The sequence below is a fragment of the Staurois parvus genome, unplaced genomic scaffold (assembly GCF_062004578.1).
Source record: "Staurois parvus isolate SC_StPar_1 unplaced genomic scaffold, SC_StPar_1.0 ptg000058l, whole genome shotgun sequence".
Lineage (NCBI taxonomy): Eukaryota > Metazoa > Chordata > Amphibia > Anura > Ranidae > Staurois > Staurois parvus.
In genome coordinates, this window is record NW_028317854.1 from 13084505 (window position 1) to 13156593 (window position 72089).

At 40.5% G+C, this 72089-nt stretch overlaps 1 long non-coding RNA gene across 3 annotated transcripts; it reads right to left on the minus strand.

The window, feature by feature from the left end:
* Window positions 1-1213: 1213 nt before the first annotated feature.
* Window positions 1214-38966, minus strand: LOC149469898 (uncharacterized). 3 transcript variants are annotated; one of them, XR_016311490.1, is made up of 5 exons: window positions 38611-38966; window positions 28359-28412; window positions 25018-25114; window positions 18730-18919; window positions 1214-1627 (listed from the first exon to the last, which is right to left on the minus strand). It is a non-coding gene; the product is annotated as an uncharacterized LOC149469898 (long non-coding RNA). The 3 variants fall into 3 exon arrangements; XR_016311488.1 differs by lacking the exon at window positions 28359-28412; XR_016311489.1 differs by lacking the exon at window positions 28359-28412 and having other exon boundaries at window positions 18730-18922.
* Between the last annotated feature and the right edge of the window lie 33123 nt (window positions 38967-72089).

The following is a 72089-nucleotide window of genomic DNA, read 5'->3' on the forward strand; positions in this document are numbered from 1 at the left end:
GCTTGTGCTCGTAATTTCTCTCCTCGACTCTGCCCTGTTTTCCGAGGACTAGAAACCCTCCTTTCCTCCTTTAGTTGACATGATCCAGTAAAATTATCCAAGCTTTTGAGATACTTTCATGAATACATCAATGATTGCCTGACTTCACAGCAAATAAATCTAATGTTAGTTGCTGTTGTACAGTAGAGAATTGATACAAACATACTTCTCAAAGACACCCAATCCTGCTTTACCTGCTGCTCATAAGATAATGTCTGCTTCTCCAAGGCATATTAGGGATGGGCTTACAGAAACTTGGCAAGCTTAAAAGGTAAAATATAAAGTGGTAAATGAGCAAACACTCTTGATTCATTTCCTCGTGCAATATTGATTTTAGTTCTCGTTTTTGTAGCATTTGATTTTTTTTTCTTTGAAATGGTTACTTCACCTATATAATATAGTGAGTGGTGCAGTTAGGGGCCTAAGTAATTTACAACTATTGCAGTGCAGAGAAACTGCACTTCATTTAAATTACATACTTGTGGGCATATCTGAGTGATCAGCACCATCCTGCAGATGAGCTAGAACAGATGGTATATTAAGCATGCCCCTTCATCATAGTAATGAGTGTAGAGCTGCTTTATTTCTTATACTCAAATTCTCACATGCACAGTGTGCTATCCCTTGTCCTCAAATTTGTACATGCAATATGAGAGCGCAAACTGCATGCAGATTTGTGGACTGGCTTTTTAGCAGCCTCATGCTCAATCCTGAGATGATGAAGGCACAGTGAACACACCATCCATCCTACATTATATGCAGGACAGTGCTGATTGCTGAAAATGCCACATTTTTGGACACAGTTTGTGGAAGCCACTGTAGACTCACAGCACTGCAAATGTTTTTTATAAAGGTTTTATGTAGCTAATGTGTTTAATTTTATTTTCAATAAATAACGTAAGAGATCCCACTGTAGGTGAGATATGGCCACTTGAAAAAACTTCTGGAAGTGTTGAATGACTGTACCCCCTGCAGGGTGCTAAGGCTCATTCTGAAGGCTCATATATCACTACTGTATCCTGCAATGACTTAGAGGCCCACAAACTGAACCACAGCACACTTCAGAGGCTCCAGGCATGCAACACACCAAGAAGTGTTACAGATGTGAAGATTCTTCAGGTGGCCATAGCTCTTCAAGAGAACAAGGATTTCAGGAACTCATAGGACAAGTGGGTATAAAAAAATATTCTATTCCAGGGAACATTTCATTTTATTTGTTTTCAGAGTTAAACGGGTAACCTTAATGTGAATCTCTAGAATACCCCCCCACACACACACACTACAATTTATCCACCAGCTAATTGCCCCATTATAATAAAAATAGATGATCTTGTAACAGGCCAGGTCTGGAGTCTTCTTTCTTCTGGACTGCAGTGTGGGAGGGTCTTTCTGTGAGTGATAATATTGCTGCCTGGTGACGTGGATGCTTTCCATTGACTGTAAGAAGAGTCCATCAGAAGTGTCCTCCTGGGCTGTTGAAGACGTCAGGCAGGGGCATCATGACATCAGAACGTAAGAGGAGGCAACAACAGGCCAATGGACCTAGACTGTAACAGCGAATTGACGATCTTCTTTACTGAAATAGGTTCTGTGGAAGGACACATGACAGCGGATATTCGTGGTTAAAATAGGTATTAGAAGTTATTTTTTTTTTTTTTTTTTTATTCCATAAAAGTTTATTTAGAAGTGACAACATGTTACAGGAAAATATAAAGAAATGCACACACAGCATCAATCAGGCCATAGACACAGCTTAAACCAAAATACAAGACGAAACAACATGGTAGAGTGCGACACTGTGAAAAACATAAGCATGTCAAGGTACGGCAGAGATAGGCCTGTAGTACTCAAGTTACACAAATGTACAATATAGAAGGTAATCACAGCTTACTTCCAACAATTGAGTATTGGCGTACTGGCCTATGCATGGAGGAAATGAACCTTCGGAGTCTAAACCAAAAGCAGTACGCTATCATAAGGCTAATTGAGCATCGCAGTATAAGAGAAGATGTCGTGAGTACCATTGACTACCCTAGAGGAGATAAGCTAACCATATACCAAGTATTCCTGAATGAAACGAAGACTAAGCCTGATCGAAGACTGAGAGCTTGTCGAGAAAGAAAGAAAGAAAAAAAAGAATAGAAAGAAAAGGACAAGAAAAAGAAAAGAATGGGAGTCATAGTAGAGAGAGAGGAGAGAAAGAGGAAGAAAGAGAAAAAGAAAAAAAAAAAAAAAAAAAAAAAGAGGGGGGGGGAAAGGGGGGAAAGGGGGGGGGGGAGAGGGAGAAGGGGGGATAAGAGGCAAGAAAAAAAAAAAAAAAAAGGGGGGGGCGAAGCAAGGGAAGCGAAAGGTCCGGGCTGCGAAGTTTGTGTCAATATAGCTATTGGAAATCATAAATGAGAGTGTCAAGAACTTAAACACTCACCAAAGCTAAGCAGGCAAATATAAATTATCGGAAAGGAGGTCATAACCACGCAGATTATGAACGAACCAAGGGCATAACCAGAGGTATGGCTGAGCTCAATCAGGTATCCCGACCCATGAGAGATCTGAATTCAGGGGTAGTTACAAAGTGGGTCCAGCAGGCCCAAACATGTGAGTATTTAGTTGGCATGTCAAGTGCAGTCGCAATCAGTTCCTCCATTTCCGCCACTCTGCCTACTCGATTGAGCCAATCGCGTATAGTTGGGGGGTGAGTGGAGCCCCACAGCACAGGAAGACAGAGTCTGGCTGCGTTGATCATATGCATAGCTAGGGACTTGAAATATTGACTCCTAGGAATGGGGGTATGATGAAGCAATAGCTGAGCAGGAGAGAAAACTATGGGCAGAGTGGTCACTGAAGTCACCAACCGGTGAACCTCCTGCCAGAATGGATGAATAAGTGGACAGGACCACCAAATATGTAAGAAAGAGCCATCAGGTGTCCCACATCTCCAGCACACGTCAGGGACAGATGAGTTAAACCGATGAAGTCTGGAGGGAGTACGATACCATCTAGTGGCCAATTTGTAGCCATTTTCCTGCGTCGAAACATTACTCGAGCAGGTGTGGGAGTACCTAAATATGCGGTCCCAATCCGACTCAGATAAATCCGTCTTTAGGTCTCTGTTCCACGCACGGCAAGAGGGGAAAGAAGTGCAAGTCCTGCTGTCCCCTAGGAGAGGATAAATCTCAGAGATGAAATGCGTCCGCGGTTCGGATTTAGAGCATAAGGATTCAAATGGAGTAACAGGGCGAGTCCAATTATGGCGGGATTTATGGAAAAGCAGGAAGTGTCTAATCTGAAGAAAGGCCCAGAGAGGGAATTTGCGGATATTCAAGCTAACCTTCAGCTCCTGTAATGATTTCACCTTGCCTGAGTGAATAAAATGTTTTACTTGAATCTGATCGTGTGGCCAATAATTTGATAAAAAATCCTTGTGCAACCCTGGGGGAAAATCTGGATTCAGGCGTATCGACGTCAAGGGACTAGGAGAGTCCGAAATGGACGACGTTTTACAAGCCTTGCGGAAAACTTCTAACGTGGGACCTATCAAAGGATGGGAGAGGAGAACCTGAGGTGTGTGTTTCGGCAATAGCCAAGGGATCGATGGAAGGGGAGTGGGCGAAAAGGCCTTCTCCAAAAGGACCCAGTCTTTGGAAGCAGAATGAATGTGCCAGTCGACTATGCGGGAAAGATGACACGCCCAGTAATAGCGGTGTAGGTCAGGGAGCCCAATGCCCCCGCTGGGTTTGGGACGAGTTAGCTGAGAGAACGAGACCCGCGGACGCTTATGATTCCATAAAAATAAGGAACATAGTTTCTTACAAGAAGCAAAGAATGTCATTGGAAGTTGAATTGGCAAAGTTTGGAAGAGATAGAGGAGACGCGGAAGTATATTCATTTTAATAATTGCAGCCCTACCAAACCAAGAGAAGCAGGGGCGATGCCACTTGTTTAGGTCTTCCTCTATGACTTTGAAAACCTGTAGGAAATTTTTGGCATAAAGGTCGTCCAGGTTACGAGTAAGTTGTATACCAAGATATGGAAGGGCATCCCTCACCCACTGAAATGGAAAATGAGACTCACAGAAGGAGACGAGATCAGTGGGAAGGGTTATGTTGAGGGCGTATGACTTTGAAAAATTAATTTTCAGGTTCGACAAAAAGCGGAAAAAAGCAAAGTCTTTCAGCAAACTCGGTAGGGTGGTGCGAGGGTCAGCCAAAAAAAGGAGGATATCATCCGCATAAGCAGCAAGTTTGTATTCTTTGTCTGCTATCCTGATCCCCTTAATATCTGGGTTAGCGCGAATTTGTCTCAAAAGAGGTTCAAGGGAAATGACGAACAGAAGCGGGGATAGGGGGCAACCCTGACGAGTGCCATTACCCAGGCGGAAAGGGTTTGATAAGTGTCCATTAACCCGAACTTGAGCTGTAGGGCCCGAGTATAGGGTCATAATAAAGTTCAGCATTTTCTCGCCCAGGCCCAAAGCCATCAGTGATCCCTGCAAATAATCCCAAGCAATCCTGTCAAAGGCCTTCTCAGCATCCAATGAGAGGAAGAAGGCCGGAGAGTTAGATTTGGAAAGCCAATGTTGGAGATTAAGGGCCTTGATAGTGTTATCCCTAGCTTCTCTACCAGGGATGAATCCCACCTGATCCAAGTTAATGAGGGAAGGGAGCAAAGGGAGAAGTCGGTTAGCAAGCATCTTTGCAAACAACTTAATATCCACATTTAGCAGGGAGATGGGTCTGTAATTAGATACCTGGGAGGTATCTTTACCACTTTTGGGGATGACGGTAATGTGTGCTTCCAACAGCCTATGGTGTGGTCTATGAGACTGAGAAAGAGTATTGAAAGCAGAAAGAAATGGAGTACTCAGAATGTCCAGAAAGGATTTATAATAAGCCGCCGAAAAGCCGTCAGGGCCCGGACTTTTGCCCGCCTTCAACTGCCGTACTGCGCACTGCAATTCGCTTAAAGTCAGATCTTGGTCCAGCGATAAAACCGTCTCCTCAGAGAGAGCGTTTGGACCATGAAGACGAAGAAATTCAGAGATTAGGGACGCTCTAGGCCTGTCAATGTGCATCGGGGGACGTTCTGGTGGAAGATTATAAAGGGACTTATAAAAATGTTCGAACTGAGAGGCAATATCAGGATTGGATGTGGCCATCACACCCTCAGGGCTTCTTATTTTATGTATAGTCATATGGGATCGTTTTTCCCGAAGAGCCCGAGCAAGAAACCTTCCACTTTTATTGGCAAACTCATAATAAAGCTTTTGGGAGAGAATGAATCTTTTCTTGACCACTTTGCCCAGCTCAGTGAGAAGTCGCAAGCGAGCATTTGTGAGTTCCGAAAGAGTCGACGCAGCCAGAGTCTGTTTATGTGCCCTCTCCAGAGAGCGTATCCTATCTGTAAGTAGCTTCAAACGTTGCTGTCTGTCTTTCTTACGTCTCGTAGCTGCCGCTATAAGGCAACCCCGGATAACACATTTATGAGCCTCCCACTGCGTAAGGGGGGAGGTATCCGAAGAGCCATTTAAAGAGAAATATTCACGCAGATGAGAGCGAATGTCTTGTTCAATAGCACAGTCTGCTAGAAGCGAGGCGTCTAAGCGCCATAGCTTTGAGCGAGCAAGTTTCTCCGGGAGCCGCAAGGTTACGGTTATGGGGTGGTGATCGGAGAGAACCATCGGCTCTATAGAGGCAGCATGTAGAAAAGGGAGGTCCGACTGTGACAGAAAAAGGTAATCAATCCTAGAATACTTATTGTGCGGCGGAGAAAAGAACGTGTAATCCTTAACAGTGGGGTGGAGTGTGCGCCAGGAGTCATGTAATTGCAAGTGTTGCAACTGCAAATGTATCTGCCTAAGAGCCTTAAAAGGCAAAAACGAACTGCCCGAGGAGGAGTCTAGCAATGGGTTTAATGGGACATTCAAGTCCCCCCCCAGTATCAGCATACCCGAGTGAAACTCAGCCAAAGTAGCAGCAGTCATACGCATAAACGTGACCTGTTTGGTATTGGGAGCATAAATATTGGCAAGTGTGATGGGTCTGTTGGAAAAAGAGCCCTTTACAAACAGATATCTGCCCTCCGGGTCGGCAAGGGAATCCTGTAGCACGAATGGGAGATGTCTGGCAAACAGGATACAACTCCTTTTGATTTAGCCAGTGGATTGGTGGCATGAAGAACAGTAGGGTATCTGAAGTTAAAAAGTTTGGGTATGGAGTCCCGGCGAAAATGCGTCTCCTGGAGGAGGAGTATATCCGCCTTTTGCTTATGCGCGTAAGAAAGTAACATAGATCTCTTTTCGGGAGTGTTCAGACCCTGAACATTGAGTGAAAGAATTTTTAAGGACAGCAGTCCCGCATTAGAGGCGGGAGAAGGCATGACTGCAGAGCTTGATCGCGGAAGCCTGATGACACAACTGCAAATGTGCAAAGAGAGAAGAGAAAAAAAAAAAGGGGGGGGGGAGGGGAGGAGTCGGAGAAAAGGGAGAGAAGTAAGGGGGTAGAGAGCGAGAAAAGAGAGAAGGAGTAAGAGAACTCCCAAGAGATAAGAAAAAAAAAAAAAAGGGGGGAAGAAAAGGGGGGAAAGTACTACACGGCTCGGGGAGAAGACCAGCTAGTCCACGTATGAAAGAGAGAGTACAGAAGGAGGGAGGAAAGTTAGAATAAGAAAGAGATTAGAGCCAAAAAAAAAAGGGGGGGGGGGAAGGAAGGAAAACGAGAGAAAAGAAAAAGTAGAGGAGAGGAAACTAATAATAGTAGCCTAATGTATGAGGTCAGTGAAAGCTCACAGAGCTCACTGTGTGGGGAACGAAGTAAGCGTTGAGCCAAGAGTGAAGCAACCGCCGGCCGGTCGCCTTGTAAGGAGCATAACCAAAAAGACAAAACCAAAGGAGGGTGAGTGTTGAAAAGGGGGGGCTCAAGCGAGGCATGTAATACTATGTACTATAAAGGCCAAGCTAAAAGGGAAAAAACTTTGGACAACCCCAAGAGGTGACAATCCAGGAGGTGTATGCGGGTGCCCGCGGCGGGCATGCTGGCAAAAAGGGGCAACCGTGATGGGATAATAGGCCACAGATATTCCAATATACGTATTGAGAAGATATCTAGGGGCTAACCACTCCCGCTTGAGGACAGGGCAAATTCTATCCGTATAAGAGCAGAACCAACAGGCAGGACCTGTTAAATGGTGGATCTGTGCGAGGCCGTAAGGAGTAATACAGGCTTATCAAGTAAAGAAGCAATAATACAACAGAACATACGAACAAATGCCATACAGGAAAAACAAATTTCAATACAAAAACTGAGGTCAGGAGAAAACCCTATAGAACATTATACCCCAGCTTCAGGCATCCGTACTACTTAGGATCCCCAGACTCAGTGCCAGAACTGTTACCCCATGGAGACGAGCTCAACTAAGCATTGCAAAATATGGAACGGATTCTACCAAAACCCCTATGACACCCACGAGAAAGAGCAGCACCTCTCTTATAACCAATGCTGAAAGGAGGGGGGACACACCCTTAGGACTGGGGGGATACATAGAGCCCCAAAACAGCCGCAAGCGCTTACATAAGAGCAGGTCACAGGAGGGTACACCAACCGGCTCCATGAGGCCTCAAAGTGCGCAGAGGTGATGGTCATTCACGCGGCGTCGTTTAGGATGTAACAGAGCTCCCACCAATCCCCTGGCAGCAACATTGTGAGGTAGAACCCCCTCCCCCCCGTCCCACCCCCCTCCCCGTAAATAACAACTGCCCCCTATCAAAATCCCGTATCTAGTGCAGAACTCAAAAAGGATATCAGATGTAACCACGGGTATCATATAGAGTACGTGTCCGAAGCAGGAGCGGAGGCAACTCCCTCCGGTCAAATAAATCCCAAAAGGCTGTAAAAATCCCTCAGATGACGCCGGGTCACGGCCTGGGTTTGCAGTGCAGAACAAACTTGAAGGAGCCGGCCTTCCCGAGAGCTTTCACCAAACCTGAACGAGAGGAACTTAAAAACAGGAAGTGAACCGGGCATCCGGAAGGAAATAGAGACCCCTGCCGTAGGAGCAAGACCGCTCTTCTTCAGTAGTCAGGATACTGCTGAGAGATAGTTCCACGAAGCAATAGGCGCAGGGATCCATAGCAAGAGCAGAAGGCTTGTTAGAGCAATGAGAATCCGCTATCTAATGGGGTGTATACCGGGTGTCGATCTTGAACAAGTCTCCTGACCTGTATGCTAATAAATATCACCCCAAAACCTGGGGAGGTGGCATATCAACATGGAGGACTAGAGCCTGCGGGAGCGACTGTAAAGAGGCAACAGTAACCGTTGCGGCAAACCCGTAAAGCCCAACTCAAAGCCCAAGTAGCTGGCCAAACACAAATCAGCAGGAAAACTGAAAAAACGGAGGCTGAAGGCCTGCTGGCGTGGCGGATCATTAGGTCCCGTGCCGAGGCTTCCTGTGCGCCGGGGAGGCCGTGGGACTGGAAGTGTCCATAGAGGCCCCTGCAGGGGGTCTTGGAGGTGTCGAAGGGACCGTCCGGCGCCGTCGTTGAGCAGGGCTAGGCCCGCCCATTGCACCATCTTCAGCTCTTAGATCTTGGGCACGCGGCAACCTCATAGACCCGTTCCAATCGGGTAAGGCAATCGGAGGAATATCCAAAGCAGAGCAAAAAGATGGCAGTTCTTCAGGAACTCGTAGGTTGAAATTATGGCCATTCACTTGAGCAGAAAGGCAGAACGGAAACCGCCATCTATAGGGGATGTTGCGCATGCGGAGAGCATCCAATAGGGGGCGCAGCGCCCGCCTTTGTTGCAGGGTCAGATTGGAGAGGTCCTGATATAGCTGTATCTCTGCCCCCTCATAGGCAAGATGTCTTCTCCCCCTGGCGCATTTGAGGATATCCTCTTTAAGCGGGTAACTTTCAAGACAGCAAATTATGTCCCTGGGAGGGTCTGTGTCTCCCCCCCTAGGGCGGGTCGCCCGGTGTACACGTTCAATAGCAATCATGGTTGAAGGTGGGCGACCTAGAAGGTCATTAAAGATAGCTATTACCGCTTTAGGGACATCACAAGGTTCCACTGATTCAGGAAGGCCCCGAACCCTAATATTGCATCTGCGTCCACGATTGTCTAGGTCCTCAATATGTCTAGAAAAATCTCGAATGGTCGACACGTGCAGCGCTGACAGTTGTTGTAGATCAGAAATTGCGGCCTGATTCTGCCTAGTATCCAGCTCCACCCGCTCCACCCTTGTGCCCATAGAACGGATGTCATCCCTTAATTCAGTTAGGGCAGAGGTTAATGTGGTGGTTAAGGTGGTCTTTATATCAGCTGCCACAGCCTGGAGGTCCCTTAATGATAGGGAATGTGTAGCACATGAGGAATCCAGCTGTGGCACTGTGTCCAGCACAGCATATTCGGCTGTGCTTGCAGAGCCTGTGTCAGAGACTGCAGAGGGAGGGGGAGAGGGGGATGACGCTGGAGAGGGAGAGGGCTGCGGCCCTGCTTTCTGCTGGGAGCGGAAGAGCTCCTTTATATGCCTCCCCTGTGTGTTCGGGCCCCGCGGGGACCGCGATCTGGCCCCAGAGGGTGCCCTGTCAGACTTCCCCATAGCAGAGGGGAGATGTCTCACCCGTCCGTGCAGAGCGGCAGCAAGGTAAGATCCGGCCGGCGGGAGCTCTGCACCTATGCGGCCATCTCCACTCGCGGCTCGGCCACGCCCCCTATTTTTTTTTTAATTGTGAATAAGAGCATGCAGGGTGAGAGGGCTTGTTTTTTTTTGCCCTGAGATTGGGTTTAAAACTTTAGAAATTTAAGTGGCACTCAAGGCAGAGAGCCTTTTCTCATTTCTGTAAAAAAGTTACTTCTCCTGATTTTTATCCCATGTCTGGACTGCTGCTCCTCACAATAAAAAAATTATGCTTACACCGAAAAGTTGAGCTTTCACTGCGACTCATGTTAATGATGTCATCCACCCCTCACTTTTCATGTCTATCTACAGAATGCCTTGTATTTTGTAAGTGATTAAGAAAAGCAGAGGAAACTTTTTTTACAGAAAAGAAATGAGAAAAGTCTTTCTGCCTGGAGTTCCACTGAATGATAAGATAGATAGATAGATAGATAGATAGATAGATAGATAGATAGATTATGGATAGAAAGCAAGGAGAAGTTAAAATGAGTATCCAAACAACAATAAAAACTTGATAAAACTAAACAAAGCACATTGCTTGTAATTAAAAATCCATTATCATGTATAACTAAGCTAAAAGCTAAAGTTTAGTGATTAAAAAAGAAAAAAAAACAGCACCAGGGGTGGTAATTACAATGACTGAACAATGTGCCTTGTGCTGGTGGCTGCTGTGTTGCTTGAAACTTCAGTCCTCTGCTCCCGATACACCTGTTCAGGTATCTGGGGGCAGTGGACTGAAGATTTCAAGCAACACAGCAACCACCATCACAAGGTATATCTCTATCATTTTCATTCATTGTAAATAATGTCCTGGTGCTGATTAAAAAAAAAAACACACTAAAATGTAAGCATCAATATAGTTACAGTTAAGCCAAACTCCGGGAACAGTTAACTTCATGGTTTAAATGGGTTGCAAAGTCTGTTTCCGTAAAAGCTGCTTGCCTTGATGTACATGTTCTTCTTCACACAGCAAATCTTCTCATTAAGATATGGGTGGAAGTACAGTTCCAGCTGTACTTTTGTGCCTGCTTGGATGTAAGAACTGTAGGACTCAATAGACCTCAACACTACAGTCGCATCTCCTCTTCTTTCTCCTCTGGCCATTAACAAAACACACAGCCCATGATTTGTTATGTCAGGCATTAATGTATGTTGTGTTAAGGCAGCCCATCAAAATCAATAGGCTGCACTATGGTGCTTCATTCAGCATGCTTCAAAACATGTGTGCTGCCATGGTGTATTAGGGTGAAGGGTAACGCAACCCAGCAAGGAATGTAATGTGCGTAACAACACACTGCAGTAACACACATGTTTTCACAATGCATAGATATAACTGGGCTCTCATAGTGTGACAACACAATTTTGTAAACTACGATAAAGCCTTGTATAACTTGTTTACTCCATTCATAAATGGGGCCACTTAACCACCTTATGTAACTTTTTATGTAGCTGCCAGGGGAGGAAGAAAGGGGAATACTATGGAGCAGGTGTTCCCAAATTTTCTAAACAAAAGGGACAGTTCACCTTCCTTAAGACTTTAGGTGGGCTATTCTAGGGGTCTCCAAACTTTCTAAATAAAGCACCAGATTACTGTTCTTCAAACTTTAGGGGGGGACACACTGTGGCCAATGGGAGTAGAAAATGTCCTGGTGTCAGTAAACAATGCCCAATTAGGGGAAGTAATAATGCTTCATTTTTTCTATCAACGGGCAGAATAGTGCCTCATTATTGGTGTCAGTGGGGGTAATAATACCCCATCGTTGGTGTCAGTTGGAGGAATAGTGCCCCATTGTTGGTATCAATGGAAGAAATAGTGCCCCATGGTTGGTGTCAGTGGTATTAATAGTGCCCCTTCATTGGTGTCAGTGCTCTATTGTTGGTATCAATCTGAGGAATTGTGTCCCATTGATGGCATCAATGGGAGGAATAGTGCCCCATCATTGGTGTCAGTGAGAGGACTAGTGCTCCACTGTTGACGACTTGAAATACTTCAAGAGCTGGATAAAAGCAAGCAAAGGGCCACATCTGGCCCCTGGGCCACAGTTTGGAGACCACTGCGTTAGATTGTGGCCAGTGGGAGAGGAAATGCCCTGGTGTCAGCAGGAATAAACAATGCAACAGGCTCAGTGGTCAATGGGAGTGAAACATTACCCATATTTGATTGTCAGTGGGAGTAGGAAATATGGTAGCATCTGTGGGCACCAGAGAGAGAACTAATGCCCCATTATTGGTGCTTGTAGAAGGATTAGTACCCCATCATTGGTATCAATGGAAGGAATAGTGACCCATCATTGGTATTGGCAAGAGGAATAGTGTTCCTTCATTGATATCAGTGGGAGGAACTGACATCAATGTCAGAAGATATGCCCCATATATGCTGGGACTGCTGACATCACATTCAGGGAGGCATCATCCAGCAACAGTCTCGGGGCTTTTGGATGTCTTCAAAAGTGAGGCTTATGTAGATAATAAAATGCCTAAAATAAGTTAAATGCACATATAATCTTGTGAAGATTTGTGTTGAAATTAATGGTCTGGTGACAGGGTCTCCTTAACTCACAAAAACTTAACAACCTTTGCCTCAGTACCTTATGAAGCATTTACAATGAATACTCTTTAAACACCATGCTGATATTTAACTTAAATTTAACCCAAACTTGCATTCAGGAATGTTAAAAATTTCATAATGAAGTGTGTTTTAAGGAGCTAGAAACAGAACTAAAATTAGCCAAAGTAAAATTTTACTTTATCTGTCAGAGTTACATCTAAAAGAACAAATTCCATATGTTGCTTGTCAGGATGATGAGTGTTTTAAGGGGAGTTATGGGCCAAGGAACAAAAAGCAAAAATGACTAATGGCGATGGAAACCAAAACCATATTCACTATTGTCAGTAGGAAATCTGCACTTATGTAGAATGTAAATTCACACTTTTCTGTAAATAAAGTATATTCAATCTTTTAATGTGAAGTATTATTATTGTTATTATTATTATACAGGATTTATATAGCACCAACAGTTTGCTTAGCGCTGTACATTATAATGGGAGACAATACACAAGACAGTACAGTAACAATATGATTCAATACACGAGGGGTTCGAGGGCCCTGCTCCTTGGAGCTTACAATCTAGGAGTATTTTCTTGATTTATCTGCTTGCACCCTCTATATTTAAAGTGGAACTCCTACTTTACAACATCTTCCTTTTTGGGGCCCTCACTCTTAGAAAGTTACTATAAATACATACATACCTTTTTTTGGCCAGCCCAGCAGAATCATAGGTCTTTCCATATTCTACTTTAAGTCAGTGAGACCCAGACTTATCATTGAACCCCATTGGAGTCTATATAGGGGTGGATCTTGATAATACATTTTTGTCCATTTTCTAAATGCTAATAGGCAAAGTACTGTCAAAAAGGCATGGAGAGTAGGACACTGCCATGGAGAACAACTAGCAAAGCAAAAACAAAAATTGATTGTAATTGATTTTTTAACTTTTACATAAAGCCTAACTACTTCCCTACTTGGCCAGTACAGTATATATATATATATTTAGGGGTTTCAAAAAGTTTCTGCACTTTTATATATATAATACAGCTAAAGAAAGTGCAGAAACTTGAAAAAACCCATACATACTGTATAAATATACACTATATGATCAAACGTTTGTGGACATGTGCTGTTCCAAAACCATGAGCATTGATACACAACTGAACAACACTTTGGGGCTATAACAGGGTCCACTGGAAAGTGTGTCTGTGGGTATTTAGTAAAAAGAGCATTTCTGTGGTCTAGTACTGAGATTGAACAAGAAGGTCTGGCACGCAAAGGCATTTTAATGTATCCAAAAGATTTTCAATATGGTTGAGGTCAAGGCTCTGTGAAGGTAACTCAGGTTCCACACCAAGCTCATGAAACCATATAATTTTGGACCTGACTTTTGGGCACAGTAATACCCTAAAACTGTTATCACAAGACTGGAAGCACACAGTCGTTTAATATTTCTTTGTATGCTGTAACATTGACAAGAACCTTCACTGGAAACACCTTCACTCAATAATTAGGAGGGGGTGTCACATACAGTAATTTTTACCATATAGTGTGTGAGATTATCAGGTGCCCACAAACTTTTGATCATATAGTTCATATATATATATCTTAGATTGTAAGCTCCAAGGAGCATAAAATTCTATTCCTCTTGTATTGAACTGTATTGTTGCTGTATTGTCTCCCGTTATATTGTAAAGCGCTGAGCAAACTGTTGGCACTATATAAATCCTGTATAATAATAATAATATATATATACATATATATTTAAGCAGAGGCCATAGTGATTAAAATGGTGGTTTTGCTGTTTTTTTTGTCACACAGTATTTGCACAGTTTTTTAAATGCATTTGTTTTTTAAAATACACTTCAATAAATTGTATTGCACACAATATAATACCCATTTTTAGCAAAATATAAAAGGTGATATTAGGTTGAGTAAATAGATACCTAACATGTTGCGCTTTAAACTTGGATATACCCATGGTATGGCGCCAAACTACGGTACCTAAAAATCTACATAGGTGATGCTTTAAAAGCCTTTACAGGTTGCCAGTTTAGAGTTACAAAGAAGGTTTGGGGCTATCATTATTGCTCTTACTCTGATGATCACGGCAATACCACACAGGTGTGGTGCGAACATCATTTACATATGTGTGTGAGTATGAGTTCACCTTTGAGCATGAGCTCATGGGGGCAGGTGAAACACATGTTTTTACTTGATTATTTATTTTATTTACATTTTTTTACATTGTCTCTTTAATTTTTTGTCACATATATTGCTATCAAAAGGAATGGACTAGATCCCTTGTGACAATGGAGCAATGACAGGTCCTCTTAACTGAGACATATGGGGTCTATTAGACTCCAGATCTCTCCTCTGCCCTTAAAAGCATCTGATCAAAATGAGTGATTAAAAAAGCAGCAACACACCATCTTATTCATTACAAGTGATTTTGGTTGTGAATCGTATTTTTTTTTATCCAGCGGTAATAGACCTGAATTTATGGATGGATGTAGCAACCACAACAGATCTAAGAGCTATAGGAAAGTTAAACATAAAGCAAAATGAAGCAGAAATTTGCCAGTGGCATATCAGTTTAATAGTATATAGTGTGGACAGTATCAATCTGCGTTATTTATAAAGTTAAAAAAAGGTTTAAAAAAGTGCACAAAAACACTTCAAAACCAACAGGAGCAAATTGGATCATGATTTGCTGGGGTTTTTTTTGCCTTCCTCTGGATCAACTGTGAGTATAGGATTATATCTTTTTTTTTTTCTATGGTTGAACTGGATGGACCTTTGTCTTTTTTCAGCCAGACTAACTATGTAACTACTATGTAACCACAAACCGACAAAAAGAAAAAAGAGACAAGAAGTGTTTGTTTAGCAATTAAATTAAAGCGTATTATATGAGAGACATCGACCACAAATATTGCACAGTAACTAGACAGTTTGTTAGCAGAATGGTAAGGCAATGCAAGAAGCTGAGACAAGACAGGTTTTATCTTGAAATAGGCATAAAGGACCTGTTCACACTAGCTGCACACTAAAATGCTTCATTTAGTGTGCAGGCTAGCATCCGTTGAGACACGTGGTGAGGGGAGGTACAACATGGATGCATTTTTCCTTACCCCATTGCACATCACATTAGCTTTGTTGTGTGAACAGGGCCATAGAAAACAACTGATCTCTATGTTACCATGTGGTGACTGCTGTTGGTCAGGTATAGAAAAATGCCACATAGTTTGAACAAGCCATCTAGTAGGTTATCTGAGAAATAGACACAAATATAGTACAGTAGCTTGACAAAATGTAAGGAGCTTTGTTAAGCCACAATTTAAGGAGGAGATACAAGGCAGGATTTATCTTGAAGTAAACAGTGTGTATTATCTGAGAGACAATAGTCAAAAATATTTTTGAGTGCACTTTTTCGGTGAAGTAAACATTAATAATTTGGCAGCTGGGGTACAATGTTGAAACATGGTGTGGTACCTTTACATTGCTAGAGCACAGAAATAGGTCACAGACTTCAAGATTAAACACAAGATTTACCTTGCAGCAAACATTTTAAAATTAAGTTAAGGTCCAGCTACAGAAACATTGTGTTGCACCTTTACAGTGTTGGAATGCAGGAATAGACCATGAGAGTGGCAATAGCTAGTAACTGCAGCAATTTTCAGGTGGGTTTGCTGACATTTCAAGGTTAAATCATCTCCAATCATCTGTAGCATCCACAACAGAGGTTTTGAACTCATTGGTTATCTAAGAATGGTTCATTTTAATGAAACACTGTCAGGGGATAGTTGGATTTACCTATCTGTAACAAAATCTTTTGCTGTGCTGAAGACCCCTTCAGACAGCTCATTGGATTCGGGGCAAGCCAGAAGCCCTAGTGCATACTGGGCAAGCTCCAGACATTGGAATTTTGGGCAAGCCAGAAGCCCTAGTGCATACTGGGCAAGCTCCAGTCATTGGAATTTTGGGCAAGCCAGAAGCCCTAGTGCATACTGGGCAAGCTCCAGTCAGTGGTTAAACCTGGAAATCCAATAGTCCACGTGGTTCTCACATCTAAGAGTGTCTACATCAGAAGCGGAACAGATGCAATCAGAGCTCATGTAGATTAGGTGTTACCTGAAGCCAAATTTCTCCTCTGTAGTTTAAAAACACTCTTAAAATCTTCACTGAGACCCCCAGGGGTCCTTCCTTGCAGGACTTCTATTTTGGAGATTCGTCTGTACAACATGATCATTACCTGCCAGTGTTAAGAATATCACTAACTTTATATGGTGGGTATAGCTATACCAGAGCTCATAGTTTAAATCATATGTGCTTTTAATTTTTGGTAAGAATAAAAAATCTTTTTGAACTTAATAATATTCAGTCCCTGTGTTTTATATATACTTTAGAGTGCTGAAATAAAGCCCTTGGAAGAAATTGATCTTTTTTGTATATACTAAGCCTCTGAAACCCCTTATGAGACTACCCTCTTTGTCACCAGAGGTTGCAAAGGTTGCAGTGGGTGCAGCAGGAGCTTTTGGAGAGTGGAAAGTGAGTAACAAAGAAGAGGAGTGCAGGCCTTTTGCAACCGACTTATTTAATTGAGATGCTGCTCCTTGTGGTGCAGATTCATGTGTCTCCTCATGCATGTGGTACCCAAATGACTGGTACTTTTACTGTTGTTAATACTCTGCAGGTAGAGGTTGCAGACCACAAAAGTGCAGTCGGCAACAGATATATTAAAAAGTTCCACACAAAAGAGCTCGGTGAACCAGCACTGGGGCTAGTAGTAGCCAGTACCTGTGTGGCAGTGATGCCAAATAGATAAAGATGGCTGTTAGCTCCAGTCCTTTGCAAGATACCCCTGCCACTATGCAAAATCCTCCCTTACTGCTCTTCTGCCTTTCCAACAAAATATGTTTGCCTGATCAATCAGTAGCACTCATATGTCCCTTTCCACCCTATTATGTCTGATATTTGTAATAAAGGGGTTTGCCTAAACTAAGGGGGAATAAAAGCACAATACTTTACTGCACAAGAATGTGGAGATGTGCTGCAAAGGACTTTGGAGAGGGAGAGGGAGGTGTCAGCAGCTACACAGCATACATACACATAAAGGTGGTCCTGGAAAGGACTGTTGGGTCTCTGAACTGTAAACACAGGGGGTGTGCAAGACTACGCAGCACACCACACTGCAATATACAATAAAATATAGCAGCGACTAACTCTCCCTACACACAGATTGTCAGCTCTCCCTAAACTATGCCAAAATCAGGACAGGTAGCTGTTGGGAACCAACCCTTTTGTAATGAAGGGGCTGGCACATAACAAAGCCCACATTACTGGCCCTTCTAAGCCAGCTGACCTACGTTCAAAGGCCATGCAGGGCATTATGGGTTACAAAGTATTTTCTGTAGAACAATTTTGGCGTGAACATGCACAACTGCGTTGACATGTGCATGTTTATGTCCTTCGATAACTCCACAGGTGCTGGCCTTACGCCAAAATCATGACAGGTAGCTTTTGGGAACCAACCCTTTTGTAATGAAGGGGCTGGCACATAACAAAGCCCAAAGTACTGGCCCTTCTAAACCAGCTGACCTAAGTTCAAAGGCCATGCAGGGCATTATGGGTTACAAAGTATTTTCTGTAGAACAATTTTGGCATGAACATGCACAACTGCTCTGACATGTGCTTGTTTATGTCCTTTGATAACACTGTTATCTCAGATAACAAGGTTATAAGCTGACAAACTCTATCACAAACATTTGCTATTTTCCTTGAGATTGATTTTGACTTAGTGGTGACTTCACAGCTAATACATACAGTAGCCTATAAATACAGTCACTTCCTGTTCTAAATTACCAGCCAAATCAGACGACAGATCATCCTGTGTCTGTGGGTACATTTAGGTCACATGCACACAGGACATTATATATTTCTCCTCTGAACACCTTATACTCCGGAAATGAAAACGCTTTAAGGCTCTGATTGCATTACATTACCCAGACTGGTGGAAGTAAAGATATTCTCTTCTGATCATTGAGACAATCAATGATTTTAGTTTACTAGAAATATTAGACAATTCTGGAAATCGTCAGTCATTTATCTATAGATTGAACTGTATGTCGGAATGTTAGGGATCAGGAACCCATATAAAGTATCAGATGATTCTTGCATGATGGAAGATCAGGAAACTTATTAGAAACAGCTGACTTCAAAATAAAAGATGCTTATCACTATTTTGGCATATTTGGCATATTTGGGTGGTCACCTCTGGTGACAGTTATAAACATAACTATGTTCATGGAAATACTCTACCTGAAATAATTTTTGGAACCCCAATTGAAGATAGATAGATAGACACGTGCAAACAAAAATTGTTGTTTTTTTTAATGTCTTTAACTCTCTAATGGCTTAATATGAAAATTGGGTCAGGCAGTGAATACCATCCAGATTTCAGGACTTACCTGTCTCATATAGGTCCCTAGCTCACAGATGGTCATTGCACAGTCACTGTACAGTTGCAGTTTGCTTCGTGGTAAGTTTTCCTCTGTAATGATCTGATCATCTGTGGGATTGGCATTGCTGTGCTAGGTTTGGCAGCAGGTGTTAATGTAGGTGCTCCTAGTCATGATTAAACTTGTGTGAGAGGTGATACTGCTTAGAAGGGGAACAAATGAAAAGGAATTTTAATTGAATAGATTTTTCAACTACGTAAATTCCTCCAGATTCATATACAAGTAATAAATGCTTCCCATATGGAAATAGTTTGCAAGAGTTTCCTAAATACTTGATCATGTAAGTTCCGTACATTTTGCTAAAAGTGGGTCTATGTGACCATGTGTAGATATTATTTATCAGCACCTGCATTCCTCCTATCTTGCAGATGTTGGAATGTTCCATATATATGTGCCTGCAGACCACTGTGCTGATGAGTGTTCTCTATTATATCAGTTTATCCCACCAGTTCATTGCAGTTAAAGAATGATAATAAGAAATGTTCTTGTCCACCATAACCAGTAACTTCATTTTCTAACGAAGAGCAGTAAAAATTACAGTTGGAAGCTTATTGGTTGTTATGGGTAACAAGAATATTTCTTATTAGTACACTTTCATACATCCGGTTTCCTCCCATACTCCAAAGACATGCTGGTAGGTGAATTGGTTCCTGTCTAAATTGGCCCTAGTATGTGTATACATGAATGTAAGTTAGGGACCTTAGATTGTACACCCCTTGAGGGTTAGGGATTGATGTGAATGTGCAATATATATATGTAAAGCGCTGTGTAAATTGACGGTGCTATATAAGTACCTGAAATAAATAAATAATAAAATAAGCCCCATAAGACTTGATTTACAACCCTAACACACCAGGATAAGGATCCTTATCTTCAAAAAGTGACATTTATTTCCAGCTGAATGCAAATTGTTTTTGAAAACTTTTTGAACTGAGCCTTTGCAGATTTAAAATGCTAATATTTCAACACGGGAAATACAAGGTGTTTATCAATTATATTAATCAAAGGTTTAAGAAATATTTCACCTGAAATTTACCCAGAAAAAACATTTAAAAATATTTTACAGGAGACATTGGAATGACAATTGAGTGGGCAACATTTTATTTTGTAAGAATTGCTCATCAGCCACTACATAATTCATAGAAATAATACAATCAGAACTGATTGGTGAATTCCGTCAATTGACATTTGGACAAATGACCATTAATTATTTACTGGGCAAAATGCCTTTTTACATTTTTGATAAACTGGTCCCTATGAGTCAGAAGAGGCATTAAAAACACTAGAGAAATTGTCACACCCAACAATTGTTACCCAAAGCAGTGTTTTTATTTATCCACACTATACTGTACAAATCACAGAAAGTTTAAAAAGATAAACACAGTTGTGACATAATATATGAAACTTTTACACTAAATGCTAAAATAACACTAGGGCTCATTAAAATTAACAAAATAAAATGAGCATTAAATTGCATTTGATGTCCATAGCAGTCATTCCGATTTCAACTTTTCATTTTGTGAAAGGTTGCTTTGGGAAAAACCTGTAATTTTTTCTCTCTCTCGTTTTAATAAAGCAACCCTACTATGTCTTAAAAAGCTTTAAAATTCGTGTCAGTATGGACCTTGCATACACACGTATACATGCAGTACATCTGGCTCGTTGCTTGGAAACTTTTCTGTTAATTAAATTATCTTTGGTGAACTGATTAATAAGGCATTATGATTTCTTTTTTTTTACTCAGTACATACCAAACAATATTTTTGGACTGCATAAAATTAACTAGCAAATGGCCATGCTTAGTCAAAATCTTGGGGTTATAGTGGTTGAAAACATTTGTCTTTATCAATACAAAAGCGTCATTGTGAATAAATACACAAACGCCTGGGGTGTTAATTAATGTCTTGAGCAAATAGGAAAAACAAATAATGCCACTATGTAGGCAAATACTGGTGATATTCTGAAACATTTTGGGATGAATCCAACTGTTAACTTAAACAAAGTGTTAGGGGTAATAGGCAGAGGAAATATAGGTTGAATTCATTCCAGCAGCTTATGGTATATGATATAGAACATGAAATGTATATTATAAAGGGCGCGCTTGTTGGAGCCCAATCTCTGTAGCTGTAAAATAAAGGTGCCAGATGGATATCAGGGATGGATGGGAGCAGTAACACTTAGGCAGCTCTTCTTAGAGTGGAAGCAAGGCTCTAATGCAGTACAAGAAAAAGAGAGGAAGGCGCCTCTAAGTGCAGTATTGACAATTTATTAGTAAACAATGGAAAATTTGCACTTACAAGATAAACGGTTAAAAAGACTCACTGTGTGGTAATTAGATCCAGGTGGGACATCCAGCCATCCAGCAGCAGATTATGCCTATAGGATCAGGAAGTAGAGACCAGATTGTGCCTGTGCATCAAAAATGAAGCTTGGAGAGCAGAGTCAGATGTAGGAGGTGAAGGGGGCGGTAATGCATTTCGGAGCATGCTCAATAGGCTATTGAGCATGCTCCAAAATGCATTACCGCCCCCTTCACCTGCTACATCTGACTGCTCGCAAAGCTTCATTTTTGATGCACAGGCACATCCTGGTCTCTACTTCCTGATCCTATAGGCATAATCTGCTGCTGGACGTCCCACCTGGATCTAATTTAATTACCACACGATGAGTCTTTTTAACCGTTTATCTTGTAAGTGCAAATTTTCCATTGTTTACTGAATAAATTGTCAATACTGCACTTAGAGGCGCCTTCCTCTCTTTTTCTTATGATATAGAACATTGCTTATGTCTTTCCCTTCCCATATTGTTATTTGTGGCTTTAGAGAATTCTCTGAGTGAATATCTTCACAATGACTTTCTGGGGCTGATTTACTGATGTGTGAAGTAAGGTAAGTTTGAATAACATCCAGTCACATATAAGTGAATTTATTTTTTTTAACTACTTGACCTTCGGAAGGTTTTATCCCTTCGTGACAAGGGCTTTTGTTTGCTATTCAGCACTTTACTAATTGAACTGGCAATTGAACGGTCATACAACACTGTATGCAAATGAAATCCTGTATATAATTTTTTTCACACATATAGAGCTTTCTTTTGGTGGTATTTGATCGCTGTTTTTTTTTTAATTTCTGTATTATATAAATGAAAAAAGACAGGTAATTTTAACACATATCAAATAAAAAAATCTAATTTCTTCACAATCTAATTTCTGAAAAAAAATACAATAAATGTATATTAATTGGGTTGTGCAAAAGTTCTAGTGTCCACAAACGATGGTTTACAGTATATACTGGAATTTATGCATTTATGATGTCATACTGGTAATGGCAGTTATCAGCATCTTATAGTGGGACTGTGATAGTGTGGCAGGCAATTTGGCACTAGCTGATGCTGGCTGGGAGGTACACTAACTGACTATTTGACACTGACATCAATCGTGACACTAATACAGTAATCAGTGCTAATAATGTACACTGTCAAAAGTTAAATGTGGGACAGTTATTAAACATAAATTAAACATTAAAAAACTGTGATCAGAACATGCATTAACTACTTGGAAAGTGACCAAATATAAGCTTGCCCAGATATAAACCAAAAGCAAACATGATGCAAATGCAATCCAATGCTAGAGGACATATACTGTACTTATTTTAATATACACTGTATTGGCAAAAGCCTAGGTAGCATGTGTATGTGCTTGGAGTATAGCACCACACCTTACAACTTTGTAACCCAAACAGTCCATGAAAAAGCATCACAATTATTGGATGACAAAGATGCTACTTGGTCCTGGTCTTGGCATTTACCAATAATTTATTTGAGTACAAATTTATTTTGTTCTCCTATTGGGATATTTTCCTTAATTCCTGCTCCAGAAAATAAATTCCCTCTTAGAGAGTTGTCAATGGAACAGGTTACACCGTTGGAAGATTTACCCTCTTCCTGTTGCAGTGACAGTTGTAAAATTTTGGATTTCTGTCCTGGAGACAATGGTCTCCAGGACCAATAGAACTAACCTTCCCAATTGAAATAATGACAAATAGAAACCCAATAGATCTAACCCACAAACTCAAAACAAAGCCAAAAACAATGGGGTTGATTTACTTAAACTGGAGCGTGCAAAATCTGATGCAGTTCTGCATGGAAACCAATCAGCTTCCAAGATCTATTGCCAAAGCTTAATTGAACAAGCTGCAGTTAGAAGCTGATTGGCTACTATGCACAGCTGCACCAGATTCTGAGTGCTCCAGTTTTAGTACATTTCCCCCAATAGGGGATTTAGGATTTAGGTACACTTTATATGGTTACATTTTGGATATAAAGCTTTTTACGTAAAATTGTGTTTGTTGTCCTGTTCCCAGGAATCTGTTTGCGTCAGCAGGGAGTTCACCATATGAAACTCTTCGACATAAGTTTGCAGCTTTTCACTATCATATTTTATAAGTTCATTGCCCCCAGTATTTACTAAACATACCTTATGCTGCAGATCAACTGTAAAATTTTATACACGTCTAAGGTAAACACATGCAAAATTTATTGTCGGCTGCTGCACTTAGTGTGATGAAGTCTGGCAAAAAGGACATTTATATTGCAATGATGAACACCCTATTAAAATGTGCACTTGATTTATTGGTTTATCTAGCTTCCTCTTCCCTTACTTTTATTGGACTTTTTTAACCTGACCAATTCTGTTCACTATTAACCACTTGCCTACCGGGCACTTATACCCCCTTATGCCTAGGCCAATTTTCAGCTTTCAGAGCTGTCGCACTTTGAATGACAATTGCGCGGTCATGCAACAATGTACCCATATGAAATTTTTATATTTTTTTTCACACAAATAGTGCTTTCTTTTTGTGGTACTTACTAGCCGCTAGGGTGTTTTATTTTTTGCTCTATAAACAAAAAAATGCAAAAAAAAAGTTTTTCTTTGTTTCTATTATAACATTTTGCAAACAGGTAATTTTTCTCCTTCATTGATGTGCGTTGATGAGGCTACACTGATAGGCAGCACTGATGGGCACTGATAGGCGGCACTGATGAGGTGGCACGGATAGGCAGCACTGATGGGCACGGATAGGCAGCACTGATATGCAACAATGATGGGCACTGATAGGTGGCACTGATAGCAGCATTGATGGGCACTGATGGGTGGCACAGACTGACAGCACTGCTGGGCACTGACTGGCGGCACTGCTGGGCATTGATGGGTGGCATTGCTGGGCAGCACTGATGAGTGGCACTGCTGGGCACTGGTGGGCGGCACTGCTGGGCACAGGTGGATGGCACTACTAGGCACTGATGGGCACAGTTGGCACTGCTGGGCACTGATGGGCACAGGTGGGTGGCACTGCTGGGCACTTGTGGGCAGCACTGCTGAGCACAGGTGGGCAGCACTGGTGGTTGGCACTGCTGGGCACTGATCATTGGGGCACTGATCATCAGTGCCCTGATGATTGGTGCCGGTTCATCCTCTGACAATTGCCAGTTATTGGCAGTACTTTCCTCATGCTGTGACAGCGGGAGGAAAATGCAGCCAATAACCGGCAACTGCATTTACCGGTGATCTACTGTGTCATTGGACACTGCTGATCACATGGTAAAAGGCTGCTGTGATTGGTCTTTTACCACATTACCAGATACGCGCCCTCGGGGGTGCGCCGGTGGGCGCTTTCTGGGAGGAGATCATATGACATCCTACCAGAACTGGACAACCGTGCTGTAGCCGTCATTCTGCTATAGCGTGGTTTGCAAGTGATTAAACTATATTCTTCTACAAAAGAAATGAATTATGCACCATCTGAATGGATAATTTAGTTTGTCTTAATGGGGGTTATTTTTTAAAACTGAAGAGTGCAAAATTTGGTGCATCTCTTCATATAAACTAATCAGCTTCAGGTTTTATTGCCAAAACTTAATTGAACAAGCTGAAGTTAGACGCTGATTGGCTACCATGCACAGCTGCACCAGATTCTAAGTGCCCCAGGAATCTGGCCTAAATTGTCATGGTCAGCTGGGATTGAGAGCCATCCACCTCAATTGCTGGATCTCAAAGAGCAGATGTTTACTAATGTGTCTCCTAAATAAGGTATCATGCTGGGGAACAATAATAAACACATTTAGGTTGTGAATGTGTTAAAAAGGACCTCAATTGTGGAAGCTGTGCCCAAAAAAGGTAAGCATTGGGCACCAGTATTTTCTTTAGGCTCCTTTGCCATGCATTTTTCTGTATTGTACCTCTTTGTGAAGGCAGTCATCTTGGTAGAGAAGCAGGTTTTTACTTTCTGTTACTTTCATGTCAGAGCTCTCCCCACGTTGATGGAAGACCTGATGTCTGGTGAGAGAATATTCAAGAAGCATTAACAAGCACAGAACCACCATAAAATGAATGCATCAGAAGCAGGAATATGCTTGCACTACAGGTCCACAGGTGCAGCCTCCTCTCCAGTAATGTGAACAGTTAGCAGCACATTAATTATGTCAACAAAATGTAACTTCAAAATTCAAGAGCCTAACAGTCAGAAGCAGCAACACCTTAGATTGTCTTACAGCTTTGACGCAAAAAAACCGCAGAAAAACAGAACTCCCAAGTAATGAGGTATACTGTGATTTCTCAGCATGAAATAAAGTCAAATGGCAGATTTTTCAGGTTATAGCCTTTTTTGATGTTCCCTATCGGACAACAAGTATTGATTTTTGATTTCAGGTCCACTTGTAAGCAGCAAATTCACCTGTTTTGCTCATTTTAATGTGGACTAAATTAAATATATATGGCAGATTTTGAAAACGCATGCAGTTTTCTGCCATATTTTCAAAGGTGCTTTAAGGCACCCATCCTGATCTCAGCTTCCATGCTTACAGAGGCCTTGTCCTGGAAGAATCAGGTAGCTAGTAAAGTCTGAAAAGTCTAAACCTACATCTTGCTTCAGGTCAATGACTGACCAGGTATTAAAGCCAGGGTCAGGATGAAAGTACCAGAGATCAGATCTACAATTTAAGAACCAAGTCAGGTATGGATATTTCTGTTTTTATCATACAGGTTCTCTTTAAACTGGTAAACCCTTACCTATGCCTAGTGAAGTGACTATGTTCAGCTGATACACAGATATGAACCATATCCTCCTACATACCTGTACCTGTTGATGTGCAGTTTTCTCTTCTCTACATCTGTTCAAAGTGCAGAATGTATACAGCTTGTCTGGGCTTTCTGAAAGCAGGGGGCAGGGAGCTAAAATTACCCTCTGAAGAGCTCAGTGAGGAGAGCTGAGAACAGATTGGAGAGAAGGGACACACCCTGTCTTCACACAGCACACAGGAACAGAGCTGAGGCTGTCAACCACAGGCTGTGTGCTGGAGATTGCTCCTCTGTTGTCTTATTTCTCTTAGTGTCACTTGTCAGAACTGATTCATATAGATAAGCAGATGAATGAGGTAGTGTCCTGGATTTAGACAGGTGCATACTATAGAGGGATATGATTTCTTCATAACTCATGTCTGAAGTTTACAACCACTTTAATATTTAGTCAATGAATATGAACATAGAACATATAGTAAACTGTAAATAAAATAAATCCTAAATAAGAAGAGAAATGTAGATGCCATAAGACTAGCAGTTAGACTTATCAGTGTCTCCGTATGCTAACTGGCCTAATTAATCTTCATGGTAGATTAACTTGATAAAATGTTGACCTGATATAGGCTTAAAAGATTACTAGTAACAGTTTGGAAATGAAAGCTACAGCATGCCATGTGTCAACACTGTAATGATAACATTAACTTAGCAAGACCCTTACAAGCTGGTTTTAAGCCTGCTTAGCCTGATTTGGGTTTCCTGTGTATAAATGATGTGAATGAGTTCACATGGAGCATTTTCAATTTATCCTAGGGAAAGTAGAAGGTCACATCTAGAAACTGATAAGGCTTAGCCTTGCCATTAGGACCCACACACAACCACCTTGGTGAAAGTGGACACCTATTCTTCTTCACCATTTGTGTTTGGTTTATTTATACGTTTTACTGTTTAATTTACCTGTTGTTTCTCACTCACTTTTCTCAAAGGGCTCTGCTACAGTGATAATTGTCTGCCACTAATTACTAATAATTTTTGCTTTTTTTTTCTTCTTTTTGTTTTTTAACAAGTAGAATATATTAGTTCTTGCTACATCCTGCGATAATTGAAAACTGTGAAACTTACACATATTTCTGATAGTTGTAGCTCATGACATTATCCAGAAACCAGAAATCCAGAAAATCCAGATATCCACTTATCTGTCTTCTCCCCCTCTCCGCTGCCACATTTGGCACCTTTTGGGGGGGAGTGGGTACCTTGTTTTGGCAGGTACCCACTCCCACCTCTGGATCAGTTCACCACAGCAAACTGATCTGGAAGTTTGGCCTCCCCCACAGCCCTCTGGAACCCTTAACAAGTCCCAGCGGACTACGGCCCATTCACAAAGTGCAATGCGTTTTGCGCATGTGCAGTAGTAAACCAGCTGTGAAGCCCCAAGGTTTCACTGCCGATTTCCCTTAGTCAAGATGGTGGCGCCAGCACCCAACAGCCTATTAAAGAATCGTCTCAGGGTGAGGACACCGCTGGATCCTTGGACAGGTGATTACCTTAATATTAAAAGTCAGCAGCTACAGTATTTTTTTTCTAGGGGGGGTGGGGGACGGAACTTCACTTTAAGCAAGCTATAGTATCCATAGTTATATTTATGGATAATTATTATATTTGTAAATATTTTAGACTTTCGTTCCCATTTTGAGCACACTGGGAGTCCTCAAGCCAGCACACTAGTCAATTGTTTGCTTCAAACTGTAGTTGGCGCTGGAGCATGGCTCCTAATGCATTCTGCAGAGGGGAGAAATTAGAGACATGCCATAGGTATGGCTTCCTCATCCCTCAGAACTGAAAAATAAGGATAGTTACATAGGAACCATTGAATGCTTGCTATGGTTTGTTCAAGTAGAGGGAGCAAAAGGAAGATAATTATAAGCTAACGGTGGTAAAATCAATATAGTCAACTAGTTGCTTTAACCAGCTTTGGCAAATTGTTCAATCTAGGTTGCACAAGCTTGCTTCTATATCTCTTTTCAATTACACATTTATTGGTAAATCTTTTATCAGTGAGAAATGATTCATGAACTGCTACTTCTTAAACCATTTGGAGAAATCATTGGATTACTTGAATGATTCACATTCTGATTAAACTTGATGTGCAGTATATGCAAAAAAAAAATAAATCCTATTTTCCTATTAGGTGCCTGGTTATTGCAAGGAACACTTGAAGGTATTGCTCAACCTTTACAGCAAATGAACTATCCTGTAAACAGTGAAGAACAGATGGCAGGTGATGTGCACTCCAATCAATAGAAGGTATTACAGGGGGCACATATTTGTAAATTGCTCTTCAAATTAAAATTGTCAATCTTTTGCAATCTGTATACTACATGGATGACAAGGAGAATGTGATTTTTAAAAAATGCAACTGTTGCTATGACTAATATATAGGACCCGACTTCTATCACTGAAGCTTGTAAACAGACAACCCAAAGCAGCACCCCTGTACTAGGATTACTTCTTCTATTGTCTTCCTTGTCCATAAGAATATTGAAGCAATGGCATTCATTTCCTAAAAGAGAAGAGAAAATTCACTTTGCAAATTGAAAGTGGAAAGAGTTTAGGAAATACGATGTGTTCACTTTATATACTGAATAGGGAAATTTAAAAAAAAGCAGGATTTTTGCTTTCACATGAAGGTTATCACCGGAACATGAAAGCACATACAACAATAAAAAACATTATTAGATGTTTCCTTGCTCTACTAAAAGTGTGTTCTGGGAAATGTAACCAATGCTCTTTTATTTCAAAACTAGATCTCCCATAATGTAAAAAACAACAACAAAAACCCCCCAAAAAACAGCTTATTAGTTGCTTTATCTATAAATATAAAAATTAATTAAATATCTTATCACAGTGAAGTTGATACATTTGTAAACCCATATAATATATTAACCGCATTCCACACTGCCCTATAGCAGAAATACTGCTACGGGACGGCACGGGTGCACAAAATCACGCATATATACGTGAATTTGCAGGTCCGGGTAGGGGGCCCTACCGGCACCATCATGGCTTTCAATCACAAGGTCCCGGCTGGTGATTTCTCACCGGCACCCGGTGATCGCTGAGTATCTTCAACGGGGGAGAGACCTGTGTATATACAACACAGCTCCAGCTTCAGCACACTGCTTTGTATAGTTCTGCATAGCAAAGCTAAACAAAGCAGTGTGCTTACAGTGAAACACAGCACACAGCCACATTGTAAAGCAGCACACAGCACACAGTTAACCCTCTGATCACCCAAAAGTTAACCCATTCTTGCCCAGTACAATTAGTACAGTGTCAGTGCTTTTTATTAGCAGTGATCACAGTTTTGGTGTCACTGTGGATGTCAGTGACCCCAAGTCAGTTCCCCTAAATGCCAGAATGGCCGCCACAGTTCCACTATAAATTGCTGATTGTCGCCAATACTAGTAAAAAAAAAAAATCCAGTATACTGTATATACTGCCATTAGTAAACGCTATAAATTTCATGTAAACCAATTGATTTACACGTATTGGGATTTTGTTTAGCAAAGAAATGTAGCAGAATACATTTTGGCCTAAATTTATGACGAAATTAGATTTTCTAAATTTTTTTACTGGACATGTTTAATAGCAAAAACTCAAAAATACAGTTTTTTTCTTGAAATTGATGGTCTTTTTTTGTTTATAGCGCAAAAAATTCAAAATGCACAGGCGATACAGTATCACCAAATGAAAGCTCTATTTGTGGGAAAAAAGTACATAAATTTAATTTGGGTGCAGCGTTGCATGACCGTGCAATTGTCAGTTAAAGTAACGCAGCGCCGTATTACAAAAAATGGCCTGGTCAGGAAGGGAGGCAAATCCTCTGGAGGGCAAGTGGTTAAAAAAAAAAGTAATCTCAAATATAAACTAAAACTTCTAGTCTGTACATCCATAAACAGTTCTATAATATATTATACTCAGTGCCAGGGAAAGCCCCAATAATCATGAAAATCTTAAGTGTCTGTGCTTTCTTATTCCACAAATTGTCTAATATCTCCACTTAGTGGGGGGTTATAATATAGGGTAGAACAAGCAATTTTTCTGGTCCCCAGACTGCAGGGGATCCATGGAGATGCCAACAAAGGTTCTTCATTTTGGTACTATTCATAGTAACTCAATCTCAGTGTGCTAGACTTTAGACCAGCAATGGCAAAAGCAAAATACAAATGTGTGTACACTGACCATTATGTATGATTCCATTAACTGCTTTCCCCGTCGCCGTATAGTAGACATACTGCTACACTGTGGCACAGGTGCGCAAAATCATGTATATACATGTGATTTTCATAGGGGGCCCTATCCGCGCCGCCATTCACGGCCACGGATGTCAATCACCGGGTCCAGGCCGGTGATTACCTGACGGTGACCGGTGATCACTGACAATCACTGACAGGGAGGAAGACTGTTTTGTTTACAAACAGTCTTCTTCCCTGTCAGCTCAGGCACACTGCTTGGGATGGCTGTGCACAGCACAGCCATTCCGAGCAATGTGCTTACAGTGAAGCACACGCCCCCTACACACTGTTAACACTGTGGTCGCCCCTCACATTATCCCTTAGCTTCCCAGTGTCATTAGTACAGTGTAAGTGCTGTTTTTTAGATCATTGTATAGGTGTCACTGGGGATGTCAGTGACACCAAGTTAGTTCCTCCAGTGTCAGAATGCCCGCTGCAGTCCCGCTAAAAATTGCTGATCGCCGCCATTACTAGTAGGAAAAAAAATCCCAGTATCTATACCGCCATTTGTAAACGCTATAACTTTCATGTAAAACCAATTAATTTACACATATTGTGATTTTTTTTAAGCAAAGACATGTAGCAGAATAAATTTTGGCCTAAATTTATGACGAAATTAGATTTTTTAAATTTTTTTACTGGACATTTTTAACCTCCCTAGTGGTATGATTATGTCCATATTTCTGTGCTGAAAGCGGTACATTTTTTTCATGGAAATATGTCATTTTTTTATTGTAGGCCTGTAATTTTTAAGAATAACTCACTGAAATCTGTCTGAACAAGAGTCTAGTAAACATCCCGGGTATGTTAAAACTTGAAACACGAAATCATAAATTATAATATAATAAATAATCATAAAAATATTATTATAATAATACATTTAATTTAATAATATAATCAAACCAAAAACACTGAAATTTGAAATATAGCGCCAAGTTCGCACATCACTGAGCTCAGTCGCAGAATCGTTTTCAGTGTCTGATGACGAATTTCCCCACGAATCATTATCACTCAATTCTGCAAGTGGTTCTAATTTACTATCGCTGTATTCTAGCCGGTCTAAAACCACTTTTGACCTAAAGGGACGCTTTTTGGACACCATGGACATTTCTCAGTTTCCAGGCAGAAAGAACAGTAAAAATGAAGGCAGGGCACAGGACAAAGCACTCGGGACAAAATGTATGTGAAATGCTTTGATACAGTAATGTTTTACTATGTGATTTTAGTGTATTAGTGAATGTCAGTTTTTAAAATTGTAAAATTTACCGTCGGTTCTGGCCCCCGCACGTCCTGTACGTCCTGACGCTCGCAGGGACCGGAACATGGAAGACGGATGCCGGCATCGGCCGGAGGAGATGGCCAGGGACGCTGCAGGGGACACATTGCGGGAGTGAAGGACAAGGTAAGTGCTGCAGGGAATCCCTGAGCAACGCTGCATGGTATTCCCGAGTGTAGCTCAGGGTTATCGCTTTTGGTACTGAAACTTTACCCCGAGCTACACTCGGGAATACCGCCAGGGAGATTAATAGCATAAAGTCCAAAATATTGTTTTTTTCTCAAAATTGTCGGTCTTTTTTTGCTTATAGCGCAAAAAATAAAAATGCACAGGTGATCAAATACCACTGAAAGAAAGCTTTATTTGTGGGGAAAAAAGGACATAAATTTTATTTGGGTGCAGCGTTGCATGACCGCACAATTGTCAGTTAAAATAACAGAGCAGTAATGCAAAAAATGGCCTGGTCAGGAAGGGGGTTGGATCCTCTGGATAGGCAAGTGGTTAAACCAAACCCATGAACAGAAAACACACCAGAGCCCAAGGTACAGTTAGTCCACTGCTACCTCCATTGTATAACCCATCTAGATGAAAACTCACTAATCATTTTGGACCTATATACAGTATATATTTAAATAAGGTCTATAAAGCATTGTATTACTCCTCTCCAGGCTCGGCAATCCTTTTCTTCCTTTCCACTTCTTCCCACTCTGCATCTTTTTCATATAGAAAATATATATTTAAAATTTCATCAAACTGCCCAGGCTGCAGTAAAATGTGTTTACTACAAAGTTTACCTTGTCTAATGAAATAGTGCAAGGTGCAAGGGCAAAGAACGGTACCAATAGCAATCCATCATAATCCAGCCAATGCTATTCAAGCATTAAGTAAGGTGAATTCTGATTGGATGCTATACGTTACTACCCTTTCTGTTTTTTATTTTGGTTGTTACACTGTAGAATGACAGGCCTGATAGTGTTGGGTTGTGGCAGTGAATTAGGTGCCAGATGTGTTATGGAATGCTTCTGCAAACACTATAATTCAGCAAGCTCTTGTTGCAGAGGATTTGAATGCATGCAATGACATGGAGCATGTGGTGTAAAAGTATTATAGGACAATCTGATTTTGCCAGTTCCCTTAAATGTACATTATACTATAATTTCAAGAACACAGACAGGAAAGATGATCTGCATTAACTGAGGAATTCTATCCCTGCCCATTTCTAAGAGCATTTTTACTATTATATTTTGATTCAATTTTATCCATTACATTCAGCAGATTTATTATAGTGTTTGAAATTTATAGCAATCTACTTTAATTGTCATGCTTAATGAATATATATTATTTCAGACTACAGCTTGGTGCACTTAAGGTTTTGCTTTCCTTCCCAACTTCCCATTTTACTGACATTATATTTATTTATTTTTGGCGTAAATGTGACATATAAATTATTTCAAATGCTGAGATCATCAGATAGTTCAGAAAACCCTGGTTGCTGATTTATACTATAAGGGAGCACATGAATGTGATAAGTGAAAGGAGAGAAGATAATTTATAACGTACAATCTTAGTAAATCATTCTAGCCTAATATATTTCATTTGTGTGACTGCAAATATTTTAGTGTGCATTTACTTGAATTGCTCTGCAAAGGTAGTCAGATATTTTTTAATAAAAGAGAAATCAGACATCCCACCTGTAATGGAAACATGTAAATAGTTTGGACTGGGATGCTGTAGACGAGCTAAAATCTCACTCTCTTTGGTTCTCTAGGAAACCTTCTTGGCTAAGAACATGCTGGCTTAATCCTGTTAATAAGATTGTTTAAGGACCCTTTCACACCTGAAATCTCTTCTTTTTTTTTTACTGCACTGCACCACACATTGTGCCTTGTGGTGTGCTGTAGTGCAAGGGCATTCTGTATTTATGTTGGGGTGCCATTCATTTTGAATGCACAACAGCATGGTGAATGCGAAATTTAAAGGAAAACATAAAAAACGCTCTTTTTAAAAATACCTGGCTGTCATACTAATGTTTTAGCTTCAATAATTAGTTAGCTGCTAAGGTGGAATAGATACAAAATACAGAATTCTGGCACACATTTGCTACGTGCTTTTTCAGGATTTGTGAATCAGAAAGACTAATTCACAATTCATTCAGGCCATCAGGGTTTTCAGAATGAGCTCAGCAATGACAGCCCCCCACATATCTCTTATGACATGTGTACTTACCCTCAGTTCCTCCAGCCTTGGCCATAGAGTGCAAATTGCAGGAAATGTACAGATTAATTATCACCAAACAGCTCACTAGGTGTGAGTTTAAATACATATAAGTGGACTATCCTACCTGTCATAATTTAGCAATTGTCTTCAGCTACTCTTGGTGCCTGGGCCAGATAGTATAGATTAGTCTGTCAATACATTATACAATTTTCTTGTACAATTTCCTTTAGATTTTCTAAAACCATATAATATGAGGTCAAATCTAATCACTTTCAATTTGTATGCAATCAAGCAGGCCCCTGCACTACATAGTTGAAATACAGCTAAAGGAAATTGTATAAGAAAATGGTATAGTATATGGCCAGCGTTAGTCAGTGACCATACTTTTCTCTATTGCAGTTAAGCAATATAGGTGTCCGTTTATGAACCAGCAGTAATAGATCACTGCTCAGTTCTCCGGCATTCTCGGAGAACACAGTTCTCCTGTGAATGCTGTTTATGAAGCATATGTAGATCAGTTCTCCAAACGAAGGGAGAATGGTCTACAAACGCTGGAAAACGGCTGATTTTACTATAATCTCGCGAGATTACAGTAAAAGATCAGTTTACTAAGCAGAGGTAAATTATCGCTGCTTAGTTTGCGGTCCCTCCAATTCTCCAGCTCTGGGCTGGAGAATCTGGAGGGAGAACACAGATCTCCAGAGAAGGGCTGAACATGTTCTCCTGGGTGTCATAAACTGTGAATAACCAGAGAATAGCTGTGATCCTCTGAATTGCAGCTATTCTCTGTGTCATAAACGGACACCATAGTCTGGTCACCAGGCTGATCCAATCTGCTAATTGGACAATGACAGCTCAATACTCTTGTTGCACATATTTAACTCAAACTGCTGACCATCCCAGACTCTACTATGCAGAAGTATAAAGGAGGCTGGTATCTAATATATAAGTTGTAAAATTTGACATTTTCTGTTTATGTTGGTGAAAATACTTACTGTATGTATTATTGCAAATCTGTATTATGGGACAATAAATTATCCAGCCTCTATGTGGTCAAGATCTGCTTACATGTGAACGGCACAAAGTCATCTACCTATTTGTTTGTAATATCTTTTTTTAGTTTAAATATGACTTATGCACAAAAATGAAAATATCTTACAATTAAGAACATAACATAGAGTGAGTTTGAAAAATATATTGTAATTGATGCAGTCAGCTTTAATCGGGTTACATCAATTTAGATTTTTAATCATTTTCATACAATGTTAGCCAATGTTTATGACTACAGTTGGATTGTAATTGGTAGCTCATTTGCATAAGTACTCAAAGAGGACCAGTATTCTTTCTCCTCCATGCTCCATTTGTTTCAAGCTGGGTGGAGTTCTGTGAGTTTACATCTAGGTCTCATTAAACTCTAGTATCAGTGTGGTTGAGACAGTCAGATTACCCCATTTGCCACTTGCACCAAGTGGAACATGAAGTAGGATGACTTTGGGTGCTCTGTGACCAAATGGTTAGCACTTCCACCTGGCACCACTAGGGTCGTTGCTTCAAATCCCAGCCACAGCACCTGCCTGGAGTTTACATGCTCTCCCTGTGCCTGCATGGGTTTCCTCCAGGTACTCTGGTTTTCTGCAACACTCCAAAGACATGCTGGTAGGTTAATCGGCTCCTATCTAAATTGGCCCTACTATGTGTATGTGTGAATGTGAATTAGGGACCTTAGATTGTACACTCCTTGAGGGTCAGGGACTGACGTAAATCGAGAATAAATATATACTATATATATATATATATATATATATATATATATATATATGTATATATACACCTTAGATTGTATGCCCCTTGAGGGTTTGTGAATGTACAATATATTTGTAAAACGCTGTGTAAATTGAAGGCGCTATACAAGTACCTGTAATAAATAAATAAATATATACATATATACATATATATATATATATATATATATATGCGGCGTAAATTGACGGCGTTATATAAGTACCTTTAATAACAATAAATGCTCATAATCTTACTTAAGCTAAGAATATGCATAAACTGAACAGATCTCCATATTATGTTCTCAACACTGTGATCAGATTAATCACTAAGGTCTACTATAGATACCAACTATGTCTAATTTCCAAAAAAAGTGCCTGGTTTTAAAAATGTGTCCCTGACCCACTGTGGCATACATTACTGATCAACATCAAATATATTTTCTTTGCCTACTAGACTTAATTCTGTACATCCAAGTACGTAGTTTTTGCAATTAACGTTTATGCAAAAACACAGTTGAGCACAGTCCGTAATACATTATTTTTGTGCAATAACAGTTACATTTTCAGGACAAGCAATTGTGTTGTTACAATAGTTGACTAATACAACTATAATTTCCTTCAATTAGAACAATAGGCCCATTTTTTTTCCATGTTAAATAGCGTAAGGGAGGGTTATAAGCCCTGTCAGATTTTTTCTTGCCATCTGTGTCCTATTGGGAAGATTTACCTTAACTTCCTCTCTGATAGCCTAAACAGGAAGTGAGAGGAAATCTCTGTAAATTATTGTAAACCCTTGCCCCCCCAGAACTAGTGTTCCCAGTGAAAGATTTCCACGTAAAATTTGGGATTTTCTTTTACTTTCACTTTCAATGAAAATGGTCAACAGGACAAATAAGAAGAGTGAATCTCCATAACAGGGGCACAGAAAGCAGTAAAAGGCTGATAGCTGTTCTAATCCATCTCCATATCTATATATTTTATTCAATAAGCACAATAAGTCACACTTTAAGGGCACATTCACACCAGATGCAGTTGGATGTATTTTTGACAGTCCAAAATCCAGGCTATGCTATGGACATAGTTCACACCATTGCAGTGCAGTGCAGTGAAAAAAGTACACCATGCTGCATTTATTCACACTGCAAACACACAAATGTACTGCAATATTGCAGTGCACATAGAAATCCAAGGAAAGAAAGAAGAAGGAAGTGACCTAACAAGACAAATGCAGATAGAAAAACACACATCAACTGCATGTATGCATGTAAATACACATACAAATATGCATCAAATGCATACAAAAGTGCAAGAAAAAAAACACAATATATGTGCAGTTTCTAATGTGAATGGGCCCTTATACAGAGTGATTTAATATTGTGGTGGGAGATGACATAAGATACTCAGCAACAATGGCCATAGACATGCAAATTTTTGTCTGATACAAAGAATATTACACAAAAATAGGTTAGATTAGTATGCAAAAACAATCACAAAATGAGCAACAACTGGCAGGGCCAATGGATTTTCCAGTGAGACACAAACTATTTCCTCTCAACTTATCATTAGTGGCAGATGTTATCCCCGTGAAAGATCTGAGTGTGGAGCTATGGGGTCCCAATTACTTATGTATAGTGTTGGCTACCTTACTAGAACTCAGGATCGAAACAATGATCGATTTTCAGGAAAATTGTTCAGATTGTTGTAACTTTTATTTTCTGAATGTTGTTACCGGTTATGTTCAGTTACAAAGGTAATATTTTCATCATATCAGATGAAAAAACTTTTTATGTATGGTCAGCTTAAGACAGATGATACATCAGCAGATCCACCATAGATAATCATTTGACTGTCATTGTTGTGATCTCTGTTCCATCAATCTTGACATGATTTTTTAACCTGAATTAATTCTACAGTGACTGGATCAATATCTGTCTATGGGAAAAAAGAAGAATCAATTATTAATAGCAATGATTTTCCATTGTGTTGAGAATCACTTTTGTGTACCATGTACAAATTTCCAAATTTTTATGGAATGCTAACAAAGTAGCCACCAGGAAAAAAGAAAAAAAAAGGATAATTGGAACTATTGTGGAGTACTTTGTTACATTTTTTTTCATCTTTCTACATGTTGTAGTTTATACCAATTAAATAGGGTAACATTTTTATAGACGTATCTGGTAAAGAACTGCACAGTTCTAATTGACCCAGAGACATGTGTGAATCATATTATACTTATATCAAATTTTTCATAAATTGACATATTTACAGAACGTACAATCCTGGTTGTTGAGAAAGATGGTGAGGAGAAAGTTTTTCAAAAGTATGTAATGTGATGTCAGTGCTGTCCACACAAATGCCACAAGGTAACATTTACATAAGATAGTAGCATATTCATACTATGCAAAGCAGAATTAAAAAATGAAAATAAAAAATAGTGTTGAGAATAGAATTGACTAAGATGAATTTGGAAATTATTAATGATTTTTTGTGCTGTTTCTTGAGAAATGAAAGCTATGCACATCGAAGTTCTCCCGAAACAGAACGCATTTTATTCCTCTGCAGTTTGTCCATCAGGTTTCTCTCTGACAACATAATCCAAAACTAATCCTCAGCATTCAGCTTTCCTTGTTGGCTCTCATGCAGGCTGCTTAGACAAATCCTGCTACCTGTCAGCTCTCCTGAATGTGCCAAACAGGCAGCCAGGTTAACCCCAAGGGAAACTAGGAGACCTTGTGACTTAACCCCTGCTTCCCTCCTTAAATAATCCACTGTAAATATATGTTCAGACCAGGGATGGTCCACTTCACATTTGTTTCATAGACAGCTCTTAAGAAGTGAGGATCTGGGGATCATTGCAGCTACTGTGCTGATATTTCAAAGCCTTGTTTCAAACAGTAGGCGATAGAAGGATTGGACACAGTGATAGGTCTAAATCCCTTGATGCAGTTTGTCACCTTGATGAGTCTTGTATATATCTCCCAAATCAGATAAACTCTCACACACTGCCAGTTCAGTTCTAATTCAATCACACTGATAAAAGACCATCCATTTATTTCTTTATTTATGTGCAAGCAACACCAAGTACCAGATCTAAAAGTAATACAAAAAATAATGATAAAAAAACCCCAACAAGATCAAAAAGAAAAAAAAAAACAAAACTCGAGAACAATCTCTGTCCAAAATACTCACTGTTCTAAGTCTGGTCCTCATTGGAATTCAAGTCACATCTTACTAGGGGCTGGTACAGCATCCAGAAATCCACAGCAGAAAATAACTTGCAAAAGCACGGTATACCAAAGAACACTTGAAAGCTCTGTTAAGCTACCCACAAGAGAAATGCAATAAAACATCACTCATCTCCTTTGATGTGTTCAAGGCATATTGTCCAGGTTAATATCCAAAGAGAGGACAGGGAAGTTAATGTACAAGCAGAAAAGCCTTGGTTTTGCCACTGGCAATGTCCATTGCGACTTGAGATAAGAACATTTATTTTACCTCAATTAAATGTCAGACATTCTCCTAAAAGAAAGAGAAGCCTTGGTGCCCTCCCCCCTTCCCTGCTCACTTTCTGCCCCCTCCTTACTTTCACACATCTAAAGACATGCAACACATCCTATGAGTATCACTTGTCAGAAGCTGCTTATCAGCTCTGCATCTTTGATTGAGTGTGCATCAATACTGATGTTTTATTAACAGTTTTTTTTTTCATCTAGTAATGTTGCTGTTATTTGCAGACCATTTAAACCTATAAACCACCCTTTCAATTTAATTCTACTTTACAATTTTTATTCTGACCTGTTTGTTAATAAATAAGCATTTACTGTGCAATGCAGGCCTATGTGCACAGCAGCATCGTGCTATTTACAGTACAAGTATTTGTTAAGGCTTTGACTGCAAATAAATGTAATATTAATGGAATATATAGTGTCAACCTGCTAAAGGGAATGCCTACTGAACTTAGAAAGTAAATTGAAGGCTGCATTTAGTTTATAAATTACACAAAGTTTGTAGAAAATGATATTTTATTTTGTAAACCACTAAAAATACTCGTTTACTGTTCTTTTTTTTTAACATGTTTCTCTTCCATGTAAAATATCAGCCCTGGACCCTTGTGAACTGGAAAATACATCCGTTTACTAAACTAGAAAGGAATAGGTGTAACATTTTTATTTGAAATAAAACGCACACATAGCCCTGCATCATCCATCAGAAAACCTTGTGAAAAGTTACAACTGAGGAGTTAAATTGCACCACTATAGTGCCAGTTATGAAATGGTTTGTCTCTGCTGGGAAAAGTCAACAGTCATTTTATTGAAACAAAATGTTGCTTGTTTGGGAGCTTAAACTGATTTCCATGACCAGGGATGAGCTCAGCATGTTTGTGCATTTGTCTGCTGTGTCCCTAGCAACCAGTGACGTTATTTGGCCCATGAATTTGCTGGTAGGTAATCTCTGGCCATATAAATTAAGGGGGGAATGGTGGTTGACATCATTGATCAAATTTGGCCATGGTCATAGGCCAAATATGACCATAGCATATTTGGTCAGTGATGTCAGCCACCAGCTCCATCTCTTTGTTTAAATTTCACAAGACAGTTCGGTGAGCTGTCATTATCTGCAAAGAGTTTCACAGGTGGGTGACCAGTGGTGTTTTTTGTTCTTTCGGTGATTGGTGGGCATCATTCACTTAAAATGATGAGGATCTGCATTTTTTTTCAAGAGAAGTACAGAAAAAAAAACAAATCCTCTTTGATGAGGGTCTGGCATGTATTTAGGGGGTTCTCCAGGCTGGTTTTAACAAAAAGAAGGGGAATGTTCAACAATTTACATACCATTTTGTTCCTTGAAAATGTCCCATTTGCTGTAATACTTTGTATATATCCTAGAGATGTTCCACTTCAAAGGAAAGTTTAGGGAGAACTCCAAGCAGGTATTTTTTATAAGGAATAGGAATAGTACATTTCTAATGTTTCACTTTAACCTCCTCGGCGGTATGATTCTTTCCGATTTTTTGTGCTGAAAGCGGTACCATTTTTTTGCATGGAAATATGTAGTTTTTTATTGTAGGCTGTAATTTTTAGGAATAACTCACTGAAATCTGTACGAACAAGAGTCTAGTAAACATTCCGGGTATGATAAAACTTGAAACATGAAAACATAAATTATAATTTAATAAATAATCATAAAAAATAATAATATAATAATAATAATAAATTTAATTCAATAATATAATCAAACCAAAAACACTGAAATTTGAAATACAGAGGCAAATTCGCACATCGCTGAGCAAAGTCGCAGAATCGTTTTCAGTGTCTGATGACGAATTTCCCCACGAATCATTATTACTCAATTCTGCAAGTGGTTCTGATTTACTATCGGTGTTCTAAAACCGCTTTTGACGTAAAGGGACGCTTTTTGGACGCCATGGACTTTTCTAAGTTTCCAGGCAGAAAGAACATTCAAAATGCAGGCAGGGCACAGGACAAAGCAGTAGGGACAAAATGTATGTGAAATGCAATGAAACAGCAATGACAGCAAAAATTACATTTTTTAAAAATTGCATATTTCCCGCCGATTCCGGCGCCCGTACGTCCTGACGTCACAGGGACTGGAACACGGAAGCCGGATGCCGGCATCGGCCGGAGGAGATGGCCGGGGACACATCACGGGAGCGAAGGACAAGGTAAGTGCTGCAGGGACCCCCTGAGCAACGCCGCATGGTAAGCCCGAGTGTAGCTCGGGGTTACCGCTCTTGGTACTGAAATTTTACCCCGAGCTACACTCGGGAAAACCACTAAGGAGGTTAAGCAATGATAAAATTACCGCTTTTCACATTATTTATTTATTTATGTGTTATTTTTTTAATTGGTACATGTTCCCTAGGGCAGCACCCTGCCCCCGAGCCCTTTCCTTGCCAATGTCTTGCCTATTAACCTTGAAAATGGAAATAATTGATGTTACAGATTTAGCTTTTATTGACTTTGGTGGGGTTTGGATTTTAAACCTGAACTTGTATTATGTTTAAGAACGTCCTGTGAACCAAATCCAGTTACGTTTGGCCCTTCCCTATACATAACAGGTGCGGTTCTTTCAAGAAAAGACAGTTCTTGCATTTTTTTTTCTGTCCATGGCCAGCTTAAATTATTCTTTAGTTAGTTTTCACGCAGTGAAGAAATTGCAGCTATTGTACAACTGAAAGATAGGTAGTTCCATAACAAATTTTGCTAGTGGTTTAGCCATTTATAGATAAAGTAGATCTAAACACTAATTGGATGATACATAATTTTCTAAACCACTGTATATCATAAAAAACTGTCATCTTCTTTCTTTTTAAAATTATACTCTTTTCACCTTTTTTGATCTTTTTGTTGCATCTCAGTATTGTTGATCTCCTGCAGTCTGTTTTAGCCACTTCATGTCTACATGCACTCTCTCTACCACTGGCTGTACATCATTGCTTTGGACCCAATTTCAGACAGTAACAATGGTGGATCATGACTGTGTGTTAGTCTGGTAGAAGGTAGTCTCCTTTAGGAGTGCTTGTTACAGGGTGATAATGTGGGTGTACAATTGGGAGGCAGTTGTCACCCCATGGGAGAAAGTGCCTGAACAAGGACTCTCATGGCAGGATTGCAATGTATTGTATAAATAAAAGCATTAGAATTAAAAAGAGTTAAGATAATTTTTAAAAACTATATTAACATGCTACAATTTACACCAGAAACAGCAATTCCTATTGCACACTGACGACACTAACCTGCTGCCTCTCAGCTAAGCAGCCCAGCTGAACTGGCTGAGATTCGATCCATCTATGGCTGGCTTTAGTAGCAGTGTTTTCAACATTCCATATACTCCTCCAGTTAACGGTCAGGCTGCCTATCAGGTCTGCAGTTCAAATGCTGCTGCTTATTGAAAAGCCGCAGCTTAGTGATGTCAGCCTGCAACAGGAAGTGCTGGTACTCCAAGTCAGGGGCGGACTGACAACTCATGGGGCCCCCGGGCAATATGGGATCATGGGGCCCCTGTGTCCTTGCCCAAACTCAAAAAAGCCTATGAAAAAGGTACCAGGGGCATTTCAGGGAGCCCCTTACTGACCCCGGGTCCTCGGGCAGTGCCCGAGTTTCCAAATGGTCAGTCTGCCCCTGCTCCAAGTAAGAAGCTTTACAACAGATTTACCAAAAACATTTTGCTTAAAGTAATTTTAAAGGTTCATTTTTTTAAAATAACAAACATGTCTATACTTACCTGCTGTGTGCAGTGATTTTGCACAGTATAGCCCCGATCCTCCTCTTCTCAGGTCCCCCGATGGAGCTCAAGGCCCCTCCCTCCTGCTTACTGCCCCCATAGCAAGCAGCTTGCTATGGGGGCACTCAAGCCACTGCTCTGTGTCCTTTCACACATGAAGAATGGCTCAGTCCCACCCCTGCTCTTCTCTAATTTGCTCACTGTCTGTTAGTGACAGTAGCGGGAGCCAATGGCTACCACTGCTGTCTCAGTCAATGAGGAGGGAGGGACCCGAGAGAGCCAAGGCTCTTATGCGCATCGCTGGATTGAGATGGGGCTCAGGTAAGTTTTAGGGGGGCTGTTGCACACAGAAGGTTTTTTACATTCATGCATAGAATGCATGAAAAAACAACCTTAACCACTTGCCGACCACGCATAGCCGAAAGACGGCTTCACCGCGGCCGGCCAGTTCTGAGTGGACGTCATATGACGTCCTCCCAGAACGCGCTCTCCTGCGCGCCCCAGGGGGCGCGCACCCGGCGATCTCCGTGATCGCTGTGTCCTACGGACACAGCTGATCACGAGATGTGGTGAAAGGCCGATCCCACCGGCCTTTTACCACGTGATCAGCGGTGTCCAATGACACGCTGATCACAGGAAAATGCAAGTGCCGGTTCTCGGCTGCACTTTCCTCACGCTGTCAGATCGTGAGGAAAGTACTGCCGAGAACCGGCAGTTGTCAGAGCGGGGATCGGCACCGATCATCAGGGCACTGATGATCAGTGCCCTGATGATCGGTGCCCAGCAGTGACCCCCGCAAGTTCCGATCAGCGGTGCGCCCACTAGCCCCGCCCACCCATTCCCAGCAGTGCCCCCACCTGTGCCCAGCAGTGCCCCCACCTGTGCCACTCTGCAGTGCCACCTACCTGTGCCCAGCAGTGCCACCTACATGTGCCCAGCAGTGCCACCCACCTGTGCCCACCCACCTGTGCCCACCAGTGCCACCCACCTGTGCCCACCAGTGCCACCCACCTGTGCCCACCCACCAGTGCTGTCCACCAGTGCCACCCACCAGTGCCACCCACCAGTGCTGCCAGTCAGTGCCACCAGTCAGTGCCCAGGGGTTGTGCCAGTCAGTGCCGCCAGTCAGTGCCCAGAAGTGATGCCAGTCAGTGCCGTCTATCAGTACCCATCATCAGTGTCACCTATCAGTGCCGCCTATCAGTGCTGCATATCAGTGCCGCCTATCCGTGACCCCTAATTAGTGCTGTCTATCAGTGCCGCCTATCCGTGCCACCTCATTAGTACTGCCTATCAGTGCCCTTTAGTGCTGCCTATCAGTGCCCATCAGTGCCGCCTATCAGTGCCCATCAGTGCCGCCTCATCAACGCAAATCAGTGAAGGAGAAAAAATACCTGTTTGAAAAATTTTATAAAAGAAACAAATAAACTTTTTTTTTTTTTCAAATTTTTTGCACTTTTTTTAATTTATAGCGCAAAAAGTAAAGCGCCCAGTGGCGATTAAATACCACCAAAAGAAAGCTCTATTTGTGAGAAAAAAATGATCAAAATTTCATATGGGTATAATGTTGCATGACCGCGCAATTGTCAATCAAAGTGCGGCAGCGCTGAAAGCTGAAAATTGGCCTGGTAAGGAAGGGGGTATAAGTGCCTGGTAGGCAAGTGGTTAAGCTTTTGCAACCACTTTAAGAAAACTGTATACATTGAAGCATTATTCAAACCATAGTGAAAATTTTGATTTTGGGTTTACATTCACCTAACATGTTAGTATTAAGATGTGTCAGTATTTTTCCACAGCTGCCAATCAGATTCAAAATTTCAAAAACTACTTAGAGTTTGACTGATTGCTGTATAGAAATATTTACTTTTTTTTTTCCAGAAAACCTGATACTGTATATGATGATCAATGTTTGTTAGTTACACACTATAATTGTGCGGTTGCGTGAGACATTTGTTTGTATGTTAGATGCTATTATTAATCACATGTCATATGGACCAGAGGTTACATTTGCACTGAGGTCCAGAGGAGTTAACCTTTGCTCTGGTTCTCAATATATAAAAATAAAATCAATTTGAGTATACAAAAGTACAGTGTTACTCTGAAATTAGAAATAAACTCTTCTTTGTGTTAAATAAAATTATAACCTTCTTATGGAAGTTTACCATTAATCAGATAGTTGGGACAACTGTATTAATGTAGTTTTCCTTTGTATATGGCTACAAAAGGGACTCTGTGAATTGCATCATGTGCAGTGTCTGTTAGAAGTGCTCCATATGGTTAGAAAACAGTCAGCTTTAGTAACATGACTCTTTGTCACTGCGCCACATATCCTGGAACATACTTCAAATTTCCTTTGCTCATTTAAGTCAAGGCAGATTTCAGTTAGTGGATTAAGTGGAGCAGACAGAGCCAACATTGAGGCTCACCACTTACAGCCTATAAGGACCATTCATTGGCATAATTCACAAATCCCTCGTTTATTAATAAAGGTAGTAAATAGATATTTGGCCTAAACTTTCTAAGTGAAACAAAGTAACCAATTTAGAAATAAAGACATATTTTACAAGGACCTTAGTTAAAGTAAAACTTCAGTCAAAAAATAACAATATAAAAAATACATAATCTATTAAAAGAAAAGAAATAACAAAACTTGTGTTTGCTGCTTTGCTGAAAAATTAAACTTTCATTTAGAGATTTCCCCACAGTAATCTTTCTGTTGCTAGATGCCCTCAGTCTGATGGCCAGCATCATTTAAGCCGCTTCTTCAGAGACAAGGTCATCTGGGACCCTTTTCAGTCTGTTACTGGACAGTGTAAGGAGAAGCAGCATAGTATTTAGTGAACTTGTCACTTTGCTCTCTTCTCCTATCAACACACTTTTAGGGCCAGTTCACAATACATGCATTTCAGTTGTGTTTTTTCTGCATCCAAAATGCACAGAAAGTAGGTTATATGGTTGTCAATGTCGTAGTTCAAATCAGTGCTTGCGGTTCCAGTGCGTTCCAGTAGAATTAAAAAAAAAGTAGAACATGCTGCATTTTGTCTGCACAGAACAGTACTAGAATGCAGTTATATGAATCAAAAAAGCACTGGAATGCACCAAAAATGCACTGGAACGCACATGTCCCCATTTAAATTGAAGAAAAAATTAACTGGAATGCATAAAAAACACACTGGAAAAATGCATCCGGAACGCATCTGGACTGCGTTTCTATAGTGTGAACCTGCCCTAAAATGAATTGATGGCTTCTTCTGCTGCTTCTCCCTATTACACTCCAGCCCTGCTACACAGGGACTGCAAGGGACTGATACTAGGTCAAAATGGAAAGCCCCTGGGATAGTAAATGGTGCAGAGTGCAGTAACAGCAGTGCAGGAACACTGTGCTCCCCTGCAGGTTAAGGTGCCCACCCAGCATGTGTCCTGCATGTGGTCTCACCTGAGTTGACTCAGTTGAGCTTGGTCCGACTCTCCCCTGCTCATCTAAACACTGGATCCAAACACCTCCTTGGGACTTTTAGGGGAAAAAAAGAAAAGTATGTATCATCTAAAAAATAATATCATTCTTTATTCCAATTACATGAAGTTTTCAATAAAATAGACCAACAGGTCAATAAAAATATTTGACCATTGCATTCAATACAGTGTAGAAAAAGGTTTGCTAGCAATACATAATAAATGTACCCAATGGCAGAAATATACACCAAATATAGACAGCCAATAGTCTAACATGACTTGCTCAGTTGAAGTGTGTTCTTCCAATAGATCCCAACATGTTTCAGAAAATAATTCCTTTTTCAGGGGGAAGAAATGGGTTCTATATTGTGACATACAAAGATCAGTTATATATCAAAAGTAACAAAACAGTAGGAATACAGGACAAACCAATATGGGTATAACAGTACAGAGAAAACAATCTTCACATGCACTTACATCGTCTGTGGGGGTAATGCTGCAAATAGGATCACACAATGCTGATGTCTGCCAGCATCTACAAGATCTCACGGAACAATCACTTTACAGTGGGCAGATGCCAGTCAGGCCTGTCACAGGCAGCGCCCCCCCAATTGAATTGAAGCTATATGGGGAGAGGAAGAGGACAGATTACTCTGCCATGACAGGGCTGCAGCCAGGACTAGAGGAGGTAAATGTGCTGGCGCTGGCAATCCTGAACAGCATGGGCTCAAGGGGTAGCTGCTTTGGAACCCGCAACAATGACTCGGCCTAGGGCAGCTGCATCTTTTGCCCCATGCTAAAGACAGCCCTGATTAATAATGACAGAGCTGCATTATTTTGTGTGTCTGTCAAAAAGTTCAGCTTTAAAATGTTTAGAAATCACAGGAACTATGACTAGGATTCTAAAAAGAAGCAGATCATGCAAGACAGTTAAATTGATATGTAAACTATGTGACTTATAAACTATGGTTTTCATTCACATATTTTATAAATTGATGTATTTTATAAATTGATATATTAAATAAATTTTTATACATTTTATAGGTACCCATAAATATTCTACACAGTTGCATTCAGTTTACAGAGGGCTATTTGATTGTGTATGTGCGTGCAATGATAAGATCAGAGCATTACAGACAATCGTTCTTTCATCCTCAAAAAGGTGGGAAAAAGATTTTTTGGTAAAATTATTATTATGCAGGATTTATATAGCGCCAAAGGTTTGCTCAGCGCTTCTTGATAGAGCACTAATACCTTGCAGGGGCGGACTGACAACTCATGGGGCCCCACCGGGCAATAGGGGATCATGGGGCCCCTGTGTCCTTGCCCAAACTCAAAAAAGCCTATGAAAAAGGTACCAGGGGCATCTCATGGGGCCCCCTACTGACCCCGGGCCCTCGGGCAGTGCCCGAGCTTCCAAATGGTCAGTCTGCCCCTGATAATTTGCCATCTCAGTGCAAGGTAAGCTTCTTCACTGGTTATTTGAATTTTTTTGTGGAACATAATAATAATATATTTGGCATATTTAAAAAATTATAATATTATTATTATTCAGGATTTATATAGTGCCGACAGTTTGCTCAGCGTTTTACAATATAAAGGGAGACAATACAGCAACGATACAGTGCAATACAAGAGGGATGGGAGGGCCCTGATCCTTGTAGCTTACAATCTAACCCCTAACAATGAACATCCCTAATTTTCTTCCTTTTGGTTTGTTAAATATACCAATAAACTGATTTTAAAGGATCATTTGTTAAAATAAAATGGGGTTATACTTACCTGCTCTGTGCGATATTGCACAAAAGGTCCCTTACCTGCTCTTCTGGCAGTTCCCCACTGACGTCTGCTCTTTCCACTCCAGGTGCCTCCTGAGCAAGCTGAGTACTAAGGAGGCAACCGTGCGTGCTCGCTGCTGAGCTGGGCTGTGTGCATCAATAGTAATGCACAGCACAGGTAAGTCAAGTCTCTGCTCTCTCCTCACATAATTTTGACTTACAGCAGTGGAAGACTATGGCTCTACTGCCTTTAGTTTTTCATGTGAGGCCAGGAATTGAGGGGAGTGGTGATGGAGCAGTGACAGGAGCCAGGTAAGCGTTTACGGATTGGGCTGGGTAGGACAGGTGGTGGGGCATCTTTTACATTAAGACAGAGAATGCATTAAAGTGGTTGCAAACCTCTGACATGAAATATGAACAAAGCATGTCCCACCTTAGTGTGTACTTGTCTCAATCCAGAGCAGTAAGTGTAATTTCTTTCTGCTGCCTCATCTGAATGAGTAATTTCTGACAGGTTTTCCTAACACCAAGAGATAAAAAGGTGACAGGGAAGGGAGCTCCAGTACACAGCCTGTGTTTGACAGCCTTAGCTCTGCTCCAGTGTGCTGTGTGAAGGGGGGATGTCCCTCCCCTCCAATCAGCTCCCACTGAGCTCTGCAGTGTAATTTCATCTACCTGCCCTCTGCTTTCAGAAAGCTCAGAAATGCCGTAAAATTCTGAATTTTGAACTGCTGTAGAGAAGGGCTGCAGATAAAAAGGTACCACTTATGTATGAGGATTTGTTTCATCTCTTTGTATTACATGAGGCTAGTCACTTCACTGGGTATATGTAAGGGTTTACAATCACTTATAAAAAACCTTTAGACTTTAGAACTATTTTGAAAGCATTTTGTTATATCTGTTTGACAAGTCCAGAGAAATATCTATGATATGATGTCAGATATTCAGAGCTGTCCTGTGTCGTGCGCACATTTTCTGTATTATCTCAAGGAGTCTGAAAATCTCGCGTAGTTCTTATCTTGGATTACAGAATAAATATTGGGAGGGTTTTAGTAGTTTAGCAAAAGGTAACTGGGCAGGTCTGACACCGCTCAGTCCTCGAAATGCAGTTTATTGTCAGCCCACAACATGACTTAGGAGCTGAGAGCATTCATAACAGATCACCAGGTATTTTTTCTGTACTTATAGGGTCTTTAAAAGAATTAAACATGAGAACAAATTTAAGTATCACAGAGATGCACTGCATATGTTTTCTGTTTTGTTTTTGTCATACGCTTGAATTATGCTGTTTGCCTATATGTGTATATGACTGTTGACTTAAATAGTCAAAAGTTGCTCTCCAGGCCGTGTGACTAGAATATCCAAAGGGAATCTGTGATGTGAAAAAAAAGTTTACAAATTAACATCACCAAAATGTACATTTAATTTCCTGAAAACTGTGTAAGACATCTATTTATAGGCACACTGACCAGTTAGGCCCTGACTTTGTTTATATAAAAATCCCGCCCTATCAACAAAAGACTTTTGCTTATCCCAGTGTAGGGACCGCTTGCTAAAGCTGGCCGTAGATGGACTGAAATTTGACCGGTTCAGCAGGGACTGGCCCAAATTCGATTAACCTATGGCCGTTCCTGTTCAAGAATAGGGAAGGCAAGAGAGCTAGTTATATTCCAGCAGCTCCTTCAGTGTTGGTACATTAGTGTTATACCTTGATAGATAAATTTAAGAAAAATAAATGTTACAAATAATATGCACTAGTTCAATACAATCAAACTGAGTAAAAGTCACAAAAAAAGTCTAAGATTTGCCTAAACTGCATAATGGCCAGTACACAAGATGAGAAAAATGCATTTGGAGTGTTCGTCCGATAATTCATTCATTAATACCCAGTTTTTGAGAGCCGATCACTACACTTTATGCGAAAATATCTGAAGGGACAAGCACACATTTTTTTCATAACAGAATGATCGATTTTCATGTAATTATTATAGTATTTGTACGAAAAAAATTTGACCACACATACTCTGAAACTAACACAATACAATGCTTTACATCACTTCTAAAGTTGTATTCTGCCTTACGAGAAATTTCGTAACTTTAGTAACCTATACATTTTTATACGAGACTAACAAGCAAAAAAAAGCCCCGAAGATGTCTTTTATGACAGAACGCATTGGGTGGAGCCTTCTCTGTGACGTCATCATGTACCGATTTACCAGATGTACAGCATTCCACGTGGTTTGGTGATTACACTGCAATGCCTATGTTTTATTTTTGGCTATAAGTGCAATTCTTTTAAATAAATGGCAATTTTTACCATCTGCACTATGAGATGCACATTTTTTATTCCCTTATGATCATATGTACATCCATATCCATGGCCATCAGTGGAGCTGTTGGAGATGCTGTTGTCTGGTCTGATGTAGGACAAGTCCATTTTGCCATACTAAACAAAGCGCTTGCTGAGCTCTCTGATTAGGGGTCAGTGTATTTGGTAAGCCCCCATTTTGCATGCAAGAAGGTGTGGGGGCCACTGGTGTTCACTGAAGATACAAGTAGCACATTTTCACTTTATGAACACTTTATGTTTATTTGTTCACTAGTGTAATAAACAATATTGATTTATTTCTATTTGCTGTTTTTCACATAATATGTTAGCACAACACACAATTATTATTATTATTATACAGTATTTATAAAGCGCCAACAGTTCACTCAGCGCTGTACATTACAAAGGGGGACGGAACATGCGACAGTACAGTAACGATACACGAGGGGTTCAAGGGCCCTGCTCTTTCAAGCTTACAATCTAGGAGGGAGGGGATAGTGGTACAGGAGGAGATAGCTGTGGGGGATGGAGTGGTAGGAAGAGTGGAGGAGGTCAGCAAATTAGCAGGAGGTGGGGTAGGCTTCCCTGAAGAGGTGGGTTTTCAGGGTACACCTAAAGAAGAGGAGAGTAGGTGATAGTCTGATGGATTGGGGCAGGGAGTTCCAGAGGATGGGATGGGTGACACCCTGGAGAAATCCTGGAGATGGGCATGGGAGGAGGAGACCAGGGAACTAGAAAGAAGGAGGTCTTGTGAGGAGCGGAGTGTGCGTGTTGGGTGGTACTTGGATATTAAGTCGGTGATGTAATTTGGGGCAGTATGGTGGAGAGCTTTGTACGTCAGTGTTAGGATTTTGAATTTGATCCGTTGCCCAATCGGAAGCCAGTGGAGGAATTGGCAGAGGGGGATGGCGGAAACGGAGCGGTTGGTAAGGTGAATAAGTCTGGCTGCCGTATTCAGGATCGACTGAAGTGGGGATAGCCTGTGGCGAGGCAGGCCAGTGAGGAGGGAGTTGCAGTAATCGAGTCGTGATATGATGAGGGAGTGGATGAGCTGTTTACTGGTTTCTGGGGTTAGGAATGTGCGGATTTTGGCAATGTTGTGGAGGTGGAGTCTGCATGAGTTTGTTAATGATTGGACTTGGGGCTGGAAGGATACGTTGGAGTCCAGAATGACACCAAGTACTCTGGCCTGCGGGGCGGGCCTGATAGTGGCATTGTTGGATGTGATGGAGAAGTCAATGGGGAGTGGTGTGCAGGCTGGGGGGAAGACTAGGAGCTCGGTTTTGGAGAGGTTCAGTTTAACCTCCTTAGCGGTATTCCCGAGTGTAGCTCGGGGTAACATTTCAGTACCAAAAGCGGTAACCCCGAGCTACACTCGGGAATACCATGCGGCACTGCTCCGGCATGTGTTCTTCACTTACCTTACCCTGCGCTCCCACGATGTGTCCCCTGCAGCGTCCTCGGCCATCTCCTCCGGCCGATGCCGGCATCCGGCTTCTGTGTCCTGTCCCTGTGACGTCGGGACGTACGGGCGCCGCCGGGAAATTTAAAAATTTTAAAAAATTTCATTTTTTTTTTTTTACATTTTACATAGTAAAACATTGCTGTCTCAACCAATTTCACATACATTTTGTCCCTAGTGCTTTGTCCTGTGCCCTGCCTGCATTTTGTCTGTTCTTTCTGCCTGGAAACTGAGAAACGTCCATGCATCCAAAAAGTGTCCCTTTAGGTCAAAAGCGGTTTAGATCAGCTAGAGAACAGCGATAGTAAATCAGAACCACTTGCAGAATTGAGTGATAATGATTCGTGGGGAAATTCGTCATCAGACACTGAAAACGATTTTGCGACTGAGCTCAGCGATGTGCGAACTTGGCGCTATATTTCAAATTTCAGTGTTTTTGGTTTGATTATATTATTGAATTAAATTTTTTATTATTTTTATATTATTTTTATGATTATTTATTATATTATAATTTATGATTTTGTGTTTCAAATTTTATCATACCCGGGATGTTTACTAGACTCTTGTTCGGACAGATTTCAGTGAGTTATTCCTAAATATTACAGGCCTACAATTAAAAAAATACATATTTCCATGCAAAAAAATGGTACCGCTTTCAGCACCAAAAATCTGAAATAATCATACCGCCAGGGAGGTTAAGGAAGTGGAGTGACATCCAGTCTGATATGTCGTTCAGTAGGTTTGTGATTCGGGCGGAGACTGAGGGGGTGAGGCGAGGGGTTGAGAGATAGATTTGTTTGTCATTGGCATAGAGGTGGTAGTTGAAGCTGTGAGAGTGTATGAGTTGGCCAAGGGAGGAGGTGTAGATGGAGAAGAGAAAGGGCCCGAGGACAGAGCCTTGAGGGACCCCAACAGAGAGGGGGAGTGAGGGGGAGGTGGTAGCATTATAGGTAACGCTGCAAGAGCGTTGTGATAGGTAGGATGAGAGCCAGGAGAGAGCGGAATCTCTGAGGCTGAGGGAGTGTAGTTTTTTGAGGAGGAGGGGGTGGTCGACTGTGTCGAAGGCCGCAGGGAGGTCAAGGAGTAGGAGCACTGAATAGTGGCCAGTAGCTTTGGCAGTTAGAAGGTCGTTGGAGAGTTTGAGTAAGGCAGTTTCAGTGGAATGTAGGGGACGGAAGCCGGACTGTAGGGGATCGCGGAGGTTGTTGTCGATGAGGTGAGAGCTTAAGCGAGTGTAGACTAAGCGCTCGAGGAGTTTGGATGTAAATGGGAGCAGGGAGATGGGTCTGAGGTTGTTCGAGTCATTGGGTCCAGGGAGGGCTTTTTAAGTATGGGGGTGATGTATGCATGCTTCAGAGGGGAAGGGAATGCACTGGAAGAGAGGGAGAGATTAAAGATGTGTTTGAGGGATCATAGGATGGAGGGGGAGGGAGGTCGCAGGAGTTGTGAGGGGATAGGGTCGAGGGGGCAGGTGGTGAGGCGGGCATCAGAGAAGACCTTGGAGACCTCCTTGATGGTAGTAAGGTTGAAGGCGTGGAGTGTTGAGGGGGTTTCAGTGTGAGGAATGTTGGGTGGGGTGGAGGTCAGAGCAGTGGTGGGGCCGTGGGAGAGGGGTGATGAGGGGGTATCTGTGTGAGAGGGGACGTGGTTGGAGGGAGTTTGAGCAGTGATGAAGTCTCTGCGGATTGTGTTGAGGGAGAGGGGTGATGAGGGGGTAGTTGTGTGAGAGGGGACGGGTTTGGAGGGAGTGTGAGCTGGGGCGACGTCCTTGCGAATTGTGTCAATCTTGATTTTGAAGTGATTGGCAATCTCAAGGGCGGTGAGTGAGGTGCTAGGTGGAGGTGGGGGCGGAGAGAGTAGAGAGTTAAAAGTGGAGAAGAGTCGGGGAGGATTGGAGAAGAGGGTCTTGATGAGGGTCAGGAAGTAAGCTTGCTTGGCGGTGTGGAGGGAGGAGGTGTAGGTGTTGAAGGCAGATTTATAGCGGGTGAAGGCTTGTTGGGATCTGGTTTTGCGCCATAGTCGCTCCAGGGCACGACTGTGTCGTTTGAGAGTTTTGGTGTGATCAGTCTGCCAGGGCTGGAGCGGTCGTGGTCTGATGTTTCATGTACACAATATTTGTTTTTGAGAGAAGATATCCACTTTGATGTTTGCTGCTTTTTAATTACCCTTATTTTTTTTACAGAATTTGCACAGTTTATTTTTTAATTTAAAAAACCTCAAAAAACAAAAAAAGATCATTTGTCCAATGTTCTTGTGTGTACTAGACCTAAGGTACATAGAATTGTGTTGTTAGCTCTGTGTTTGAAGAGGGAAAAATCACAATGCTCGACTGAAGAATGATTAGCGCCCACTATCTCATCATTGTTATACTAGCAAAGGAAGGGTTACGATAGAACAGAAGCCAGTAATTAAAACCAGGCCCCAGTGTCAGTCCATTGGCCTTTCCATCTAATAACTGCTGATGGTATGAACAACAATGGATGAACTCTACTGTGCCTGCAACAATTTTCCGTGATATTAAATATATATGAAATCCTTGTGTGTACTTCTAATTAAAGAGATAAAAGGAAATTGAAATCATATCGGGTTTTGTTGAGTTAATACATATCTGCCCTCTGGCCTAAACTGGAGAAAAGAAGTAAAAATATTCTTTGAAAAAGAATACCATCTGCCAGAATTGCAAGGCTCCTGGCAGAAGACTTATAAAATATATTAAAAATACATTTGTACACACTTTTAGCTTTCAGCGGCAGAGAAAAAAAGATAAAAAAAGGCTGTTTTAATTTAGCTGGCTAAATTCTGAATTAAACGACTGAATAGAGTTCTAGGGATTTGGAAAATCTCAAAGGCTCTAAGGTTCTCACAGGATAAACACTGTTCTACACTTGCTATAAAGATGTTTTGCTTAACCCAAAGCCTCTGGGACTCTGGTTGCTAATGTATATTGAACAGTAGACAAGGACTGCTAATAGACACAGTCAGGTTTAGGGTAACAATAAAACTATTGGGCCCACCTCTGTAAATCCAGGTGATATTTGCATCTCAGAAGTGTGTTTCAAATTTCTCAAGAAAGAACATCCCATAAAATGTTTACATATGTACAAATTAAGCTTTGTGGATTTTGAAAACTTAAGAAGTCAAAGGGACCAAGATGACTGGGCTTTGTCTAGAAATTTCATGATTGTCCTTTAGCAGGAAGATATAGTACATTTTCAGTAAGTCCACATTTTGAGCAGCTATGTAATGTTTTAACAAGCATGTTATATCAAATTACTCAATGTGCTGAATAAACCTTAAAAAAAAAATTCACCCCTTAACCCCTGACCTCCAACCTTAAGGCGACCCTGTCACATGAATGAAGACTCCTAAAAAAAGATAGTAGTAGAGGTCAACAGGGGGAACTAGTGAGCACTGGTGGGGGGGGGCTTGGGACAGATGAAATCTCAGAATTGCCACTTATTTATTTATTTCAGGTACTTGTATAGCGCAGTAAATTTACGCAGTGCTTTACATATATATTGTACATTCACATCAGTATCTAACCCTCAAGGAGCATACAATCTAAGGTCCCTAACTCACATTCATACATACACACACTAGGGCCAATTTAGACAGAATCCAATTAATCTATCAGCATGGCTTTGGAGTGTGGGAGGAAACTGGAGTACTCGGAGGAAACCCACGCAGGCACAGGGAGAACATGCAAACTCCAGGCAGGTGGTGCTGTGGTTGGGATTCAAACCAAACGACCCTAGTACTGCCAGGCGGGAGTGCTAACCAGTAGTCTTTGGAGGGGGTGGTGATTCTTCCACAGCACAATGGCAATATACAAATGCAAGAGAAGTAGGTGTTATGTAAGTATTAAGTTAGATTTTTTTTCTTCTTTACAGATACATTTTGTCAGGGACTCCGGGAGTTACCGTGGTGCGCGAGTCTGCGCATGCGTGGTCTGTCTAGGCGCACTAGCGTGCGGGCGCTAGGACCTGGGTGCTCGCGGCAGCAACGGCGGTCGCGCATGCGCACTCGCGCTCGCGGCCGCGCGCCTGGCACCAGTGAGTGCACAGGGCGCACTATTTATACAGACTCTGGCAATACTCAAATTTCCGTATGGTCTTTCCTGCTTTTCCTGTTATCCTGTGTTCCTGAGAGATTGCTAGTTGCCGACCCTGCCTGACCCTGATTCGTTGACCGTCTCCTGCTCTGATCCCTGGCTCGTCCCTGACTACTTTTCTGCCTACTCCTGAATTATTTGACCTCCTGTTGCTGAACCTTTGCTCGTGACCCGGTTACTCTCTGCCTGCTGCCCTGTACCGTTCTGCCTCTGCTGTTACTGACCTGGCTTGTCTGACCCGCTATACTCCATACTGTCATCCATCCATCCCGCTCGGATCCAGTCGCTACTGCCCAGGGCCTGCTAGCCTCTTCACATCAGGCTCTCCTGCTGTACATACCTCCGGTGGTCCTCTCTATCACAGTTGGGCGTACCCAGGGGCCGCGACCTGGTCTCAGTTCTACTCCAAGTCCATCCCCACTATCAGAGGCTCTGGTGAATAAGCAGACTGGGGCTTAGACTCCGTGCCCTGGGGAATCCCGTTCTGTGGTTCACTAGAGATACCGCCGGGCGATACCTAACACATTGTTTGTTAAGAGTTTTAACTTCCAGGGTGAAAGGTTTACTTTAATCTGACCCCTAGTCTTTCAATTACCACTAACCTTCCTGAACAGTAAATCTTATGCCTTGAATGAATACTTAGGGACTAATTAATAAAGCAGTTGTACTGCTATACCCGGTCATACTGCTACAAAAAAACAAAACAACAAAAACAACTTAGCACATCTATAGCATACTTGCCTGACTTTAAGCAGATAGAGCACAATAAAACTGAGTAGTCTTACAAAAAAAAGCCAGCAGGATGACCTGTCAAAAGCACATTGTAGCAATCGTGCACACAGAGACGGATACGAACCTCCATTTTGGCAAAGGACCGTCCATCTTGTACAATCATATCTCTTTCTCCCTCTTTCCTCATCCCCCTCTCTCTCTGTTGAGTGACATGTGGTCTGTTTGATGCAGAGTTCAAAAAGGCATCGAAACCCAGTGGGAGAGCGTCCTGGCTATAAAACCTCACCAGCTAGGTACCTAGCTGTCTGTTCCCTGTGCAATCTGGGATATCATAAAAGTGTGAACCAAGTCCCTCACTGAACTTCAAAAGACCTTCCAAGGGGTCGTAAAAACAGACTTACTTTTAAAAACTCACTTTTTCATATAAGTTGATATCTTCACGTAGGACATAATTACCTAAACATGGAGCCCATATTCGGACGGCTCAATTTGAGACCATTCTCCTGGTAGGTTGCACCCCTTATCTGACACATGTAAGAGAGCAGAAAATTATATCTCCTGAACCATTCAAGTAGATATGACATGTTTCATCTCTAACCACTCCGCAGATGTGGCTGAGTATTAATATACTAGTGCCCAGGCTGGCAAATGCCCCGAGAATGAGTTATGAATCATCATAGCAGCTAGGAGAGTTTCTAGTCATAACTTAGGGCTTCACCTACACTTCCCTCCCCAAAGGAGACAATTGGTTTCACTGCTCCAGGGAGACACCCTGCTGAGATCCTAGAAAAAGGCTTTTATGCTTGGTGTGGGGGAGAGAGAAAATAAGAGTCTCCTGTTTAATATCGAAACTGACAGTAGAGACAAGAAATCCTTTTGACTTATGAAACTTGAAGCTGCTTACACCAAGGCTGACTGGCAAGTACTTTAACCCTCTAAATTCCTTTCTGTTATCTCTTTGCTGTGCTATTGTTCTCTGTATATTTATATATATATATATATATATATATATATATATATATATTGGCTACATCTTTTTCTGTAAATATATTTTTTTATTGCACCCTTTTGACCTTTTAGTAATAAATCTTACTTTCTGAAAGTGTTAAACTGTTTCCAACGCCTTTAATGCAAACTACGAATTCCTGCTGCTGAAGAGCGCTACTGTGTGTGTTTAACCCTCTGTATAACCTGCCTGCGGTGACAGTGGTATACGGATGATTATTTCAACCATCATAGTTTTATTGCTGATATTGTCAAGTTTCCTCTTTCTCTGTACAAAAAGGAGATGGTGGCAGTGTGAAGGGTTAGTTGCGTAATTAACCTGACCCAGTAACAATCGCGCTCAGGCTGTCGGTACATTGATTGTGGTCCATTAGCTGGAAAATCGTTGTGCAGGGTGCAGCTGGGCGTGGCATTGCTACGCACGTGACATCGCGGTTTTAGATTGGCTAGTCCTTCGGTCAAGAGTTTGGTGTGAAAGGCTGGGATCTGCCGTCGCGATCGTCACACACATGATAGACTTTTCTCCAATCATGGAACTCTGTCTGCTGCATTAAACAGAGACATCACCATTGGGTATCGCAGACTACATAATGTGGCCTGCATTTCATGACCAAGTCATAAAATGAGGGCCACCCTGTACGAATCCCAGCAAAGCATAAAAGGAAGCAGATAGAGTTATCCTCTATAAATAATCCCCAAATGTCTTTAGATATTTCTTCTATTGGAATATTCTTAGATCTGTTGACAGGCCCAGAGAAATGCTATTATTGTCTATTTATTAAAAGATTCTTTTTATTGGCAGGTGTTTTTATAAGCTGATGTACCCAAACTGTTGTGCTTTACTGCCAAAAAGAAAAATCATGATCCTGTAATGCAATAACAAGTTGCCCATGGATATAATGGGGTCTGTTTCATATATTGTACTCCATTTTTACACATCTTTTGTTAAAATTTCAAAACAAATGTTTAGATACTGGGTGAAAGTTGTGTGCATCTTGAGTGAAAACTTTTTAAAATAGAAGTCTCCCAATCAAGCTATCATTGGCTAGATCAGGCGATGACTTAATGTTTGCAGGACACCAGAAAACACTGTCAGCTGAGCATGTGACCATTCATGTTTTCAGGTCAGGTGGGTGATATAAATGCCTGAAGACAGTTGGATTGTATCTGCATATCTGAATACCCCATAAGCTTGTTTCATCTGCAGAGGATTGGATAATCGAAGTACATCTTCACACAAATTATTCTACAAAGAGTCTCAATTCCTTTAAAAAAACAATCTCAATATTGTGGAATTTCTGAGGACACATGTCAGGGCTGGGTTCCTGCTACTTAAAGAGCAGCTCTTTACTTTCAGTGCTCAGAAGCTGCTCAGCTGTCAGGTAATTATCAGTTACTCATTGTCTCCACAGTGATTCACCTGGATACCATCACCTGTCTCATTAGTCCAGCCTACAGTCAGCCCTTTTTGCTATTTTAGCAGCTTAGCTCATTTCCTCCTTGCCCTTGAGTGGTCTATGATCTCCAGTGTATTCCTTCCTGTGTTCCTGTGTACATCTCGGTCTGAGTGACTTCTCTTCTGACTCCTGTTCCTGATTTTTGCCTCCTGATTATGCTGACTTCTGGTTTCCTGATCCTGGCTCATCTGACTACCCACCCTGGCATCCAAATCCTGACTTCTGTTTTGACTATGCTCCTGAACTGTGTTATTTTTGCTATTTCATTAAAGGTGTGATTTTAATTGCACTCTCTCTCTCTGCCTGGTTTATGGTTCCTGACAATATGTTATTCTACACTTAATTTGACCATAGATGGATTGAAATTTGGACTGTTCAACAGGTACCGGATGAATTTTGATCTATGTATTGGCAGGTTGGTTGCACTAAAGTTGATCGGTAGATCAACTTTAGTAAAACTAGGTTGTTTTTTTTATTCGATCTTTGTAGTGATCATTGTATTCTGACGGTTGGGAAATCTCCCGCTTTCAGAATACAATAGCTCTGGCAAGTGTTGATGGGGGAATCACACAATTTTCATTCCTTCAACCTGTTCATTTCCCCCTTATCCACACTTCCCTCCTATGCTATTGTATTCTGACAGCGGAAACTCCTTCTCTATCAGAATCGGTGCTGCAGCCGGTCGGTTTTCCAAAGTTTTCCACCAGTCCTGTTTGACAGAAGTTGATTATTATATTGACTTCTGTCAAGCGGGAATGGCCATAGATGGATCTAAATTCAGCTGGTTCCTGCTGAATGGGCCTAATTTCAATCCATCTATAGCCAGCTTAACCTCCCTGGCGGTATTCCCGAGTGTAGCTCAGGGTAACATTTCAGTACCAAAAGCGGTAACCCCGAGCTACACTCGGGAATACCATGCGGCACTGCTCCGGCATGTGTTCTTCACTTACTTTACCCTGCGCTCCCACGATGTGTCCCCTGCAGCGTCCTCGGCCATCTCCTCCGGCCGATGCCGGCATCCGGCTTCTGTGTCCTGTCCCTGTGACGTCGGGACGTATGGGCGCGGCCGCCGACGGCGGCGGGAAATTTAAAAATTTTAAAAAATTTCATTTTTTTTTTTTACATTTTACATAGTAAAACATTGCTGTGTCAACCAATTTCACATACATATTGCCCCTAGTGCTTTGTCCTGCGCCCTGCCTGCATTTTGTCTGTTCTTTCTGCCTGGAAACTGAGAAATGTCCATGGCGTCCAAAAAGTGTCCCTTTAGGTCAAAAGCGGTTTAGATCAGCTAGAGAACAGCGATAGTAAATCAGAACTACTTGCAGAATTGAGTGATAATGATTCGTGGGGGAAATTCGTCATCAGACACTGAAAACGATTTTGCGACTGAGCTCAGCAATGTGCGAACTTGGTGCTATATTTCACATTTCAGTGTTTTTGGTTTGATTATATTATTGAATTAAATTTTTTATTATTTTTATATTATTTTTATGAATATTTATTAAATTATAATTTATGATTTTGTGTTTCAAATTTTATCATACCCGGGATGTTTACTAGACTCTTGTTCGGACAGATTTCAGTGAGTTTTTCCTAAAAATTACAGCCTACAATAAAAAAATTACATATTTCCATGCAAAAAAATGGTACCGCTTTCAGCACCAAAAATCTGAAATAATCATACCGCCAGGGAGGTTAAGGACCCTTGCACAAGGGGCATCATAATTTACTGATGTTTACTTATAAACTTGTGGCACTCGTGTGCAAGGGGCCAAAAACTTTGTGTAAAGACCTGAGTAATGCTGAGTATAGACGAGTAAAGGTGCATAAGCGTATAGACAAGTATAGACAAGCAAAATTCTTCTTCATTGCCAGTATTGTAATATACTCACATAAACATACTTATATGCAAGTGAATTACTGAACTGAAATGAAAATGTTCTTTTTTTGTTTTACTACCACTGAACTCAACGCTGTATTATTGATCTTTACTTTTCTTTTTTCTGTACATTGTTAACAATTGTGTGTTTTCATGTGCTGCCAATAGCCCCTCTTGTGTGCATTGATGCATCAAATAAGTACAAGAGACATCAAAACATCACTATCACAATTTATAACAATGGCTAACCTGTGCATATGTGTTGAAATGCTTTGAAAACGTGTGTTATAATGCATAGATGTGACTAGGCCTTTAAGGAGAGTGGTTTTGTAATAAGTCAAAGCACGGAAGGACTACATTTGGCAATATATAATGAACACTAAAGTAATTTGTATTGCTACCTAAGTGTATGAACCATTGCTGATTAATAAATATGAAAAATGAATTTCCTGCAGGGCAATAACCGATGTAATACTTTAAATATGACCTATTATTTTTGTACAGCCTACTAAAAGACTGAAAGAAGAGTCGTCCTGTCACATATTTATTAAATCTTTAAGAATAAATGCTGTTCAACTCAGTAAAAAAGGAATATAAATCAGTATCAGGGAATCTTTTGACTTTCTGTTGGTCTGACAATCCGTGTGGGATTTGGGTAAGACAATTGTTCACTTTGGCCATTTCCTACCACTTTCTGTCCCTGCACAATGTTCACAGTACAGAGAGAGAGGGATCTCCTGAGCTGGGACACAGACAGCAAAAAAAAACAAAAACAACCAAGGGTTCTTACTGTTTCCTACTTTATCCAAAACCTACAAAAAAAAGTTTTACTTTGAGATTTTTTAACAGATGTATTTATATAGTGTCAACAATTTACAAAGCACTTTAAATACTATTCGTTCACTTCAGAGCTTACATTCTGAGGTCCATATCTCACATACTCCCACCAATTCAGACAGGAGGCAATTAACCTACCAGTATTTTTTGGAACATGAGAGGAAACCGGAGTGTCCAGAAGAAACCTACATATGCACAGGGAGAACATGCAAACTCCATGCAGACAGTGTCCTGGTTGCCATTCAAACTGAGGATCCTGCAAGGCAGGAGTACTAATCACTAAGCCACTGTGTATTTATGTGCTATATAGTGTGTATGACATTGAGGCATGCTGAGAATGTACACTGAGCTGTGCAAGAACAGTTTAGTGTACAGTCTAAAAAAAAGTTTGCAACATGAAGGTAAGAATCTCTGAAAAAAAAACATTTGCAAGCAGGTTGTTTTATTACAGAAGAGACACATTGCTGTATTCATTATTTCCCTTGCGTGTGATTATGTATTCTTTGCAAAGTGAACTTTCACAACATTTACTAAGCTCTGGGTAAAAATTATCTTGCAATGTGTAACTTCCTTTGCAAAGTGAACAGCCTGTTTGCCTTTAGTAAATCAACTGCACTGTGTCCTTTCATCAAATATAAAAAAGAAAAAACTGCTCAAATATCCTTTTTAGCCAAAGTTCTGTTATGTCCTCATTCACATGGACACTAAGGCCTGTACACCATGAATGGCCGATTTGTTTATGCAGCTTGAACTGCTAATGGGACTGGATCCAGGCAGCCGCACTCAAAAGCAGAAGCTCCACTTATTTGCCTCCTCCCCTCCTCCGCTGCCATATTTGGCACCTTTTAAGGGGGAGCGGATACCTGTTTTTGACAGGTACCCGCTCCCACTTTCGGCTCAGTTTGCCGCGGTGAAGTGAGCCAGACGTTCAGCCCCCTCCTCCCTCCAGCAGTCTCCTGGGAACTTTCACAGGTCCCAGAAGACTGCCGGACAAATTAGGAAGCGCAGCGCAACTCGCAAATGCGCAGTAGGCACCAGGTTGTGAAGCCGCAAGCTGTAGAGATGCCAGTGTATGATCCAAACGCACACGTTCCTGCATTAAAAATGGCTGTGTGTATAAGTGGGTGCTGCAGCGACCATTGGCTGGAACTGAACAGAATCAGCAAGGGAAAATGTCACCAGCACACCGAGGATCACCAATATGGGTCCAAAAGTTTTAATGAACGATCACATAGTTACAGCAAGGCAACATTTCGGAGTCTCGCATGTGACCACATGCCTGATGAAGCGGTTCTGCGAGACCCTGAAATGTTGCCTTGCTGTAACTATGTGATTGTTCAATAAAATGTTTGCACCCATATTGGTGATCCTCGGTGTGCTGGTGACATTCTCCCTCACAGTAGAGATGCCAGTGCCATGGAGGAGAGAAGGGGAGAAGGGATGGTAAGGGTGAGAACATTGCTGGACTCCAGGGCAGGTAAGTGTGTGTTTATTAAAAGTCAGCAGCTTCGGTTTTTGTAGCTGCTGATTTTTGGCTTCATACGATCATCATTCTTCAATAAAAGAGCATTTGTTGGCATGATCAGTCATATTTTTAATATCGTTGCCAAAATTTCACAATTTCTGCCAGGGTATGCAAACTTTTGAGCACAACTGTACATGGGCTGCCTGAATACCACACCTGGCAACTCAAGCTGCATAAACAAAAGGCCCATTCACAGTGTACTGACCTCAGCACCCATGTAAATGAGGCCTTAAAGGACAAGAAAACCATATTATATAAACTGCAATGTGTGTGGGCAACTAATAAACCTCATGCTTTGAACCAATATTGTCTAATGTTTTGATCCCTAGTTTTTAATATAGTTACAAAGGCTTTCATCTGTGCTGATAATTACTTTGTTTGTTCAAACCTTAGGTTATGGTATGGGTGAAAATGCTTTAATCTTTGTCTATTATTACCAATATGGCACATGTTACCATTTACCATTACTTGCCCAAACACTCTGGCCTTGTCTTGTATAAAAGTAGCCTTTTACTATGTCATTAAAGGACAGCTGTTTACATTTCCTATTCCTTGTTGGATAGACTTTAGACAAGAGCATGATGGATTTTGTGTTTGTTTTCCCTTGTTTAAATGTTTGTTGTTGTGCGCTTGAGAAGTATTGAAGCATGCACAAATAGCTTTATTGGTGGCTTTGATGTAAATAGGCATTACCTACCCCTTTTTCTTCATTCCCTAAAATATTAATACTCATTTAGAACTCTTATAGATTGCATTCATTTGCCACTTGAGAAGAGAGATTTGCTATTTTATGTGTTAAGACTTGACCACAGTTCTAGCATCTCTCAGGACTGTTCAGACTGAGAAAATCTTTGGGCTCTTACCAGCCTATGTGGGTTTTACCATAGCCACTCATACTCGGTCATTTTTTATTTTGAAAAACAGATGAAGACTTTGTAAATTGTTGTTGACAATGCCACATCATGAAAATTGTACTAGAATTATCAGGGCTTTTTATTACCATGCTCAGTTACTTAGCCCTGGTTCACAATATGAATTTCACAGGAACATGCTGTGCATTTCTTTTCCATTCACAAGTAATTCAGTGTGGTGCGATTTCAGCTCATTCATTTTGAATGGGCTCAAATTGCACTGCACCAAAAGTAGTGCATCCACTATAATCAGATTGCATTGTACTTTTGTACCATGCAATCGGGTTTAGGTAAATATGCTTTGAGACTTGTGTTTGGGGTGTCATAAATGTAACATTGACAACTGCAGTGTGTTTTGAATGCAGTGTGGGAAATGCACACAAATGGAAGGTTTCCAGCACCGCATTCTCGTGTGAACCTTGCTTTTACCCTATCCTTGGTGTAGGTGCAGCTACTCACCCGTAGAATTGGTTTTCAGCTGTTTTAGTTAGCTGAGCACCCCCTCATACACTGCTTCCTCTGTAAATTTGAGATTATTGGTCCTGCTCATTGTTGCCACACATCCTATGGAGCAGCCCACCAGACACAGACATGTCCATAATTCCAAGATGACCACGCAGGAACTTCAAGTTGTAGAAAATATGCTGTCACACAGCTGTCATGTTGCCATAGACTGACACATAGCTGACAAGCAGCAGCTTGTGGGGTACTCAGGGTGTGAGGAGGGTCTAGTCAGGAAATCTTGTTGTACTGCATATGGCCCAAAACAGTAGCTCAGTTTCTGCTGCATGGCTCATGCTCTGTGGGTGACCCCTGTGAGGGTGTCCTGTGGTCCACAGAGGTCACCAGCAGAGTATATGCCATACACAGATTTCTTTTTACCTTGTTTCTAGAGAAGGATAAAAATGTACTGGTAAGTTTTCAAAATGTTTATCTCACTATTATAGGCATTTTTTTCTTTTCTCTCACTTCTATGAAATACTGAATTCCTGAAAAACATGTACATTGAGGAATAGCAAAGTTAGGAATGGGCAGTGGTGAACAAGCAGCTATAGACAACTTGTGATGCAGCGACCACTGTAAAATGCAATCTTTACATAACAATACCCAATGTAAAATTAATAATAATTACAAACCCAATGGAGGCCTGTTGTAGCCGCACTGGCTGGCTGGGAAATGATTGGATACATTCCAGGTGCATATAAATCTGTGTAAATAAATGATCTACCTAGACTTGGAGGGTGTTACCTTGTCCGCCTGCATCAGGAAGTGCTGTTAGTGGCAGAATCTACAGGTAAGAAACTTTGCAACAGATTCACAAAAGTATGAATTGCCTTTTGAAAACTGTACAGTGAGATATGATGCCAAATATAATACAAACAGATTTGGAGTTTACATACAATATTAATAATAACATAAATGTCATTATAACAGCTTTAAACCTACTCTTTTTTTTTCTCTACCTAATATGAACTTTCAGAGCCATATTTTAGAGAAATGCATTGCATGAAGACACTAAAATCATCCATGAACTGCATAGACTACTGCACTATACATTATTTGGTAATGTGGATACCTAAATTACATATCATGCCAATAATGTGCAAATATACATAGGTTTATGTACAAAACAACAGTGCAGCACTATTATAAATTAAAATGTATGTGCAATACAATAGTTTAATGCAAATATATCAAACTCTTATGTGTCACTAAAAATTTAAAAAATAAAACAAAGGAATCTAAATGTAAAGCCAAACATAGTGGTTCTGCAATTATGAAAGAAATGACAGATGTAGATACTAAATGCCACCAAACTTCTTAATGATAAATTACACAGCACCTCAGTGTACAACAGAGAGAGGCTTACCAGAATGACCCCCAATTAAGAGTGGTCAACCAGCACTTGTGTATCAATCCAAGATATCCAGCTTTCCTCAAAACCACATGTCAAACAATGGTACTGCTGCATTATATCAGATCGTTGTGCATATATACTCACTTGGACATGGTATCATGAAGTGCTCCTGATGATGTCATGTTTGATGAAACTAGTAGGGCAGAGATGGAACACATGCCACTGCGCATAAGTGATCCCACCGTGGCAATTTTGGATTCTGGAACATAAGTTGTTTATATGATATAAAGTGCCTGGTTGTCATCTTTTCATTGTAAGTGCACTTATCACATTAAATTCTGAAAAGCCTCCCACTGTTGTACACTGAGGTATGGTGTGGTTTCTGATTGAGAAGTTTGGTGGTGTTTGGTATCCACATCTGTAATTTTTCTCATAATTGAAGAACCACTGAATTCACATGTGTCTGATGTTTTTGGCTTCACATTAGGATTCCTTTGTTTTATTTTTTCAATTTGTGGTGACACATAAGAGTTTAATATATTTGCATTGCACTATTGTATTGTACATACTTTTTAATTTATCCTAATGCTGTACTATTGTTTTGTGATGTAAATTATGATATGTATTATGGTATTGTGCTAGCTGCTATGTTTTTTTTAACATCCATCAGAGCCCTAGCATGTTTTTTTTTGTTCTTATTATAGGTTTATTATTGCATTAATTATATTATTATTTCCATCATTTTTTTTTAGAACATAGCACATTTGCTGTGTCATTCTCTATGTATTGGTTAATATTTTATGCATTGGTTGTGGAATGTTGTGCTGGTTTGTTACGCAATATAGTCCAAATCAGGTCTTTTGGAGCCCCAGGAATAATCGGGACTCATCAATAAACACACATCACTCTTTATCAAGCTGTTTACTATAAAGGCCACTTGACATTTACTGGGCCAGGTTTAACCCAGGAAACATGACTTTTGCTTATTTTACAGCCTTGATTGATGGTGAGATTGATGCACTGATAGGTAGCGCCAGGTCTGCTATGTTTACCCTTTTTCACTACAACTCCAACTGGACAATGTTAGTATAATGTTTGGTTTTCATGTGGAAAGGCTGTGTCCTGGACACTAGTACATAGGAAAGCATTCTTCTCCACTAGGATATTCATCTCTAATGGTTTTCTCACTTCACTACATGACATACAGCGTATTCAACATGAAGAATTTAAATGTAAAATAAAATTGACTAAAGGATGCAATTATTTGTGCATTTTGCCTCCCTTGAAAGAACTTTTAGGATATCTGGGTTCAGATTTTTAAGGCTTTGTCTGTTGGGTGGAAATAAGCAATTCTACATATGGAATATAGGAAATAGATAATAGAATATATTGCTTATTCAGTGGGCTCTACCAACTATCTGTAAAAGAGAAAAATCTTTGTCATGCCCTTGGGTCAAAAGATCACAGTTTCTAAAGTGATATAATTCTCAATTACTGAATGTTATGTATTTGTGGGTCTATTTAACACAAACACACATAAATCAAATGTTATACTTTTTTCTACTTATAATTTTTAATAACTATGTATATACTTTCTTTTCAATGCTTAATGCAACTGGTATACAGTATAAGATTACTTTTTTTTATAGAGAATAAAATAATAACAATACTATTAAATCACCTAAAAATCTTATCTCTGCCTTGCCTACATCTGTCAAATTTAAAGTAAAGTTCCTACCACTTTTTTCAGGCTTTGTAAAGAGTGGGAACATTTTTAAAATTTTGTTTAGTTTTAATTGTAGATTGTGGCACAGAGAACAATATAGGCCACAATAAAGACCCAGCAGAGGTTACTATTCAACACCACTGTACAGAAAAAGAAAGAAAGAATGACTGTTCTCCAGTTGGAGAGATTCTGCTTACTTCCTTTCCTGTCACTCAGAAGATAAAAACAGCCAACATCACACACACACACACATATATATATTTATAAATAAAACTATATTTTATTAATTTTCAAGAGGAAAAGATAAGTCCACCTTTAGTAACATGTTACACCCATATTCAGAATTTAACTGTTAATGTTACTTATGTTACTAGTACCATGACAGAAGACACACATCCAGATCCACTGTCACAATTTAAAAATAGCTTCGCTTTGACCGACCACACAGCCACATCATTCATTCACAGTGATCTGTGAATGAATGAACTACAAGTCCCATCTACTACCACTTCAGATGGCTTGTAGTTCTCCATGATCTACCAGGGCACTCATCAGCGCCCTCGTAGTTCATTGACACACTCCAGATGAGCAATTGTCTGCCATATGTAGGAGTGTCTGCAGGAGCCTAACATTGCAACTGTGATCTACTGAGGTGCAATGTATAGCAGACACCATGCTAAAAAAAATGCACATTTTTTACATGCAAAATCAGGCAATTATTATTATTATTTTGTTGGGTTTTTTTTTACCAAAGGTGAATTTAGCCTGTAATACTGCTCAAAAGGCACAATATCAAACAACTACCTCTAACCATAATGTTTAAAAAGAAAACATCTCTTGTAATACTGCACAGGCCTGTCCTTGATAATACTGTAATGGACAATTGTTTTGGTGTATCAATTAATCTTTTGCATTTAAACAAACAAGTGGTACACACTTCACTATAGATGTATCGGTAATTGTTCCTAAACACCACTGTCCAAAGTTACCTAAATATCTGACTCTCTGGAAATAATTGTTGGATGTTTTAGTTAATTAATATGGCAATTAACCATTTAATCTGATTATGGACATTCAATGGGTTAGATATACAGCTTTTGGAATACAGTTTTAGTTTCACAAGAATATACTTATATACGTAGGTCATGTTTTTACCAAAATTGAACTGTGTCTAGGAACAATTACCAATAGATATACAGTAGGGTGAAGTGTGCTACTTGTTTAACACATACATCAAATGTTATACTTTTTTCTACTTATAGTTTAAATATGTGTTTGAATAGAAAAGATTAATTGGTAGTAATTAAACCAAGTATTTTTATGGGCAGGCCGATGCAGTAGTACAAGAAATGTTTTCTTTTTACATATTGTGGTCAAGGTTGTTTGTATGGCATAATACTTTTTTTAGGCAGTACTAATCTTAAAAGGATAATTAAAACAATAGTTTGCTTTAGATATGTACATGCAGTGGTGACCGTGTAAGCCTTTTGAGTGTATTCTAATTATATTTATTTATAAGGAGGTATCATTCCTCACCATTATAATCTGTATTTCCTGGTTGATATCATCACTTTTTGTTTAACCAAACCTGATAAGGGTCCCAACTTTTCTTCACTCTCCAAAACTAAAACATTTAGGTGGATGTTGGATGCACTTTTTTTTTTATTCTGTCCATGACCAGGTTGTTGGATCATCACATCAAAATTATTAATATTATGAAAATGTATACATTACCAATATAGGTACCTTTAGCCAGCTAGCTGCTAAATTCTTTTGGTGATTTTAAGTATGCAATTTTTTAAATTTAATCACTGCTCATCAGCTTGCCCGTAAACACATATGGCGCGGTTTAGGCTTCTGTGTTTAATTAAGTTCTCTTTTCAAGGACGAAAGTGATAAATGAACCTGCTATTTCAATACCACTAAATGATTCACTGCTACTGGATGGAAAAATGTTCTTTATCAAAATGAATATACATGATTTTCTGTGCTTCTATGAACTGACTTAAATGCTCAAACGCAGTAATAAATGTAATAAAATATTTGTGAAATCACTCAAGTTAAAAGAGGTTTTTGTGTCATTGGTGTTTTATACCAGTGCTTCCTAACTTTATTACATAATTTACCCTTTATAACCATCACTACTTATTCACCACCTTCCCCTCATGTGTTTTTTTATGTTTTTTTCTTAAGTAATTCCTAAACTGTGTATGTGTATAGCCCGTGCCTTAAATAAATAATAAGACAATAACTAGACCTTGATTAAGTCTTAGAATAACTAGCCCAGAGAAAATGCTTAATATAGTAATTTATAAAAACTTCAAATTTAGAATTATTTCAAAAGGCAAAAGTAAACAGAATTGTTCTTTTTACTTGTTAAATATATGCGAAAGATTTATTTTCTGTTATCAGAGGTCTCTGAGTGTTCAGAAATTCCTGAACTGTTAGTATTCTCTGAGACTTCTTATCATTGCTGACCCTGTGATAAGTATTGGTTGGCATAGATGTAAAAAAGACTTGCATTTTGATACTTTTGACTTTAAAATGTACTGTTTATGTGTTGGTATTTTTTTTAATTGAGATTACCAAGGCCTAGATTAGCTCTTTGACACCTCTGGCATTTAACATGAATTGGTATGTTCAGAAAAGTTTGTGAAGTTTTTAATAGCATAGCCAGCTTGCAATTACACTTAACATGTATAGTCCAGTTTGAAAATGATTCACATGGTTTTCTGCACCTGAAAGAGTTTGCAATATATGTAGCTAATGCTGGTACTGTACATATGCCCATAAGATCTAATGTATGCCTATAAATGCCCCTGTAATAACTGTTCTCTCTGCTGTTCCCATATGCATGCATAAAATCCAAAACCTTTATTGTGTTCTCATCAAGTCTATACTATAGAATTCCACTTATGCAAAATGTCCCTATGTGTGGAAACTAACATTTCATGTCATATCTGGGAGGAGTATGCAGTTCAAAGCATATGTAGCAATAACCCCCAAAAGAACTGCTAAATTTTATTAGGTAACCCCTGATTGGCCAGGGCCAAATACATTTTCATACCCTAATAATTTACTTATACAATTAACTTGAAGCCCAGGCTGGCTACACCCTAGCTGTAAAAACTAAATTCAGACTAAGGATACTCAAGGTTTACCACTTGCCCTCCAGAGGATTTACCCCCTTTCCTGACCAGACCATTTTTTGCAATACAGTGCTGCGTTACTTTAAATGACAATTGCGCAGTCATGCAATGCTGTACATAAATGTAATTTTTTCCCACAAATAGAGCTTTCTTTCAGTGGTATTTGATCACCTCTGAGTTTATTTTTTGTGCTATAAACAAAAAAAAAAACAACAATTTTGAAAATAAAAACAATATTTTTGACTTTTTGCTATAAAACATATCAAATGAAAACATTTAAAAAAATCTAATTTGTTCATACATTTAGGTCAAAATATACTCTGCTACATGTCTTTGCTATTTGCCATTTGGCATTCTGACACTGGGTGGGAACTGTCTAACTGCCACTGACATCCCCAGTGACATCAATACAGTGATCAGTGGTAATAAAAAGCACTGACACTGGGCAGGAAGAGGTTAGCATCTGGGGCGATCAAAGGGTTAACTGTGTGCTGTGTGTGTTTTACTGTGTGCTGTGTTTTACTAGGGAAACATGCTGTTTTCTATCTCTCTGCTGTTTACACATAGGTCTCTCAGCAGGTCTGTCAGCTTTACCTGACGATTACCGAGTGCTGGCCAGGAGTCACCAGCCAGGACCCAGTGATTGACATCCCTAGCCACCAATAGTTGCGCGGGTAGGGTGGTGCGCCTGCCCTCTGCCCGGAAATGCTAATCACGTATATATATATACGTGATTTTGCACAGCCTTGCCACCGTGTAACCCTTCTGCTATAGGGCGGCAGGAAAGTGGTTAAGGAAGTTCCCCTGCACATATGTAGGTATCACAAAAACAAAATAATTTTTTTGGCACTGAATGAAAGACACACTTTAGAAAGTAAATTTGACTTGAATCAAATCAACACAGTGATTTACAAATGAGTTAAGGTAATATTGCTTGAGTCTTAAAGTGATTCTAAAAGTTTTGTTTTTGTAAAATAACAAACATGTCTATACTTACCTGCTGTGTGTGGTGGTTTTGCACAGAGCAGCCTGGATCCTCCTCTTCCTGGGTCCCTTGCAGACTCTCCTGGCTCCTCTTTTCTGTTGGGTGCCCCCCAGGGGCGGACTGACAACTCATGGGGCCCCCGGACAATAGGAGATCATGGGGCCCTTGTGTCCTTGCCCAAACTCAAAAAAGCCTATGACAAAGGTATCATGGGCATCTCATG